This window comes from Arachis stenosperma, chromosome 9, assembly GCF_014773155.1.
Source record: "Arachis stenosperma cultivar V10309 chromosome 9, arast.V10309.gnm1.PFL2, whole genome shotgun sequence".
Taxonomy (NCBI): Eukaryota; Viridiplantae; Streptophyta; class Magnoliopsida; order Fabales; family Fabaceae; genus Arachis; species Arachis stenosperma.
In genome coordinates, this window is record NC_080385.1 from 3,132,900 (window position 1) to 3,203,725 (window position 70,826).

Genomic DNA, 70,826 nt, shown 5'->3' on the forward strand with positions numbered 1-70,826 from the left:
AAAATTTCTTGGACCCAAAAAAGGTGTGTACTTCGCAATGGTTTATATTATTTGTATGTTTTGGAATGCATTATTTGATTACTTATGATTGTAATGGGAAAACATGTTTGCTAATTCATCAAGCTTGTATACTATTTGTGTGTTTAGTGTTAACTCGTTGACTCCAAACATCAAAATTCAAATAATAACAGAACCGACTACATATCTATCTCCAGTTAACTTTTCTAAACACCCTGTTAGGATTCTGATTTCTGAACCCATCATCCAAAATATAAAAAAATAGAGGAAAGCTTAGGGTTTATAACGCTAGCCTAACTATCCAATCAGCATCAAAGCTGCAACTCATACTTGAAATCAAGAACTATCCATTTTCAAAATGAAAGAATATAATGCAATCAAGTTGAAACAAAAACCATTACACTACCCCATCCATATGTAATATTACTTTATAGTAGGCAGACAAAATTGTTGTATGTGGAGAGAATATGATGTGAGAACAAGCACTTGCATAAACTACAACTAATATCAGGGTATAAAACAGAATTGGCAGCTAGCAAAACTTGAAGAAAAGCTCTCACATCCCTGATACAATGAAATAACCATCATCTATCTATGCTAAGTGTAGCAAGCAGCAAGTTGGCATTGAGATATCAAAACAATTCGATCTTCTCGCTCCATTATTGCTGTTTTGGCTCATCTGTCTCCTCCTTATCAGGATCTTCCTCTGGTTCCTCTTTCTTTTCTTCCTCCTCTTCCTCGTCCTCTTCGGGTGGGTCCGCAGGCAATGGAGGTGGCAATGGTGTCTTCATCGGACTAAATTGAGGGAATATATCCGGTCTACGTCCTGGCTTAGGCCTTTCCCATTCCTATAAATATGATATGCATTCAACATTCAATTAGTGTATTTCTCGAATGGCCACCAATTGAGAACAGCGTAAGATTCACCACAAACCGATATCTGAACAATACTAATAGACAACGCCAATAAATTGTGTGTGTAGAGAAATGTAAGGAAATGTGAGTGAAAGCATTACGCGGTAAAGGAAGGAGAAGGGGAGGAGGGGAAAAAGAAATTGAGAGCCTGTGATGTATTCAACAATTTCAAGCTACATTAACCACTATGTAAAAAATGTCCATTTTTTCAATATTTTAGTAAGCATAATTCCATGTTTCAAAACCCCCCCCCCCCCTTTTTTTTTTTCCTTCCCCCAACAACCACAAAATCTAGGGTTTTGAAGGGTTTATGAAAAAAGTGAGAATATATATACTAGCCTTTCCTCTTCTCTCCCCTACTCCCCCAAATCAATCTCACAAACCCCTCAAGTTTCATAAGAAGTAATCTAGATAGATAACTCATAACTGTTCTACCGAAGTTTTTGTCCCCCTTCATTTACTACACAACTAGACAAGAAATAATCATCTATGGAAGAAAGGGTAAGTTGTGGTTTCCATGAGATAGGATCCATTACTTGCTAAAATTATGTACAAGAAAATAGTGGCACAACCAAAGCATCCATAATTCAACCACACCCCAGCACATATCTCCAAACAAACAATATAAGATCAATTTATCCAAGAGTTAACCCTATCTTTGTTCAATTAGACAGTTTAAATAATATGAATGCAATTTTAGGATGATGTCATCAATCATAACCAGCCAAGTGGCAATTCAGCTAGAAGCTAGACACTAATTAATTGATTAAAATCCTAATTTTCCCTATTAACCAAACGAATTTCAACAATTTCAAGTATTAAGCGTAAGAACCAGTTCCCCTAAATTTTAAACACCAATTGTGCCCTAATTCTAAGTCAAAACACACGCAAGGTAAAAGTAACAACTTTCAAGAACCTCTTGCAGCACGAAACATGCGTCAACAGCAGCACAAGAATTCAAACAAGAAAGAGAGAGAGAAATGAAGGAACATACAATAGGGAAATCGAGAGGGGAACGGCGAGTCATCTTCTCCTCTTCGGGGGCCATACGAACACGGAGGGAGTGGAAGCGATGGGAAAGTGGAATTGGAGAGAGAGAGCAGCAATGGACGGTAAAGGGTACTCGAAAGTTGTGGAAAGATGAAGACTTGTTGACGGAAGAGGAAGAAGAAGGAGGTGGAAGGAGTAAGGGGGTGGTGGCGGTGGTTGTAAACAGCGCCATGGGCATTGGTGGGTGTGTGTGGTTGGTGAGGCGTGAAAGTGTGTTTGCGGCTGCGAAACACCTAATCCTTCCCTTTACTCTGCTATTTCTTCTTCATTGGTTCTTCTTATTTACACCCTTCCTTGGTCGGTCTATTTTTTAGGCCAGTTTAAAAAGTTTTAAAAGTAATATTTTTGAATTTTTTATTTATGAAAAATAATAATATTAATATTTAGTGTAATTTTTAAAATTAAATTATAATTTTTAAAAAAATTATTTTAAAAGTTTATAAAAAAGATTTTAAAAAATAAAATTTTTTATAATACTATTATTTTTTATTATATTTATATAAAATAATCACTTTTAAAATTAAAAACTTAAATACAAAATAATTTATTTATAAATTATTTTTAATATAATTATTTATTATTTAAATTATCTTTTAAACAAAATTTAATTAAACTATTTATTCAAACTAAACCTTAGTTCTCTGTCAAATCTAAATATATACTATCACCAACACAAAATAAATAAATAAATAAATAATAAAAAGTATAACAATTTTTATGTGTGAACACATTACTAAAGCTAATTATTTATATTTTTAACTATTTAAAATTTCATATATAGATTCTTTTATTGAGAAAGGCTTATTTGTTATATTATTTTAATGGTTAGAAAGTCATAAATATCAAATTTTGATTAAAGGCTCATGTGTTTCTAAAGAAAAATTCTAGAGAATAAAAGTATTTGATAAAAGACACATAATCCTGAAAATCAATTCAATATTCATGACCCTGAATGCCGACCAATTTTAGCACTGCAAAATGGCAAAAACATTAATCTCCACAATGAATGCATTATCTTTATTTTTCTCTATGCAAAACTTCCCTAGACACAAAATTCCATGATTTTCATTATGCATAATTTCAAAATCAGCCTTTTCTATCATCTTTTCATTTGACTTCTATTTAATTTCCTATGCTCTTAAGCCATGATGCACGAACACTAATATAAATACAAGACTAGATACAATACGATACACATTAATATATACACAATAATATGTAAATTTTAAAATCTTATAAAACATGAATTATAAATTAATAAATACAAATTAATTTTTTTATATTTTTTTAAATAAATTGTAATAATATTTTAATATTTTTTAATATTAAAATACATAAGCCTTTTTTCTTTAATTTTTGGTATTGCCCATTTTCAGTGTCCAAAACACGTTTTGGGCCCAAAGTGGCCAAGTAAACTACCTTGGGTCTATTTTTCAATTCTTTTTTGGTTCTGGGCCAGTTTTGGCCTGGATACCTGACCCAAAAAAAATTCTTTTCTTCGAGGACCAAAAAAAGACGAAACATTTTCCTTAAAAATAAAAGACATACCGTATTTATCAGGGGGAGATCACGAGTTCACGACCCAAAAAAAGGGGGGTGGGGAAGAGAGTTAGAGGAAGTCTTTTAAATTATTTTGTATAATTTTAAATAAAATAGCAGTAATATATAACATTTTCTTTGAAATATACGTAATTATACTTACCTCGCTTATTTTTAGAATAAAATGACAAATAAATTCTTAAAAATTTACACTTTGCATAAATTAGTTTAAAAAAAACGAATATAATCTTTTAAAATAGCAGATGTGGACATATTATTTTAAATTAGTTCGTATGATTAGGGTAAAAGATCTTAATTTGAATTACCCTATCCATGTTTACTATTATTGATATTTTTTTTTAAGAATTAATCTGTTCGAAGTATAAATTTTTAAAGGGTTTATTTATCACTTTATTCTTTATTTTTATAATAATAATAATAATAATAATAATAATAATAATAATAATGTTTGTAAAAACAAAAAATAAAAAGGAAAAGGAGGGTTTTGATGAGAAAATTAGTGACTTATATGAGATGTGAGTAGATAAGTAAATAGCATAACAAAACCAGATAGGCATATCAAATAAATCCAAGTTGATTTCACTTTCCAAGAGATACTCTTATTTTTCCCATTCTAATAAGATGACATAATGGACCCCACACATTATATTGATTGAGTAATCACTAATCAAGTCTCCCATCTCTTTCCCTAAAAAACATGATTGAAATAAAGTTTGGAACAATAGCATTATGTCACCATGAAATAAAGAATATTCTAATACTCTATGGTGTTGGTAATACAATTCAATTTGAACACTACAAACTATCATAATGCCTCTAACTTCCAATCTAGGAAATTTCAATGTCTGGAAATCAAAATCACATGCACCCAACACTTCAAGGAGCCACAAGTATATATGTTATTATAAATAAAAAAAAAAAACAGAGAAATTGATTTTAACCACACCAATTTTTTAGTTGTTTAAGGTTTGGAAATGTTGTTTCCTATAATATATAGTCTTTGTGCTTATCACTTTCCCATCCAATTTTCTACATCTCTTATCAACTTTTAGTTGTATACTTGTTTTCTTCTCTTTTGATAGTGAATTCAATTCAATAATGTCAGCCTAGTGTATTAACTTTTGTTTATAATATCATTTGGAGATAACATTAATCGATATAATTAAAGCATTACGGATTTCATAATAAAAAAAAATTATTCTCATTTTTATGTGAAAGTATCAATTCAAACCATGTATTATAGTTCAAACACTCTACTCACAATTAAAACAAAATAGTTAGATAGAATATATATTTTGAGGCCAAACGTTAGCAAATAATTAAATAAGAACCACAAAAAAGAATCAAATATTATCTCTAAAAGTGATATATTTGTATATATTCATGCATGTTATTTATATATTTCTAATAAAATAATTAACTACCTAAATATCAACGTTGTCATAACATATAATCAAATTTATCATAACTTTTTCATAACAATATGTTTTTTAAATATATATAATTAAAAAATATTGATGATGATCATCTTCAATAATATGTAACACTAACATGCACAACAGTGTAATTTCAGCCCCAACACAAAGAACATTGCTATATGAACATTTTAATTTGATCATACTTGATATCAAACAAGGTTTTTAATTTTTAATTTGTTTTTCAAACTTGTTAAGTTTAAGCTTTCAACAAAAAATTAGAAGGAAAAAGAAAAAGAAAAATACAAAGTGAATATCCAAAGCTAGTGTGCAAAATGCTTTTTCCCTGACACAAAATGACAACAAATTTCTGCAAACAACTTGTGCAACTCAGGGACCAAGAACTCTCACCAGCTCAGAAGTTGTCTAGAAATTTGTTAATAAAATTATCCAAAAGAAGAGTAGTAAAAAACTAATAAGTTTTGTGATTTGTAGTTATTAATTAATTATTATTAATATTTTAATAATATAAAAAATTACTTTTTTTAATAATTAAGTAGTGATCAAATTTTAATAAAAATATTTATTTTTAAATTTTTTTATATAAAATATATTATCACCCAATTAAGAGAGACGGAAGAAAAGAAAAGGAAAATGGATCTTCTTCAATTTTTTTAATATTTAAGAAAATGCAATGTAATCTCTCACTATTAATTTTATAAGTGGGGTCAAAATTAAATATGAGAAAGAAAATATTAAAGAGTAAGAGATTATAATTAATACCATCTAATTTTTTTTCATTAGAGAAGATCACTCCCAAAGAAGAGAGATTAGAGAATATGAAAAAAAAATTATCTAGTTTTCATAAAATTAACGTGCAATAATCTCTTACTACCTTGTATGGACCGAACACTAATGCAAAATTCAATTGGGTGCCTCATAAAGTTATCAAAAAGTTGGTGAACATTAGAATGCAATAAAAGCAAAATTAACCGTGATCCATAACAACAACACGCCACGTGTAGTTCATGTATTGGTACACATGGGAGGCACGTGTTGGTTCTCCTCATGAAACATAAAGCATTGGCCTTTTCTTTGCACTTCAAATATAGCAAACAAAATACTAACCGGTGGCTTTTGTCCTTTTCTTTTCTGGCCCATAATTTACAACAGCGGCATCAAAGTGAGGTTGTGAATTGTCCCAGACTCCCTGCTCTCTTTTCTACCCTACCTTCTTTCAACCAAAGGAAAAGGAAGTAATAAAAACAAGAAGAAAAGGAAGGAAAACATACAAAGGTCTGAGAAAAATCAGGAGTTGTTTTCAGCTTTGGATATTTTTTTGCTTCCTGGGTTTGTCGCAAACAAGAAAAAGATTCAAGCTTTGAACAAAAGAGAGCATTTTAGCAAGCTGAATAGCCGGTTCAGTTTTCCCACATTTTTGTAAAGCATAGACACAACCAAGAGAAAAGAAAGCTCAATAAGCAAAAATCCTTGGAAAGTGATAGCTTTTAGTGCAATTTGATCCGTGAAGGAAACATCAACAACCTGATAGATACAAATATATAGTTTTTCCTTTGTGGGGTGTGTTTGTTTCTTCTGAACTCTGATACATTAGTGTCTGATCTTATTCTCATTCTCATGTTTTGGGGAATGAGAGAAGAAGGAAGAGAAGAAAGAAGATAATGGATTTCTGGCCAGAGTTTCTTGCATCAAGTTGGGGAAAAGAGTTTGTAGCTGGAGGGTTTGGAGGGATTGCTGGAATTGTATCTGGTTATCCATTAGATACAATAAGGATAAGGCAACAAAGCTCAAACATTTTTGGTGGTTCATCATCATCAGCATTCAGTGTTCTTAGAAATGCTATTGCTAAGGAAGGACCAGCTTCTCTCTACCGTGGCATGGGTGCACCTTTGGCCTCTGTTACATTTCAGGTACCATTCACCTTCTTTTAAATAATGAGAAAGGAATTCTCTATTTTTACATATTAAGATATGATTGGGAGTTGAGATTTTTATACTATCTGCTTTAAATTCATAGGTTTATAATATGCAGATTCTCAAGTTCATCATATCAATACATGAGTTGCATGTATATATGAAAAATTATGTCACACAAAATCTCCATTGCATAATTCTGAATCTTCTCTTGTTCTTGGTCTGATAGATACAACATGGAAGAAGCAGATAACTAATAGGTCTAGGTCACATGGGATATAATATTCTTTTGTTCAATAGTCTTTTTTATTATTTCCATTTGGAAAATAGTCATTGATGTGAGTGCCCAATTCCCTTTGGAAAGTCACTTTTCTCACGCCTTTATTTTTTATAATCTTTGTGTATAATGATAGCAATAGAATATAGAATCATATGAATCCTCTTTTCTTTTGAATTGATCAAGAGCCATTAGGATAAGGACTCAGTGACTCACAAACACCTTTTTCTCCAATTCAAGCAATATTCAATGAACATGGTTAGGCTTAGATCACTACTTCACGGCATTAGGTTGGAAAATGAACACGGGTTACAACTTACACACACCACCACATGCCACCTCAATAGTAACGTTAGCAGTACGATGAAGTCACATTAAAATTTATATTTGCTTACTCTTATGTATCATTTAACTATGAGACAATTTAGTCATTTATAGATTGAACTGTGGTTTTGAATCGTTCGGACCCCATAATTGAGACATTAGCATGAACCTAGAATGTGACTACCATTAAAGGTTCATTTGTCATGTTGTCAAATTAATGAGATGCTTCAAGAAAGTTCTTGTTCATCCACCCACCGTTTTCCACGAGGGCCAGTTTTGCTTTGTTTAGTGTCATTTTTGGCTATGGTGGGGAACAAGCACAGAGGCATAGAGCCAACATCTGAAGTTGGTAGGTGTCATGGGGCCATAGTCATGTGTCATGCAAGGTTTATTGGTATTTGATTCTAGATGGGGTTTTGGCTGTTACAAAATTATCTTTTACAATCTAGACATTGAAATCATTATTTGAACTGTATAAAAATAACTTCGACGTTAGGCTTTTTCTTTTCTTTTTTTTTTTATTGTGACTTTAACTTTATTACAATGATGCACATGTCAAATAGTAGGAGTTTGCAATGTGTTACAAACACAAGTTTATCACAATTTTTAAGCACACACACATCAGAAATGGATCTACTCACTTGCTGCATTTGAATTCACAGTAATACAGACAAGAAGAGATATAGATAGATATTTTCTGTCTTCATTTTTAATGAAGTATAGAGAATAAATTTTCTCTCTCTAAAATAGAGAATTTTGTTTATATCCTTGTCATCACAACCACATAAATTTTTTCTGTTGTCTTTGTATTTCTGTCTCAAAGATAATATATGCAAATGCAGTACGTAGAAATTTTTTCGATGTAAATACCCCTACCTAACAATTACTTTGATGTCAATGACCCAGATCCACCCCATTTATATGTTAGACATAAGTATGTCATGTCATTGTTTATTTTGTTATCTCTTTACAAGATTTCCAAATCACAACATCTAATGCAACTTCAACTACAATTGTCATATGCTCAAAATTCTTGTGTTTTTTGGTGACAGAATGCTGCAGTTTTCCAAACTTATGCAGTTCTCTCAAGAGTTTTTGACAAATCTGTTTCTCCCAAAGACCCTCCTTCCTATAAGGGTGTAGCATTAGGAGGAGTTGGCACTGGTGCTCTCCAGAGCATAATTCTTTCCCCAGTAGAGCTGATTAAGATTCGTCTTCAACTGCGCCGCGGTGCAAACCACTTGACAGAACCCCAAAAGGGTCCTGTTATGGTTGCCAAGAACATATGGAGAAAGGAAGGACTCACAGGAATCTACAGAGGACTAGGCATCACTGTGATAAGAGATGCACCTGCCCATGGTATCTATTTCTGGACATATGAGTACGTAAGAGAACAGCTTCACCCGGGATGTAGAAAAAGTGGCCAAGAAAGCTTGACAACTATGTTAACAGCAGGTGGGTTAGCTGGGGTAACAAGCTGGATTTCTTGCTACCCTTTTGATGTTGTGAAAACAAGGTTACAGGCACAAACACCAGATTCTTTAAAATACAATGGCATTGTTGATTGCCTTAGAAAGAGTATTAAGGAAGAAGGGCATGCTGTTCTATGGCGTGGACTAGGAACTGCAGTTGCTAGAGCTTTTGTGGTGAATGGTGCTGTGTTTGCAGCATATGAGATAACACTAAGGTTATTGTTTAGTAATGGAAATATTCAAATGCAGGAAACTATATAAGACAATGAATTGAATTCACTCCCTCCCCTTGTTTTCGTGGGAGACATTAGAATGATATAATCATTAGAATAACAGATGTATTATAAAACAATTGAAATGCAGGTTTGATATTGAAAAGCATTACCACATTTAGTTTCCACAGTAAGTGATATTTGATCATCATTGCTTGAGGATATGTGCCAAATATCTTCTCTTGTTCTTCATCTAAAAGTCTAAACACACATACGAAGTAATAATAGTGCATTCAGAAGAACAATACATGAGCAAAGATCGTATCGTGTTGAGAACTTGAGATAATGAAACAAAATGGACGAATTAACTTGGGATAATGAAATAAAATGGACGAATTCCACACAGAGAGGATCAAAATACTGAAATAGTTCTAATTTATTTCAGCAACTCAAATTCAAGGCAACTAGACGAATAAGATCAAATGATTAAGATCAAGAAGAACAAAGGCACCAAAACAAAAAGCAGCACATTTCATGTACGATGACAAAATAGACCTAAATGATTATATATGATATACGCTTAACTGCTGTTACATAGTTCTCATCATTGATACAAATTTATATCTATAGTTCTATACCAGACAAAAGTGAACGATACATTTCAATACACGGATTCAATCATTAGGCACCATCAATCAAATGGCTCAATCCTCAATCCTGTCTCCATTAAGATTAAGATCAGCCATAGCCCGAGTCAAGCCACAGCTAGTCTCAACCAACACATGAAGATCATTGTAGTGCCTAACAGCCTGAACTATCCCCCTAACTCTCTTGTAAGGATCCTCAAATTGGAAAATCTCAGACCCTACAAACACCCCATCACAACCCAGCTGCATCATCAATGCTGCATCTGCAGGGGTCACAATCCCTCCAGCTGCGAAATGCACCACTGGAAGCCTACCCATCTGCTTTGTCTGCGCCACAAGGTCGTAAGGTGCCTCAATCTTCTTCGAGAATGCAAAAACCTCGTCGTCATCCATGTTAGTAAGAATCCTTATGTCCCCCATCACAGACCTCACGTTCTTCACAACCTCTGCAACATTCCCAGAACCTGTCAAATCACCTTGAGTCCTCACCATTGCTGCGCCCTCCCTCACCCTCCTCAATGCTTCTCCCAGGTTCCGTGCACCGCAAATAAAAGGGCACCTAACATTACATTTGGATAAAACTTCCAGTTAGTTATGCCAGTTACATCATAAGTATATAGAATGGTTTTTATTTCTATTAAGGAAGCAAACTTAATTATGCGCAAAACTCATTAAGCTTAATAATGATACGTTGATCCCAACTTCAATGCAAACTCAGTAACCTAAATGTCTTTCTTAGTAACAAATAAATGAGATCAAAAGAGTGCATAACATACTCAGCACAACATCTGCTTAAAAATTGAACTAAAAACTACTTTTCATGCTCTAGAATAATTCAAGATTTCAGAAGCTCAATTAGTTAGCTGATTAGCTACAGTTAAAACAACTTGAGTTTTCTCAGACATAACTCAGCAGAGCAACCTATTCAATCAACAATTTCAAATTCTTTAATTCCGCTAAGAACACCTAACAATTAACAACTATAATAAGTTATAACTGCTAGTTAGTTATGCCACCTGCCACAACTAGATAAAATATATTAGTTAGTTCATCTTTTCGGTTAGCTGAGGGTGGAACTGAGCTAAATAGAATCAAACTTGAATTCAGTGAGAAATGAGACTAATTCTCAAACTCTCGAGTATAATTAAGGTTTTCTAGATCTAAATAAATCATGCATAATGTAATAACCTAGCTCAAATCTGTTATGAACAAACTTAGTTATAATTTGGTAACTGAATTCAGTTAATTTGTCTCACCTGAAATTGTGCTTGTTGATGTGGTTTTGCTCATCGGCGACGGCGAGAGCTTCGCTCTCGTCAACGTAATCAACGCCAAGGGCTTCAAGGATCTGAGCCTCGACGAAATGGCCGACGCGAGCACGAGCGAGGACAGGGATCGAGACGGCGCGCTTGATGTCCTTGACGAGCGAAGGATCCGTCATGCGGAGAATGCCACCGGCACCTCGCGACGGCGACTCGGACACTACGACGGCGCATGCGCCAGCTCGTTCGGCGATCTTGGCTTGTTCGACGGTGGAGACATGGAGAATGGCTCCGCCGCGAAGAGTCTGGGCGACTCCAACCTTGAAGGAGTACGGGTTGTGCTTCGGATCAGTGATGACGGTGGTGTTGTAGAGAGTTACGGTGCCGTCTTCGGCCATTGCAGGGAACGTGTTTGTGAAAATGCGGAAATGAAGAATTGAATTGTGTTAAGGAGTTGTTTGGTCCCGTTGGGAAGCGAGAAGGAATGTTGTCGGTTGATTTATTGGGCGTTGAGAGAGAGTTTTGTGGTAGGTTCGAGAAAATTCGAAGGAGGGAGGGAATGAGTGAGTGAGTCGGTGGTGAGTCAGAAGCGAGTCACGAGGTGTATAGAAGGTTCGATTTTGGGTCCAGAAAAGAATATTTACTTTGCACACACTATACAACTGAGTCTAAAATGGCTGGTTTACTAGCTACGTGGGAAAGAAGACTTTGGAGTTAGTTGGGTTAGGAGGAAACACGGCATTAATGACCTTCTTAATTTTTGTTTAGATGTTGAGAGATTGAGATAATCTTTTAGGTAATCATGATTAATTATTAATGAAGGTGTGATGACTGATGAGCCTATCACTTTGCTCCTTCTTCCTTGTCTTTTAAAGGATAAAAAAACATTACTTATATAAAAATATTTAGTTAAAACAATAAGTTGTGAGATAATTTAATATATTTGAATAAATTATTTAATATAATATATATAAATATCTTAACTATCATCATTCATAGTAAACAGTAATTTTTTTAATAAAAAAGTGTTTTTTTAAATAATTTAATAAATTGATCTCTAATCTTATTTAACATTATATATATTATTATTTAATAAAATAAAAAGACAACATGATTCCTAATATTTATAAAAATCATAAATTGGTTGTAAATTTTGCAAAAAAATATGTAATTGAGATATTGAATTAACATAAAATATTATTTTCTATTTATTTATTAGAAATTAATTACCTAATATTTTAAAATTTCAGAAATTAACCTATTAATTTTTATAAAAAAATTAATTTAATTAGTACAAAAATGATTAAAAAATCAATTTACAACATCACTCTTTCTAATTTTACTTTACCTGCCAAATTTACAAAGAATAGAAACATCTAAGTAAAACAAGGCTTAAAATTGTAAATATATAAAAATATGGTAAACTCAAAAGATTATATATTTGGTATTAAAACGGAATTAAAATCCAAATTAAATAAAATTACATAAAATAAAAATTAAATTTAAAATTTTAAATATTAAATTTAAAATTTAAAATTTAAAATTTTGAATAATAAAAATACAAATTGCCTTAGCCCAAAACATTATAAATATATAAAGGAGTTCAATAAGTACAGCCCATTCTTTTCATGTTTTTTTTTTCCAACAAACTTTTAAATTTCTAGTACACACATCTGTCCCAAAAAAAAAAAAAAAAAAAAAAAACCGTACTAGTGTACACACACGCATTCAATGGGGTTTAAATGTTTTAATCTTCGATGGGTATAACTGTAGAAGTACAAATGTCGAGTAAATGAGCCTATAATTGAATAGCCGTTTCTTTGGTTGATGTTGGATCCTTCGATCATATTATACTTTCGCTACATATTTAAGTTTTATTATTATTTAAATTCAATCAAATAGGTCTAATACTAATAAAAATTACTTTTATTAAAAAAATATATGACACATATTTAAAATTCTAAACAGAATTTAACTCTCACTTTGTACTCTAATATAAAAAGCCGTTCACATTTTTTACTTGAAATTGCAATAAAGAAATTTAAAATTTCTCAAAAATTTTCAAATTCATTATTCTTCTTCGTTCTTCTTTTTCTTCAACTTTTCTGCATGTGCGAGCTTGTTTTTATTGTGTGTGCACGCACTTAATTCTTGTGTGTATGCGTATTATGTTGATAATGGTGTTAGTAATAGTAGTGTAGTGGTAGTGTGGTAGTAGTGGTGCGATTGTGCGTTTTTTTTCTCTGTTTTTTTTTCTTTTTGTCTGCTTCTTATGCATAAGTGTTGTGTTTATAATAGTATTGACAATGGTGGTAGTGGTGGTGGTCTAATAATGGGTGAAGGACGCAATGAGGTGTGGTGGAGAAGAGAAAGATTCAGAGTATATGAGAGAGATAAGAGAAATTAGTATAATTAAAAGTCAATTATAATTAGAGTTCCATATTTTAGTATTGATTCTAGTTGTGATTTTTGAAGAATTTTCATAGCTTAATTTTAGTTTTGGTTAGGTTTGGATTCTAATTTTGGAAAGAGGTTGAAGGTAGTAGAATAGGAGTAATTCAGGAATTTTAAAACAATTTTAACGGAGTTAATTCTAATTTTAACGATTGATTTTTTTTTATAAACGATACTCATTTTTCATTGGTATAATATTAGTATCGTTAAAATTAGAGTTAACTCAGCTATTATACCCATGAAAGATAAAAGATGAATATCGTTTGACAAAAATAACCAATCGCTAAAATTGGAGTTAACTCTGTTAAAATTATTTTAAAATTTCTAAAATACTCCAGCTCTACTATCTTCAACTTCTTTCTAAAATCGAAACCAAACCTAATCCAAAACTAAAATCAAACTATGAGAATTCTTTCAAAATTACAACTAGAATCGATCCTAAAATATAGAACCCTAATTATAATTGGCCTTTAATTATATCGAGTTCTCTTATCTTTTTCACATTCTCTGAATCTCTCTCTTTTCTACCACACTCATTGTGTCCTTCACTCCATTGTTAGACCATCACCATCATCATCGGTAATACTACCATAAATATAACACTCAGACACAAAAAATAGAGAGATAAAAAAAGAAGTAAAGCCACACCACCACTACTAACACTACCACTAACACAATATACACACACAAGAATCAAGCACGCACACACACAAAAGAAAAACAAGCACACACACAGGCAAAAGAGTCAAAGAAAAAGAAAAACAAAAAAGATAAAAAATGGAGTGTGTGACAACAAAAAAGACCTCGCCCACCATGCATTCACCTTTGGTCTTCTTCCCCGCAACCTATGCTCTCTGTTTTTGCTACTGGAGCAATCGACGATGAGAAAGAGCAAATGACGACGAGATGAAATGGAGGCAAAAAATAGTAGATCTGATTTGTATGTGTTGTCATGAAGGAGGAGGACTCAATGATTATTCGTTTGCCGGAACCAGAAGTAAAGATTTTGGTAGATAGAGATCCCATAAAAACTTCTTTCGAGGAATGGGCAAAATCCGATCATTTCTCAAGAACAATAGCTAAGGACCCGATACTACTACTTGGATTTGAAACCTACATGCTGATGCTCATGATTTCGATAGCCATACTAGTGATTTAGAAGAGATTTTTCGAAAAATATTTAGTGTCCATTTCGGCCAACTCTCCATCATCTTTCTTTGGCTTAGTAGCATGAATTTTCATGGTGCTCATTTTTTCAATTATGAAGCATGGCTAAGTGATCCAACTCACATTGGACCTAGTGCCCAAGTGGTTTGGCCAATAGTAGGCCAAGAAATATTAAATGGTGATGTTGGCGGGGTTTCTGAGAAATACAAATAATCTCCGATTTTTTCTAGATTTGGCGAGCATCTGGAAAAACTAGTGAATTACAACTTTATTTCACCGCAATTGGTGCATTAGTATTTGCAGCCTTAATACTTTTTGCTAATTGGTTTTATTATCACAAAGCTGCTCCAAAATTGGCTTGGTTCCAAGATGTAGAATCTATGTTGAATCACCATTTGGTAGGATTAGTATGACTTGGATCTCTTTCTTGGACCGGGCATTAAGTACATGTATCTTTACCAATTAATCAATTTTAAAATGCTGAAGTAGATCTAAAGGAGATTCCACTTCCTCATAAATTTATTTTGAATCGAAATTTTTTTGCTCAACTTTATCTCAGTTTTGCTAAACGAGCAACTCCATTTTTCACCTTGAATTGGTCAAAATACGCAGATTTTATTACTTTTCGTAGAGGATTAGAGTCAGTACTTGGTGGTTGACAACAAGACTTACGACAAAAAAGAGTGAGAAAATTGTAGATCTAAGTGGATTTAAAGTGGTAAAAGTAGTAGAAAAAATATGAGGAATAAGTTTTGAAAATTTAAAAAAAATTATAGAACCAGTTCTAATTTTAAAAATTAGTTACCTTTGTCAGACGATATTTATTTTTTATGGATACAAAATAAATTTAATTTTTCTAAATAATTTTGTTAATATCTAAAATTTTCGTAATTAAAAATAGTTGTTTACTCCTTTTCTTTATTATTTTTATTTCAAAATACATTGATTGTTCTTAAAAAATGTTTGAACGTCTCTTCTAATATGAAATTACTGAAAAAGGAAACAAATTTATTACCATTTGACCAATATGAAAGTAGTAGCACTACCAACTAGCAAGCATATATTTTATTCGTTTTTCCTTTAAATATATATAAATTCAGTTTTTGTTAGGTAGACAATAATTTTTTTAAACAAAGTGAATTATAAATTCTAAAATTAACTCAATAAAATGAAAAACACTCCATCCTAAATTATTTTTTAAATCTTAATATTATGATAATTTTACATATCTAGTGAATTGAACATTCAGCTATTGTTAACTGTGTATGAGTAAATCAAATAAAAAAATTATTCAATTAAAAATAATTAATATAATCATCTGTATACCTATTGAATTGAATATTCAATATATTCATTATTCACCTTATTTATTATTTTCATTGTCTTCCAATACTTTTTCATATAAATTTGATGTTGCAAATATAAAAATAATCATATAGAAATAAGTTCTTTGTTTGGTAGTGAAATATAAATAAGTTTGTACAGAAAAGAAAAATATATAAATAAGTTGGTTGTATACTTGTATTATATTTATACACGGTAACATAAAAAGTTGATCAACTCTATAAATTACATGCATGTACTTTTTTGGTTTTGTATGCGTAAGAATTTTTTTATCATGAGAATGTCTAAAAAGTGAAAATAAAAATTTCAACTTTTTTCAAATTGATCTTGTAAAATGTAATTTCACGTTTTCTTTATTATTTTACTTAAGTCTTATAATGCATAAAAAATATTATTTCCATAATAATTGTTAAAGATGTGCTCATGTAAAATCTATTTGGGAAAAAACCACAAAAATTTGATAAAAGCAATTTAAAAAAAAAGGGACACACACGATGAGGACACGTGGCATGATCCAAAAACCTGGGGAAAAGGCATCAGAATTTTTGAAAACTCGGGGAGCCAAGCGAAGCGCGCAATAGTGGTGTTTGGTCCCCACCCACATGAGCGACGGCGTTCGATGATAGGCTAACTTCAAATAACCATGAAAAATGAACCAAACAAGGACCCACATAATACGTCGTCGTTTCATAAAACACGTGCCCATTCTCCTTCCCGTTAACACTTTTTCATTTCAAAAGCCTCCTTCATTCTTTTCGTTTCGTGAGTTTCACTCCATAACAGTGACAGTGTCCACTCCAAGTTTCTCCACCTTCTCCTTCTTCTTGTTATTCTTATTGTTGTTGTTGTTGTTGTTGTTGTTGTTGTTGTTGTTGTTGTTATTATTGTTATTCTGTTACGATCGGTTAAGATGAACAGACAAGGGCAGCGATCCGGTGCTTCGGCGGTGCACCAACACCGTCACTACTCCGAAAACCTTCTCGAACCTTCCTCCAATGCCAGCTGGCTTCACTCTCACTCTAACATTCACTCCTCTTCCAGTTTCATTCCTCCTCTTCAGGTTCCCCTCTCTTTTGTTTAATGATTTTTTCAATTTTTTAAACCATTACTTCAGAAATGATATTTATTTATTTATTATTGGGTAATTACATAATGCTTTTGTTGTGGTGATGATCTGATTCTCCGAATCTTGTGGTGATAATGTTGTGATGGAACTTGGAATTTTTGGCTATTGAGATTTCACTGATTTGTGATGTGATGAGTTATTTGTTTATTTGATTTTGGAGTGGGATTATGTATTGGCAGGATTATAATTTGTATGGTGGAGGAGGAAGCAGAATGTATAGGAACAGCGTTCAAAGGAGCTTCAGCGGAGGAAGTGATTATTACTATGACGCGGAGGCCTCCGCCCTGCCCAAGAAGAAGTATGGCGAGGAAGTTTCGCCGGCCGATTTCAGCCCAGGCCTCTTGGATATCCATTCATTTGATACTGAGCTTCTTCCTGAGGTTACTTAGCTTTTCATTTATGTGATTGAAATTTTGGTAGCTAATCATTTTTCTTTTCTTGAGGAATGTAGTTAATCATTTTTTATCATGGTAGATACTAAAATTTATCCTCCAAAGATATGCAGGAAATCAAATCAGTCCTCTAAGTTATTATAAACTAAAATAATTGTCAATTTGGGATTAAGTTAATGTCTAAATATATTTATGACGACTAAATTGATATGCTTTTTGAAGATTGATGAACCATATTGGTGACTAAATTCTTTAGACGATTAATTTGATACTATGTATATCTTTAGAGTGCTATTTTGACGGTTTCTCTACTTTGGTGTTGGTTATAAACTTATGATTGTGAGTAATGCATGTGTTGTGTCTTCGAACTAGCATGGTGGATCTATCATTTTCTATCTGTTAGTTGAGAACGGAAAATTGTAGCTCAGATGTTATGATTGTGATTTGTCTCTCTGTTTGATGATAGATGCCAGCTTCTGATGTATCCGATGCCACCCTGTATCAGCCTACTCTTGGTAGAGGGTTTGATGATGCTGAGCCTTACATGTTTAGTAAGCAGAGTGGCAGAGGTCGTGCACCTGACAACAACTTAGTGAGTAATGTTTCTTCTACTGATAAGGAGAAATCCAGCTCTGTCGCAAAGATTAAAGTTGTGGTATGCACATCTTTCTTATGCCTCAATGTATTATGCTCTTTGATGTTCCAGTTTGAACTGAAGCTTGTGTAGATTTTTTTTATTTTTTATTTTTTCTAACTTGGACATATTGATACTTTAATGCAGGTTCGCAAAAGACCACTTAACAAGAAGGAAATAGCAAAGAATGAGGAAGACATTATAGAGACAATATCGAATTCTTTAACAGTGCATGAGACTAAACTTAAGGTGATTGTAATAGGCAATAGAATCCATGGTTCTTAGTAGGTGTATTTGTGAATCTATAATATTTGGATTTGAAAACACTGCAGAGAATCTACAATATCTGTTTTATCTTGATGTTTTATTTCAACTCTTCAAAGCCTTCTACTAGGTAGTATGCCACAAAGTCTAGTTTTAGCAATGGCAAACAATCAACATATCTAAAAGCCTTATTTATTAAAATCACCTTCCTAGTTTTTTGATAAGGCAGTGCATATGTCAAATTTATGGGATGATATTTTAATAATGTTTTTAAAATCTAAATGCTTTGTAGGTCGACCTAACTCAGTATGTAGAGAAGCATGAATTTGTTTTCGATGCTGTCTTGAACGAGGAGGTTACAAATGATGAGGTAACTATAATACAATCAAATGTTGAGTTGAAAAGCATGAATTCACAATATATAACCCAGTTCGTGTAATTTTTGCTTTTAATCCTTTGATTGGCTTAGGTATATCGTGAGACAGTGGAGCCCATAGTGCCAATAATTTTTCAACGAACTAAGGCGACTTGTTTTGCATATGGGCAAACAGGTGATAGCAGCTTCTTACGTCTGTTCTTGTTGCAATTAGCATGACAGCCTGCATTAGGACAAGTCAGATTATGCCTATTTGAGAATGAACTTCATACCATGCATCCATCTGAAATAATTTACAATTGTTCTTTTTCATTTTTGTAAGTATATCATTTTGATCGTGATAATATATGGTTCTGAAACTCTATTATTCACATCTTTAATCACAAGTATAGTTGGTCATCTTCTTTACGAAACAATTGTTTGTAGTTTGAAGTTCCTGAAATTGTTCCTGTACTTGTTCTGTATTAAGGCAAAATGCTTGAATTCTGTAAAGGAAACCAGTGATTCTTTCATCATTGTTATTTGTGCCAAATTGACTTTGTTGGCTTGCACTATTGCTGGGTGCGAGCATGTTTCTGCTAGCTATGTACTTTGTAAACTGATAAAAACCACTTTCTGCTAATCCAGGAAGTGGGAAAACTTACACAATGAAGCCACTGCCTCTAAAAGCATCAAGGGACATCTTGAGATTGATGCATCATACGTACAAGAATCAGGGATTTCAGTTGTTTGTTAGTTTCTTTGAAATATATGGTGGAAAGCTTTTTGATCTCCTTAATGATCGGAAGTGAGTCATTTGATCCTTCTTGTTTTCATCTATACTGTAGTATCTATATTCTTGAAGTTTAATGGTATGTTTCTGCAGAAAACTGTGCATGAGAGAGGATGGTAAGCAACAAGTTTGCATTGTTGGCTTGCAAGAGTACCAGGTATCCGATGTAGAGATGATCAAGGAACTGATAGACCAAGGAAATGCCACACGAAGTACTGGCACCACTGGTGCAAACGAGGAATCTTCAAGGTCACATGCAATACTTCAGCTTGCTATCAAGAGGTCAACTGATGGCAATGGGTCGAAGCCTCCTCGTGTTGCTGTTATTGGCAAGCTCTCCTTCATTGATCTTGCTGGAAGTGAACGTGGAGCAGATACCACAGATAATGACAAACAAACAAGGTATGTACAAAGCAACCTGAAGTGGAATATTTTGAAAGAGAACTCTTATTTGTATAGATATATCATGAAAACACTTGTGGTAATTGTGAGAGTTGAGAAGAGGGGAAAAAAATGAAAAACAAACTATTGTGTCTATCTCTAACTAGGATGTATATGAGATGTCTAGCTTTTTGTGCATAAATAACATTTCAAATATTGAAATACATCGTATTAGTAATTGCATCTCAATTTTGACCCTCTTGAGTCTTGACCTTAATGGCTTTATTTTGGCTGTTCCAAATTATATGTTACAGAATAGAAGGTGCTGAGATCAATAAAAGCTTACTTGCCCTGAAGGAGTGCATAAGAGCTCTCGATAACGATCAGGGACACATCCCATTCAGAGGCAGTAAATTGACTGAAGTTTTAAGGGATTCATTTGTTGGTAATTCCCGCACTGTTATGATATCATGCATATCACCAAGCTCTGGTTCATGTGAACATACTCTCAATACATTAAGATATGCTGACAGGTAACAAAAGAATAAATTCTGTTCTTGGTTATTCCCATCCTTCAAACCACCAAATTGAAACTTGTTCTTTGCTGTTAAAACTTTCAGAGTAAAAAGCCTATCAAAGGGTCACAATTCTAAGAAGGATATTATATCTTCAATCAACCTCAAGGAATCTACTACAATTCCTGTATCTTCTTTTCCTGCATCTGCCTATGAGGATCATGTGGCTGATGCATCGCTGGAAGATAATGATGTGGATGAATTCAGCCCTCCCGAAGAGTACTATGAGGAGGTGAAACCATCATTGAAGAAATATGGAAAGATAGAGCCGATGTATGGTGTGACAGAAGACAAATTGAAGAAGCAGAATAATCAGATCAAATGGAAGGACCTCCCAAATGTTGAACCTAAAACTGTACATTCAGATGATGATTTGAATGCCCTCTTAAAGGTAAAACTACTGACTACTTGCAGAGTATATTCTTGTACACAGAAAACTAGATAAAAGCATTTTATCATAACTTCAGGAGGAGGAAGATCTTGTAAACGCCCACCGGAAACAAGTAGAGGAGACCATGAATATTGTTAGAGAGGTATTGAATTTAACCCTATTGGTATTCAGCATAATAGTAGAACTTCAGCACACCCACATGCAACAAATTTTCTGTTTGTTGAACATCTTGCATATCCTGCCCCCGGCTGGTTTCAGTATTGTTCATCCTAGAATAAACCTAAAGAGTTCATACAACAAAGAATAAGCATTTTTTAACACTGCCCTTGCCATTGCTTCCCTGAAAGGCATGTTGGAAATTGCAAGTTTTGTTTTCTTTTCTTGATTAAGATTTTCATTCATCATCCATGTATGCAGGAAATGAACCTCTTGGTTGAAGCAGATCAACCAGGGAATCAGCTGGATGATTATGTTACAAAGCTAAATGCCATTCTAACACAGAAAGCTGCTGGTATCTTGCAGTTGCAAACCCGTTTAGCACATTTTCAAAAACGTTTGAAGGAGCATAATGTTTTGGTTTCATCTAATGGTTACTAAATCATATTTGAGACTCCTTGTGGCGATTGTTGCTATGGCTGGAATGATGAATTGTGGGAGATTTATGCGGCATTCGTGCTAGATTATTCATTATTTTTACCTTAGCTCTTATCGTGGGGAGTATAAGCTGGGGTCTCTTTTTTTACTTTTCTTTTCCTTGGCTTCTGAGCATATAGAATTGTATTGGTTTTAGTGCTGCTATTCAAGGCACAATATCAATGTATAAGTCTTTGATTTGATGTTTTATCAATCAATGGAGTTTCTTTTATGGAGTGGTCCTCTTATTCTGTTCAATTGACACCTCCCAAATGGACTATTTTTTTTTTTAATGTAGATGAAATATTATTAAAATGATTTACACACGTTTTCTTACTTATAACCAATTTATCTTTTTATTTTTACTATAGCAACGATGAAAAATTGAAAATACATGAATTTATCAGCTAGTTGTTTTTTCTTCTTGTTTTTCTACAACAAAATTTCCCAATGTTTGTACTTTGCTAAACTAAAAATCAAAAAAGCCATGGACGAAAATTTGAATGTGATGTATAATCTTTCAAAATTCCTATAAAATTGAGTTAACTTAGTATGAGTTTTATTTTGATCTATTGATAGTATAACACGATCATCAAATTAAATTCATATATTTAAAAAAAAATTTAGATAGTAAATTTGAAGATTAAATATAATGAGTGTCATAATGGATTAATGGTATGGGGCGTTGGTGTGGCAACATCCAAAGTCCTTGGTAGTCGGTAGATTGCATTTTACTTTCAATATAAAAAATTTTAGAGTTATGTTACGTGTACTCCAAAATCAATCACCAAAAAGTCAGTTACTAGTATAAAATACATGTTGAAATATAAATACATATTAAAAATAAATTAAATCACACATATATCTATGTATAAATATACTAGTAGCTAATTTTAGTGACTGACTTTAGTATACAAATAGTATTTTTTAAAATTTTAAGATGCTAGTAATCTCATATTTATAGATTATACAAATTTCTTGTATCATTACTAAATAATAAATTGACACTGTAGGACTTAAAATAAAAAATAAATAAATAAAAAGAAAGAGGTAAAATTTGTAAACCGCGACAGTTAGTGATACTTGGATACCCCAACAGAACCAACCAACTTTTCTTCCCGCCATTTTCTTCTTCTTCTTCCAGTGAATGAACTCTGCAACTCTGATGTGAATGAATGAACGAATGCAACTTCACTTCATTTTCTTTCCCTAATTCACTGACAAGAACAAGTTTTGCGAGCACCGATTGAGCAAAAGATGGCAACTTTGATGTCAAAGATGCTCAAGAAGATGAGCTTCTTCATTCTCCTCTTCTGCATCTTCCTCTCTTTCAACACCAACAACAACAGCAACAACAGCAGAATAAGCATCACCACCACAACCACCTCCTCTTTCTGTAACCCCTCTTCTTCTTCTTCTGCTTCTTCTTGTTCTTCTTCGCACTCTCGTTCTGTTCCTCTGGACTCGTTTTCCAATTACCCTGTCTCGTTATCTGTCAAGATCAATGGTGGTGTTGGTGAAGATGATGACGACGATGATGATGAATTTGGTGTTCTTGACGCTGGTGATAATGACGATGATGACAAAAATGATTCTTCTGACGATGATGAAGATGGTGGTGAGTCACTTCAGTATGATTACTACCGAAATTCGTGCCCCAAAGCAGAACGAATTGTTCGCTCCACCATGCAACATATTCACCGCACCAAACCCTATTTGATTCCAGCTATCATTCGCCTTGTTTTCCATGATTGTTTCATTCAGGTCCGTCTTTATTGGAAAATTTCAAAATAAAGAAAAAGAAAGCATATACACATTGGGGTTCTTTTATAGGGTTTTGAGTTTCTGTGATTTTGATCACTCTTTGTTTTTCTTGAGTTGGCCCTGGAGTTCATATGTTAGATGTTTTCTCGAAAGTGAAGATTATTGAATTTCATTGATTGTAATTTGGGGTTTTGTTTATCTAGATGCTCTAGTTATGAGGTGTGTTTGGACTAAACTATAGCTAGATAATCAATAGTTTCTTGGAGAGTTACATAAAAATTGAGATTCTGCTTTAATTTTATTGCTTATTATTGAGTACTTATGATGTTGTTATATATCTATGATGAGTTTGTTGGCTGCTTTCTAACTCAACTGTGTTTCAGGGATGTGATGCTTCGGTTTTGTTAGATGATGATGATTACATTGATTCAGAGAAAGAAGCACCTCCCAATGGAAGCCTCAAAGGTTTTGATGTAATTGAAACCATCAAATCCAAGCTTGAAGAAGCTTGCCCTAGAATTGTTTCTTGTGCCGATATTCTTGTACTAGCTGCTAGAGACTCTGTGGCTCTGGTAATGTGTTTTTCTCTTCTCTTCCTTTCATCATTGTATTTTCATGATACACTTTGAATCTGTGATAATCTAATGTTGTAGATCTAATAGAAATCATAGAGCATTGTCCATTCATTTCTATGTTCATACACACTGGAACTTGATTTAGATCCGTGTTTACTTCAGGCTGGTGGCCCCTTCTATCCATTATATACCGGCCGGAGAGATGGTTCGAACTCTTATGCTGACATTGCAACGTATGAGCTTCCTTCGCCCTATTCTGATTTATCACACACCCTTAATTCCTTCAAAGCAAAGGGATTTGATGAGAGGGAGATGGTCACTCTCCTAGGTTAGTTTCTAGACATTCTTTTCACTTCTCTTTGTATTAATGGGTAACAAGACCCTTTGGCCTTATCTTCAGGTTTGATTATATTGAAGCAGCTGATATATATGACCCTTCTTCCCTAAAGTTTTAGGGCAATGATTGTATATTTCAGAACCTAACTGTTTAGGACATACATCAATGCATCATTTGCTAACAAAATCACATTAATGCATGAATATAAGCTTGCCATTAATTAACAGAACCTAGTACTTTCTGGTTTAAGTGTGCTTACTATTTTCTTTTTTTTTTAAATTCCATTGTTTTGGATGTGTCTTTGGCTTCTGCTTTTGATGCTATTTGGTGGTTTTGTGCAACTTACCATTGTCAATGAGTGACTAAACTAGTCTGTCCACTCTTTCCTTTTTAGGTGCCCACAGCATTGGCGAAATCCACTGCGAATTCTTCAAAAACCGCCTCTATAACTTCAGCGGAACCAATGAACCTGATCCTTCTATAGAAGTTGAATTTCTGAACCTATTGAAATCAAAATGCAGTGCATCATCTCCCTCATCTACATCAGGATATACTTCCCACCGCACCCTTTCATCGACAGCTTTTGACTCAACTTTTTCCAATGGCTCCCCTTCTTCCTCAGTAGAAGAGCCAGGAATTACTATGGACTTGGAACAACCTCAATCAGATTTTGGAATTACCTACTACCGCAACCTATTGCAAGGTAGAGGAATCTTGTATGCTGATCAGCAACTACTGGAAGGTGAAGTAACTCGTTATTGGATCAAGGAATATGCTCTAGATTCTACTTTGTTCCATAAACATTTCGCCCTCGCAATGATGAAACTCTCAGATCTCCATATATTGACACCGCCTATGGGTAACATTCGGCTCAATTGTTCAAAGGTTGCATGAAATGTTGCTAAGAATGAGATGTTCATGAAGTGCTTGTATGCATATTACATTTTGTTGCCAACTGTAACAGAAGAGTAGCTAGAACTTTTAAAAATTAGTTTCTGTTTCTTATCATTCCTATCAAACTAGTACACAGCATTCAAGAATCTATTATGATCCAAGTATCTTTGAGAAAGAAACTGAAGATATAAAATTTTGCACAATAAGAAAATTGGCAAACAAGAAGGTAAGAGGTTCTCTTATCCAAATGATTCAATTCTACTCATGATGTGCTATCATAAATCATGTGTCAATGTGTCATACAAGAGCAATAACACAGGGAAAAGGAAGAAATTTCTAAAAAGTGGGAACTGAACCACATAAACTCATTTTCAGTTTTATCATATATGATACAACATGTGGAAAAAGGACACAACACAAGAGACACAAAATAGTGAAATAAAAACATTTTGCTATACACTGAAACCTGCTATGCCTTGGGAATTATGATTATCTTATCTACAACCTGATTGAACCAAGTCTCTGCTTTGAGGTTCTGATGCTAACAGAGGGCTGTGGAAACGATAACTCTGAGTGCATATCCATGAAAAACTGGTCCACGATATCTAAATAGACAGGGCTTTTAAGGCGAGAATAGTAATGTAGTGCCTCTTCTATGTCTAGTACATCCTCAAGATCACCCTCATCAACCATATCTAATTCTCTCATCTTCTGTGCTAAAAGTAAAACATTAGCTCCCTTTGTTGAATCCTCCTTATTTCTTACTTGTGATGAGTTCCCTTTGTTTTTCTTCTTCTTCTTCTTCTCCTCCTTTGGCATGTCTTCATGAAAGCTCTTTTGTGGACTTTGCTTTGCAAAACTCACAATATCTTCAATTTCTGGCTCTTTTGACTTGGAATTTGTTATGTTGTTGCTGTTGCTGCAAAACCTCTTCATTCTGCTGAGATCATACTGCAAGTGATCATAGAACTCATTGTAGAATTGGTCACTTGTTGTGTGAGTTCTTGCATTGCCACTTCCACAAAGTAAAGTGTTGAAGGAGAGTGATCTTGGTAGTTTTTGGTACCCTCCACGGAATAAAGACCTGAATTTTCTAAGGCTTTTGTGGAATAAAACCTTGCTTTTGTGAATGGTGTCTCTTAGCAGCATTTGTGATTTTATTGAGAGAAGGAGGAGAGGATTTCTCCAAGTGGTTCTTCTGTCTTATCTTCAAGAGCAAGCATGGTTTTAAATATGCTCTAGTTCTTGTACAGTCTCCAATTTTGTCCTGATTCTTATTCACATATAAAGATAAATGCAGATTGGAATTAGTTTCTTATGGTTACCATAAGACAAAGAAATGTACTCTAAAAGGGTTTTATTTCCATCTATGTTTCAAGCTTACCTTTTTGTCTACGGCATTCCATGTACCCTTTAAACCCCCCCCCCCCCTTTTTTTTTTCTCTCTTATTGAAGTCAAAGCTAGTAACCAAGGTTTTAAATTGCAGTTGATTTAACCATATGATAAGGTGAAAATATTAATATCAAAGGTTAAGGTTATCAAATTTGATAGTTCACCTAACCTCGTCGAGCTAAGATAAACTCAAATAATAAAATTCAACTGGTAAACTTGATTTGGCATTCTAAACTTGTAAAGTTTATAGTTAACCAGAGAGTTTGATAACCATGTCAAAGGGGCAAAGTAATTTGGGTTCATGATACTTGTGTAGATATTTTCCTTGAATGTGGTGGTTGTTCCTATTTGGCTTACAGATAGTTTACAAAAGAAAGCATAAAAAAAGGACTTTCAGTATTCATATTATCAGAGATGTTAGTACATTGTTTTGGCTAAGGTACAAAGTTGCCAGCAGTGTTGCCTAAAAACATTAAATCAAGAATTTGCAAAACTTGGCCAGATTTGAAACATCATGAATTATGACCCCCCTAAATCAAATTATTCTTAGTTTGAGATTTGCAGGGGTTCTATTATTTTTTGTCATGAGTCATGACATGCAACTAATTTTAACTTTAGTGACTTGTGTTCATTTAATTAATGCACCTCCAAAGTAGATTCAGTCAGTGCTTTTAGCAGAAAAATCAGTAGGGTCACTGAGAATAATTAATGACACACATGCTCACATTCCAAACCAATGCTAATTAAGTATAAAGCCTTATTAATACTCATTCTATACTAAAAAGTTGTTTTAACTTTTTTGGTACATTAACAAATCATAATCAATGCAACAATATATAATTTATATCTAAATAATCCCATTTTTCATTGGCAAACAAGTCTTAATCCACAATTAATTAGCGTCATGGTTCTTAAGTAGGAAAGTTGTCGAAGACGTTGGTCCCACGGTTAATTAACCAATAGAACCTCGACGCTAATTAATTTCGGATAGAGACTTGTTTGGAGCTTACTCCATTAATTTAAGAAGTGGAGAGAGTATACTATTTTGTAAGAAAGGGGTTAATTGGTAGTCATGTCACTATCAGATTTTGACATAGCTTATTAATTCCTCTACCCACCTCTATCCAAAACTATGATAGTTAAAGTGTCTGCACTGTGTTTGGCAGATATCTCTTTTTATCCTGAATAACTGTTTACCCTGCAAGGGAGAGCAACTTAACTCTGGCAGCAAAAACTGACAAAACTTTGGATGCCCAAACATGTACTACAACTGCCAAATTTTGCATCTATCATTCATGAAGATAACATGATATTTGGCAGACTATATTAAAGATAGGCTTTGGTGCTTGGAACCATGCACTGTCTTATTTTGGAGCTTATTGTTTATTTTGGTGTTCAATCATTCATTGTTGTTTGATACTTCAGCAGTTGTATTCAAAATATAGTTATATATAGTAGATAACAATAATGATCCACAAAGTCAACTGTTTTTTGCCCTGAAAACACTTAATTCTACCAGGAATAGTTGAGATCATATATAAGTTATTAACAATTTATTAGAAGAAAAATGTTATTTAAAATTCACTTTTCTTTTCTTTCTTTTTTTTCTTTTTTTTTTAAAAAAAAAGAAAGAGCTCAATGCAGCAAAGTCAAACACATCACAATCTAATCTAACCGACAATAAGTTAGGTGAATTGTTTCCCTTCTAATTGATGGTAAAACATTCATATCATAGATGTAGTTATTTCCCACATAAACTTAGCATATTGTCATTTTCTCCAAGATAGATTGGTTCTGTTGTCCATGTTGAATATCTGACACCATTGTTGCCCGTGACCAGCATTAAGTATACAAAACAAAGTTGCAGAGTGGCAGCTAGAACAATTAATCTGCATCTTAAATAGCATTCATTGATTCAATTCTCTCAGCATTGAATAGAGTTGCCAACATAATACCTGCTTATGAACCGTTATTTATATGATGTAATTATCAAAGTCAATTTAAAACAGTTTGAACATTCTTATTGCTGACAAAGACAGTCTAAGTTTTTATTTGGAATAAGATCGGATAACATATACAAGCCCCTATGAATCCATTTTCCTTTTTTACAAAAAAAAAATTTACAAATAGGAATTCTCCCCCGTAAAAGAATAAAAAATAAAATAGTGTATAAAATCATCAGAAAAGAAACAAGGGTATGAAAAATGAATAACTGTCAAGTGCACAATACAGATTTTTTATTTGCTGCTCTGCCCTATTTCAAGTTTTTTCTTTCTTCTTCTATATATAAAGATTAAAGAATCTAAGTGAACTGAATAACTATCAAACTGAGGGTATAAATGGGACAATGCTATGATGCATCAGATTGTACTTGGTGCATCATGTACTAAGGCAATCAAAAGGAATAAATTTGAATCATGACGGATGCCACATTGCCACACTTCTCATTGTTCAAATCTCTACCATTGTATTGCCTTAATGCACGGTGCACCAAATTCAACCCGGTACATCTAAGACATCTCCCTATAAATGATTATAATGGAAATCATAGCCTTTGTAAGACCTTTTCTTCTGCAGTGAGTATTCTCAGCTTCTCTTTTTAAATTTGAAAAACTGATGGAGCAACCTGTGCACTTCACCATAGTTATTAGTGGAAGAAACAAGACGATCTTTTATCCACTGTGGTAGCTTGTTGACTGGGTGGGATAAGCTCCTTTTGGAGGAATCAGATGCATATCTAGTATCAACAAGCAAAATTGCTGCATAGTCATTAATATGACGAATTGCTCTACCTGAAACAATATACATACATATAACAGTGTAATGTAAGTCCTATAGAAGAAAACCCCTTCAAGATGTTTGCAAGTGCTATATATGCTTAATGTACAATAAGTAATGTTACTTTGAACATCCAATAGTGTGTATCAATTGGACACATAGCATAATCTGATGGTGAAAAATAAGTGTTGAAGTAGGGAGTCAAAAGTAGTGTCGGCATGGAGTTTGAAGGTTTCGATGTTCAAAAACTATTTTCCATGCACCATAGAGGAAATCCAGTAAGATATTGTGCAATCATGAGCTTGACCTTTGGTTTGCTACATGAACTTAATGCATCAAAGAATTAATTAGTAACAAAGCATTGAATTTCGGTGAAGATTAATTCCTTATAAATTGCTTAACCACATGTTTGGTTTGGTATGAGAAAGACCAAAACCATGGCTTCAAGGGTATAAATTGAGTTTCAACTTATTTGGCAAAAATTGGTTGAGTTACATTTCAACAAAATTACCCTTTATGGGATTAGTGCATATATACTCACCTATTGATTGATTTACAGCTTTCATGCAGAGATTCTCATAGTACTCTTTCCCTCTCTGGCTGCAACTTCTTAAGATGTCAAAACCACCTTGTGCATCTCCACTATATACATCACAACTTGCACCAAATGGGATATTTTCAATGGACTTCAAATTTCGAAAACCTTCTATGTGCTTTATCCTTTCCAATAACTCGATATCAGATGGACTAGCATATGGCAGTCCAACCATGATGACACACCGACCCATTCCATCACTTAAGTTGATCCCTTCAGATATCTTCCCACCAACAACAGCAAGGAGCACTGCACCACTTTGAGATGCTTGGTTTGCTTCTGTACTCACACTTGATAATGCACAAATGGTATCTTTATATTCCTTTAGAACAGATTCAACTTCCATATTATTCCTAGGCTCTCTAAAGATACGCTTCCTCCTAGTAATCCTCTCAATGATGCCAGAAGATCCCCAGAGTTCATACACTTTACCTTCATAATCGAAAGAAGGGAAGAAGACTACGATTCCTTCAGGAACCACAGTCACCAAGTTACATAGCAAAAGGCCTAGTTCTCGCATCTATAAAACACAAAATGGAACATAGTCAATCATTGTCCGCAGTTGAATACTTCAGGTGTCATTTGGTTATTGTCTACACAAAGAGGACAGAGATGTTGGAGACAAAAATATCCCTTTAGCAAGACAAATTTTAAGATAATTTTTGTACTTCTTGAATAAAGAGACACAAGAGATGTCTCCGAGACAATTTTTAAGTAAATTTCTATACCTCCAAAGAGATGGGACACTGGAGAGTGGAGACCCATGTCTGCCATCTCACTGTCTCCATCCTTTCTATCTCAAGACAGAAGCCAAATGCTACATTTACAAAAGAAACCATGCTAAACAATGATAGACAAGAATAAGGATATGCTCACCATGTCTAGTGAGCTTCTAGAGCTGTAGCTAAAATCAAAGGAGCGGCCAGAAGGACCACGAGAAACCGCAATTGGCATAATGCTATCTGGAGGGACAATGTGGCCGCATGAAAAGAAATGCAACTGATTCGGTGGTAACCACGGAAATAATCGCTCCCTTGTCTCTTCTATAGGTTGAAGAGTTCCCCCTACTAATAGAACAGCATGTGCTTGATCTACAATCTAAAGAAAGCTTCAGAGTTATTTTCTTGTTCATTATATGTCACGAAAAGTAATTTAAGCTACAAAGTACTTATTAACTTAAGACATCAGTGTCAAGCAAACCTCAGAGAAAATCTTCTCGCCACTGAGCATAACAAACTTGATATATCCCCCTTGTTTCCTAAAGCTTGATGATGAACTAAACCTCGAAACTATTATCCTTCCATCGCTATCATTGTTTGTCAGTGACAGTAATATATCCGCTAATGCCTGGAAAGCAGACAGACATCCCCCCTCCTCCCCATGTTCCCGAATTTCATTGCGTGCTGATGTATTCTCCAAATTAGCCACCTTTTCTCCATAACTATTAACCTGGAAAATCAAGTAAATTTTGACATCAAATTGAAGACAAAAAAGTTTCATTAAAAAATGTAAGTATTTAGTAGCAGATTCACCTTGTGCATGATATTACTTTCCTTTATATACTTTAACAATTTGATCAAGTTGATATTGTCTATATTTAGTTCAAAGATAAAATCATTGATGGCCATAGTAAAATCAGATGTTCTACTTTCTTCAGAAGCATGTTCTATGTCATGGTAAGAATCCATCGGATTTCCATTCTTCTCATTGAGTAGTACTCGAAGGAAAGCTTGTGTCAGAACCATCAGAGTTTGAATATATCTCCGGTTGGCTGGTCCCAAAAGACTCCGGAATCTCACAAAGTACCGTTCTACATGGCAATGCACATTCTCCAGCTGTACAAATAGGGAACAGAACAATTAAATTCAAAAGTAAATATAACTTGTTCAATGTCTATGCTAGATAAAATTGACGAGCATACCTGTGATAAAGTAATTTTTGAGTCATACATGCTGATGAGTGAATCAGCTAAATTATGTGCCTCATCTATTATAACAATATTGGATTTCAAATTCAGACCAAGAGCTTCACGAGATGATTTCGACAAAAGAGATTGATATGGAAGAACAACAAGATCAGCTCTCACAACCATGCTTCTAGAGCCATAGTACGGACAGGTTTCCAATGTTTTTCCAAGGTTTGCAAGATCTTCAATATCCAAGGGTCCTCGTTCAGATACCTCATTCCTGAATTCATGTTGTAGTTTATGTTTTCTAAGCATTGGGCAACCAGAAGAGGCCTTTGTTCTGCGTGTGTGTGCACCTACTCTTATGTTCTGCAAGTTCAAGAGACATTAGTGCCTAGACAATTCTATCTTATTTATTCTTGACAAGAAAGAAAAGGTACCAACACCAAGCAGTGACTAATAGATAGGAAACTTAGTTCCACAATTAGACATTAAGCATAGAAGTTAGTATTGCTTATGTTTTCATCTCAATTTTGTACTTCTAAATAGAACTATTTTTCTTGAATCCTTAGCCAAGCATGCCTCCTTGAATGAAAACATTCTCAACATTAAGTTTTCATGTGCCATTTTTCAAAAGAACAGTGATATACCTTCACTCTAGTAGCTTCATTTTTCTTTTTCTTCTGGAGTTCCAAGCATCGCTCATTTATGCGTGTGGAGTTTCCAAGTGAAAGCACATCTATGGTAAAATACAGACATTTGTTGTTAGCCATTTCAGCTTAATCAAATGGAAAATGATAAAAACTTCTTCAAAAACTCAGTTCCAAACCTTTGTTAATGCAAAGATTTTTCCTTGACCCTAAACTCACAACAGTCATCTCATTAGCAAAGATTGTCTTCTGTAACTCCTTTATGAACTGCGAAAGCTGTGAATGTGTTCGGCTACAGAAATAAACCTTGAACTTCTTCTCATCCTCCTCCCCCTCAGCATCATCAGACTCATCTTCACTCGAAGAATTAAGCATGCTTTTAGTAGCCTTCCTCTTCAACATCACACTCCCTAAATCCCCTTCTTCTTCACTCTCATACTCTTCAAGTAGAAACTCCTTGTCATCAACATCTGTTGTATCAATTTTCTTTTGTGAACTTTGACATATCTTTTCAGCAGGAGAATGTTCACAATGCACATCCCCAAAATCTTTACTAATTACCTTATTCTCCTTCTCCTTCTTATCAGCTTTTCGTGACAGATACCGAAACTTGTCCTTCTTGTTTTTCACTTTATCCTCTTTAACTTGGGGGTCTTTGTTAACAACAAAGTTCCTCAACCAATCAGGTTCATCATCCGAACCAACACCGCCATCACCATTACCACACGCTTCCTGTGATTCCTGCTGTCTCCTCTGATCAAGCACCCATTGCAAAGCACTACAAATAACACTCATAGTCTTCCCAGTACCTTTTATAACACACAAATCTCAACAAAATTAACCTAATTCTTTTTTTTTTCCCTAATAAACAAACAAAGCAAAACAACAACATGGAATTGCTTCCAATAATGTAAGACAGACTAAAAACAGTAAATTCATTGTCTCCCTCTCCTCCTAACTAAAACATAATAACATCACCAAAATTAAACTCATTTTGCAAACAATTAATAATACAAGTGTGATACAGCCAAAAACTCCCAAATAAAATGACGTTAAATTTAAGATTAAAAAAAATCAGAAATGAATGTTGAATTACCAGTAGGGCTTTCTAACATGGAGACGCCACCTTGGTTGAGAGAGTGATAAAGAGCCTTCATGAATTCCATCTGAATCGAATATGGCTTGAAAGGGAACGCTGAGAACTTCACTTCTTCTTCTTTAACTTCCATATTCCTAATTCCTTCACTCCTTTCTTCGTTCCTTCAGTGTCGCAGCGTTGATTCAACGAATTTTCTTTTTCTTTTCCTTTTTTGGGTAATAATCATCAAAGAGAGAAATGAAGACTTGGCGCCATTACCATATGGCGGGAACAAAAAAAAAAGTTGAAATTTTATTTTAAAGTATTAATTAGAAGTTTTTTTTAAGCCTATTTTGTAAAAGGTATGGAAAATATTGAATTTTTTTTATAAATGATATTTATTATTGAGATATTTTATTCTCTTATTCATACGAGAGAAATTGTCCTTTTATTATTCAATAAAAATATTTATTGTTCATTATCTATTGTACGGAAGATGTAATCATTTTTATCAAATATACTGTAATATTTTTTGTTGGTTTTATTCTTAAATTTTATTTCATTTTACTCATACAACAAAGTTTTAAAATATTTTGATTTTACCTTAAGATTTGATTAGTTAATCATTTTGAAAAATTAGGAATAATAATTGTATTTGTTATTACGATACCTGTTCGAGGTATAGTTTATTGTAAAAAAAAGAGATATCTCATGTTTTATCCACGAATGAGTTATATGTCGGACTTCAAAGAATACTGGATAGGATAGGTATCTACAAAAGGTACATCAGTATCCAAGTCAAAAATAATTCAAAAAAGAGAATGAAAGTGACTTATGTAAATATTAGATTTTTAGATATCCTATACCTTAATCTAATGTTACCTTGTATAGACAGAATAGAAACTAAGACTTTTGAATATACTCGATTAGTGAATCATAAGTTACGGTTGTGGTGAAAACTACATTGTGGTTACCGTAATATTTTCAGCATTTGTTTTGACTATTTCATTGAGTTGTTGGTAATAACGTGTGATGAAGTCATCGTGTCGTTCTGCTTAATGTTATCATGTTTTTGAGTTTTGGGCCGAGTTATAACTTTTTTGGGCTAATGTATAGGCTTTATTAACCGAGTTATAGGTAATGGATCAAGGCTTGTTCTCGGAGTAATAGGTGGCAATTACCTAATAATACAAAATGGATCAGATTATAACGGTAGAGTTATACATATAATGACTGAGTTATGTGTTGGTAATTTATGAGTCATAGAAACCGTAACATTCTTTTGACCTAATCTCCAAATTATAGCTTGTAGCCGTCGAGTTATAGTGACCAGATCACAACCCTCAAACTTAACCTGTTTGTTTTTAAGAAAAGCAGGTTGAGTTGTTATGAATATCGACTTATAACACGGCAGGATATAAAAGAAATGTGTTTGTGTTATAATTCAGAGATATAAGAATTAGCTTCCAAGCTCAACTTGATAATCTTAAAAATAAAATTGGACAAACTTGTTATTGAGAAAGGTGTTGCTTATATAAGTATATTTTTAAACGAACTTATAAGTGATTGTTTGTTGGACTAACGTTAACTTGTAGGTGTCGGTTTGCTTTGACTAATTATGACTTCTATGTGGACAAGGGGTTTTGCCAATGTATAGCTCGGGCTCCTTAGGCACTAGATTTCTTGGCGTCAACGATCCGTTATTACTTCTTTTATAGCTCCGAACGCTCGGGTTTCTGCAAAAAATATTCCGACACTCAAGTCAGTGAAGGACTAAAAGACATGCTCTTAATTTGCTTGTTCTTGTTGTCTTTTTTCTCTTTTTTTTTTTCATTGTTAGATGGGAAGTGTAGAAAAAAATAGTAGTCAAACTAAAAGCATGAATAAAAATAAAGAATAACGAAATTAAAAATAATGTACTGTTTATTGAGGATTACCCTCTTAATATAGAAGGTATAGGATAAACTGCCTCGTTAAAACTCTCCAAACAAAACCCAATGTACAAATAATTCTTGTGAGTAGAAAAAAGAGCACATATTCGATTCCTGAATTATAACTTAGTTGTAGTAGAGTTTTAGAGAAGTTGCGTTCCAAGTACTAGATAGTTCTTTACCTAGTAATGTTTAAAATGTATAAGTCCCTTGCCAATCACTTTGCTGATTCGAAAAGGTCCTTCTGGTCATCCTCTTTTAATTGAGTTGGTTTATTGACTCGTCAAGTTTATCTAAATTCTTCTATTTTCATTTGTCCAACTATTTTTTTTTCAGAATTCTACTAAAGTCTTCAGCTTAGAGACAACAATAGTCTTGTAAAACTTGTTAGGGCAAAGACCACTCTTAAAGGCATAGAGGTGGACATGAGGGCTAAGGTGGGGAATTTCCATTGCTATTTTATTGAACCTCGTCATGTAGTCACAGAAACTTTCGTATTGACCTTGTTTGATTGTGCTAAGGTAGTCAGAATCATGGACATAGATCTTGGATACTGCAAAATTGTTGGTGAAGAGGTCGGTTAGTTCCTTAAAAGTAGAGATAGAATCTGTAGGTAAAGATGAAAAATAGAGTAAAGCAACATCATTTAAAAATGTGGGAAAAGAATGACATAATATTGGATCGGAATCACCATTAAAAAATATCATTGAGTGGAACTTAGTGATATATATGTTCATGTCCCAAATCCCTTCATATGGCTTTAAAGTGATTGGAAGAGTGAAGTTCTCCGCATATGAAACTTCATGATTTCCTCAGAAAAAGGGTTTTATGTCTTTTTAGCATCTTTGAAGTTGTAACATCTACCAGAGCACAAGTTCCTGACACATGTTCATCATCATTATGAGCATCCTTATGATATTTCTTGTTATTTTGATTCTTTTGCTGTTGTATTAACAACTCGGTTATCCTCTGGACCTCAGCCTCAAGCGCACCGTTCTTAGCTATTAACTCGGCTTGAGTTGGTGGAGGAGGAGGTGGATTTTTTTCATCAACCATGATCGAGATCCTACAAAAAAGAAGAATAATAAGTGGGAAAAAATGTGGGGTAACATTAAGATCGGTCGCATGATGGGCGCTAAATGTTTTTATTGTTATGAAATCTGTTCGAGGTATAGTTCGTCGCAGAAGGGGAGACGTCGTCCTGTCTTCTCCACGTATGAGTTATACGCCGGACTCCAAAAAACACAAGACAGGATTGGTACCTGCAAAGGGTACTCCGACGCTCAAGTCAGAAATAATTCAAAGAAGAGAGTGAGAGTGACTTGTGTAAGTATTAGGTTTTTAGATGTCCTTTACCTTGATCTAATGTTATCTTATATAGACTGAATAGAGACTAAGCCTTTTGAATATACTCGGTTAGCGAATCATAAACTACGGTTATGGTGAGAACCACAATGTGGTTACCGTGATATTCTCGTCATCTGTTTTGACTATTTCACTTCATTGAGTTGTTGGTGGTGATGACGTGTGATGAAGTAATCATGTCGTTCTGCTGATAGTTATCATGTTTTTGAGTTATAGGCAGAGTTATAACTTTTTTGGGTCAAGATATAGATTTCATTGGCCGAGTTATAGGTAATGGATTAAGACTTATTTTCTGAGTAATAGATAGCAATTACCGAATAATATAGAATGGACCAGATTGTATCGGTCGAGTTATAGATATAACGACTAAATTATGTGTTGGTAATTTATGAGTCATGAAAACTCTAACGTTCTTTTTACCTAATCTTCAAAGTTCAAATTATAACTTATAGCCGATGAGTTATAGTGACTAAATCAATAACAATAATGATAATAATAAAATCATCATCACCTCTAATTTGAAGGGAATATTATTTTGTTATAAATTTAGAGAACATCATTGGTTTGTTAATAATATGAAACGGGGAACTAATTCGGCTTCAAGTTCTTCCTAACCAATATAATTTGCACCATGTCAATCCAAATCGCATAATATGATACATGATATAATTGCTTTTATGTTATTGTCAAGTCTAAGATTTCTCTAAGATTTCTCTTGAACAGGAATAAAGAAATCAATGTTATTTGAATTCAACAGGAATAAAGAAATCAATGTGATTTGAATTGAAACTATCCCTAAAGGTAACAACTAATACACTGAGCATATCGTATAATTAGGCAATCTATAAAGTGAGAGAGTAAACTAAAAAGTATATATGCAATAATGCAACCTAGTAAAACTTAAATTTTAATTGTTTTCCTGTTATTAGCATCCATTCCTGCTTTAGTTTGCTAACTCTTTGAAAAACTTAAACTATATGCTGCCTCATGGAACAACTATTAGGTTGAAAAATTCCTTAGAAACGGTCACAATCTCTTCTAGGATTTAAACCTATTTTCATTCTAAATATCTCTTAAACACTACAGAGCACAGCATATATAGACAAACTAAAACTCTTGATCAAATTGTTATATGAACAGGTTTTTGTTTTGTTTTCACCATCTTAAGAAGGCCACATAAGATTACTATTGTTGGTATCGTTCTTATATTTGAATTAATTATAACGAAAAGGTTTATTTGATAAATAATATCAATATAGTTGACAAATTCCCACCTTAAATATGGTGTTACATAACACTTGTACCTGAACCTTTTCAGATATTACACTGGCAGTTTTGTAAAATCGAATTGATACAAAACATAAATTATATAGCATATCATGATAAATGCATCATAATCTAACAAAGTAAAGGACGATTGATATTCATATTTATATCGTTTAGTTAGGTTAAAAAAAATCTAATTAAAAAATATTAAATCGAAGATACAGTCTATAAATAAAAGAATAATGTTACATATCAAAATTTTTTTCTGAATCATGTCCAATCAAATTAAATAACAAGACTTGAAATAATGTTAGATATAACTAAATTTTATTATCTTAGACCAACTTAGTTAAACTTGATAAATGAAACATTATTCCAAAAAAAAAAAAATGCACCACATTATGATAATGAAGTTATGGATTCAAGAGACTGTGTAGGATACTCTTCCCCAAAAGATACCAAAATGCAAACTATCCTCAAGAGATTATAGGCTTGGCTTAAATAACCGCATTTCAGATGAGCAACTTGGAAGACCAAAGTGCGAGGGTGAAACTAAACTTTCATGATAGATGTGAAAGATCCTTGAGCCTACACCCCGAGATAAAGGACGGTGTTTGGTCATGCCATCACTGGAGGTGTCAATATTAGGAAAATATATGCTGCCATCATTTATGTTGCATAAAACTAACTTGCCACTAGGAGATTTCGCCAGTAGAACATCATTTTTCAACATGTACATAGGCCGTAGTACATAATTTAAACGAGAATTAATGAGTAGCGGGTGGTGGCCGATTATTGCCAACTTAGTCCAAGATTGAGGAACTCCATAGTCCTTCATCAACCAGAGAGTCCAATGAGTTTTCTTAGTCTCACAACAAACAGCAAGACAACCCCCCAAGATATCCAATCGGGGAAACACACTGTGATTATCATCTGAATCCCTACTGGGAGCGGAAAACTGACTATAAGTCTCTTTCACCAAGTCAACGGAAAGAACTGCCACAAAACTACTACGACGGCCGCGAAGAAGCCAATTAAGAGTGCCAGTGCCACTTACAAAACGCCCTGTCCGACCCACCACAGAAGCCTTGTTATCGCGGTCATGTAGTCTATATGGGAAATCCTGAATTGTTCTCCATTTAGATTTTGGGCCGAATGTGAAAATTCTGGTGACAGATTCACCTGATTTCTTAATCACAATCCCGAGAAGCTTATACTTGTCGTTCACATGATCATAACCGAATCCACAATAGTGGAAGATACTACCAATTTTAAGCGGCTGAGATGTGAGTCCAGTGCAGGGGTTCCACAGGATGGCACGATCTTCAAGCTCATCGTCGAGCAAGCACAGCAATCCATTACAAGAGCCAATGATGCTACGGCAGCGTCGTCCCTCGTAGGGGACTACTTTAGTCGGTTCACGGGGAGGGTTCTCGAACACAGATCGGGCGGAGAAAATTCCGATGATGGGGTTTGAGTAGCTATAATAGGCAATACGCAGGTGGGTCAAGGCTAGATCCACCGCCATTGAACGTCGAAGGTGGTCCTGGGCAAATTGGGAACTGGAAATTAGGGTTCTCCATGAACCGCAGACGCTGTTCCTTAATCGCACAAGAGAACTCGCCGGAATCCTCAGCAGGATTTCCTCTATGAGCTCGTCCATGAGGGCAGGCATCCCGGTGGTTGTGACGACCTCCCCCTTCCTCTCATAATCATTATCATCGTCGTGAAGCGGACTATTCATGCGTTCCATGAGTTGGATTTTAGGATTACTAGCATCAACCAATTCGGAAAACAATTTGGAGGGATAATGTGGCCGCATGAAAAGTTCCCTTGTGTCTTTTATAGGTTGAAACTGTTGAAGAGTTCCCCTACTAGTAGAAAAGATTTTTTCTTTTTTAAATATTTTTTAATAAATTTAAAACAATTTAATATTTAAATATCATATAAAAATATTTTTAATGTATAATTATATTTAAATACAATAACATAAAATATCTTTTATTTATTACTTTAGGATTTTTTCAAAATAAAAATCTTCTTAAAAAATTATAATATTTTTAAATTATTTTGTTAATATTTTTATTGTTATCATTACAACTTATCAAATACACTAAATAATAAAAAACAAATCTTTCTTTATTGAAAAAATATATTTTATATACTTTCACAATTTGATCAAGTTGATATTGTCTATATTTAATTCAAAGATAAAATCTTTTGATGATCACTTGATTATAATAAAATTGATGGAATATAATTGTAATAAGATATTATGAAAATTAAATAATTAAGTAAATAACTAATTAAGAAATAAATTAACAATAAAATAAAAAATAAATTATTTAAAATTCTTTTTTGAAAAAAAAGAAGATAAATAGTTAAAATAATTTTTAAGTTAAATCCTTCTTAAAATTTGAATATATTAGAAGGAGAGAAGTAGATGAACAAGTGAGAGTTCAAAATTGACGAGCATACCTGTGATAAAGTAATTTTTTAGTCATACATGCTCATGAGTGAATCACCTAAATTATGTGCCTCATCAATTATAACAATATTAAATATTAAATTACTCTTTCATCTTAACTCATGACAACAATAAAGAAGTCTCATGGCCTATAAATTCAACTCAACAAAATACATAAATTCAATTACAATTTTAATCTTTATTATCTTATCTTATCTTTTCTTTTCTTTATCTTATCTTCTTATTTTATCTTTATTTGCTTTTATCTTTCATAGGACAATGCCCTATATATACTTAGTTTTACCTTCATAGTTTACAATACAATTCAATCAATCAATAATCAATAAAAGTTCTTTTCTTTATCTTTCCTATTCTTTCACAATTTTATCATGGTATCAGAGTCTTGGTATCCTCTTTGAAGAGGATCATAAGCTATCATCTTTTTGGTGAGAAATCACTCTACTTCTTTGTCAACCTCCTCCTCCCATGATGAATAATCAATCTTTCAATTTATCTCAGCAACTAATCTCTATTACATCCATCCAAGTAAAAATCCAACATCAGTCTTGGTTACATCGATTCTAACAGGAAACAACTATCATTCATGGAATAGTCACTATGGCCTGTCTGCGCTTTCTTCCGGCAGTTTCATCTGCACCTTCTTCCGAGCGTTTCGTCTGCATTCTGTTTCAGCAGTCATGTCTGCATTCTATTTCAGCAGTCATGTCTACATTTTATTTCAGCAAATTCAATCTACATCTGTTTTAGCAGTTCGGTGTTGGTAATTTATGAGTCATAAAAACCGTAACATTCTTTTGACCTAATCTACAAATTATAGCTTGTAGCCGTTGAGTTATAGTGACTAAATCACAACCCTCAAGCTTAACCTGTTTATTTTTAAGAGAAGCAAGTTGAGTTGTTATGAATATCGAGTTATAACTCGGCAGGATATAAAAGAAATGCGTTTGTGCTATAATTCAGAGATATAAGGATTAGTCCCCAAGCTTAACTTGATAATCTTAAAAATAAAATTGGACAAAGTTGTCATTGAGAAAGGTGTTGCTTATATAAGTATATTTTTGAACGAGCTTATAGGTGATTGTTTGTTGGACTAACGCTGACTTATAGGTGTCGGTTTGCTTTGACTGATTATGACTTCTATGTGGACAACGGGTTTTGCCAATGTATAGCTCGGGCTCTTTGGGCACTAGATTTCTTGACGTCACCAATCCGTCTTTACTTCTTTTATAGCTCCGAACGTCGGGATTTCTGCAGAAAATACTCCGACGCTCAAGTCAGTAAAGGACTAAAAGATATGCTCTTAATTTGCTTGTTCTTGTTCCCCTTTTTCTCCTTTTTTTTCATTGCTAGATGGGAAGTGTAGAAAAAAGCAGTAGTCGAACTAAAAGCATGAATAAAAATAAAGGATAATGAAGTTAAAAATAATGTATTGTTTATTGAGGATTACCCTTTTAATATAGAAGGTATAGGATAAACTTCCCCGTTAAAACCCTCCAAGTAAAACCTAATGTGAAAATAATTTTTATGATTGGAAAAAAGAGCACATATTCGTTTCCTGAATTATAACTTAGTTGTGGAATAGTTTTAGAGAAGTTGTGTTCCAAGTACTAGATAGTTCTTTGTCTAGTAATATTTGAAATGTATAAATCCCTTGCCAATCACTTTGCTGATTTGAAAAGGTCCTTCTGGTCATCCTCTTTTAATTGAGTTGGTTTATTTACTCGTCGAGTTTGTCTAAATTCTTCTATTTTCATCTGTCCAACTGCTTTTTTCTCAGAATTCTGCTAAAGTCTTTGGCTTGGAGACAACAATAGTCTTGTGAAACTTATCAGGGCAAAGACCACTCTTAAAGGCATAGAGGTGGACATGAGGGTTAAGGTTGGAAATTTCCATTGCTATTTTATTGAACCTCATCATGTAGTGACGGAGACTTTCGTATTGACCTTGTTTGATTGTGCTAAGGTAGTCGGAATCATGGACATATATCTTGAATACTGCAAAATTGTTGGTGAAGAGGTCGACTAGTTCCTTAAAAGTAGAGATAAAACCTGTAGGTAAAGATGAAAACTAGAGTAAAGCAACACCATTTAAAAATGTGGGAAATGAATGACATAATATTGGATCAGAATCACCATTAAAAATATCATTGAGGGGAACTTAGTGATATATATGTTCATGTCCCAAATCCCTTCATATGGCTTTAGAGTGGTTGGTAGGGTGAAGTTCTTCGCATATGAAACTTCATGATTTTTTCAGAAAAAGGGTTTGTACGTCTTTTCAGTGTCTTTGAAGTTGTAACATCTATCAGAATACGAGTTCCTGACACATGTTCCTCATCATTATGAGCATCCTTGCGATCTTTCTTGCTATTTTGATTCTTTTGCTGTTGTGTTAAAAACTCGGTTATCCTCTGGACCTCGGCCTTAAGCGCACCGTTCTTAGCTATTAACTCGGCTTGAGTTGGTGGAGGAGGAGGTGGATTTTTCTCATCAACCATGGTCGAGATCCTACAAAAAAGAAGAATAATCAGTGGGAAAAAATGTGGAGCAACATTAAGATCGGTCTCATGATGGGTGCCAAATATTTGTGTTGTTACAGGATCTGTTCGAGGTATAGCTCGTCGCAAAATGGGAGATGTCGTCCTGTCTTCTCCACGTATGAGTTATACGCCGGACTACAAAGAACACCAGACAGGATGGGTACCTGCAAAGGGTACTCCGACGCTCAAGTCAGAAATATTTCAAAAAAGAGAGTGAGTGTGACTTATATAAGTATTAGGTTTTCAGATGTCCTTTACATTGATCTAATGTTACCTTATATAGACTGAATAGAGACTAAGCCTTTTGAATATACTCAGTTAGCGAATCATAAACTACGGTTGTGGTGAGAACCACAATGTCGTTACCGTGATATTCTCGTCATCTGTTTTGACTTTTGACTATTTCATTGAGTTGTTGGTGATGACGTGTGATGAAGTCATCATGTCGTTCTGCTGAGAGTTATCATGTTTTTGAGTTATAGGCAGAGTTATAACTTCTTTGGGTCGAGGTATAAATTTCATTGGCTGAGTTATAGGTAATGGATTAAGACTTATTTTATGAGTAATAGGTAGCAATTACCGAGTAATATAGAATGGACCATATTGTAACGGCCGAGTTATAGATATAATGATGGAGTTATGTGTTGGTAATTTATAAGTCATGAAAACTCTAACGTTCTTTTTACCTAATCTTCAAATTATAACTTGTAGTCGCTGAGTTGTAGTGACTAAATCAATAATAATAATGATAATAATAAAATTGTCATCTCCTCTAATCTGAAGAGAATATTATTTTGTTCTAAATTTAGAAAACATCATTGGTTTGTTACACTACAAGAAACATCGTTAAAATCGATGGCCAAATCGACGGCTTAATATTAAAATTCGACGGCAAAATGAAAGGCGGAGATGGTCATTATTAAGCTTGTCGATTTTTCAAAATGCTAATAAAATCGACGGCTTGCCTAACCGTCGATAATAATTTAATAAAATCGACAACTCTTCTGTCTGTAATATGAGTTTGAGGATTTTACATTCTTACTAAAATCGACAACATCGACGTCGATATTATTATATAAAATCGACGCTATTTTCGTCGATATTTGATTCAATAAAATTGACAATATTTTCGTCGATAATATGCTTACTAAAATCGACAAAGCGGATGTCGATATTTGATCCAATAAAATCTAAAATCAACGGTCATGATGTCGATATTTGATCCAATAAAATCGACATAGTTGCCATCGATTTTATTATTTAAATATCGACAAATTCTTTGTCTATTTTTTTTCTATTCTAATTTAAAGTAGATAATAATAATAATAATAATAATAATAATAATAATAATAATAATAATAATAATAATAATAATAATAATAATAATAAATCCAAATAATATAATAGAAAAACACTATAATCACTAATTAGTAATAGAAATTATGCTTATATATAGCAAAATATGTTGGATTTCTTTCTGCCAAATGAAAAAAAAGCAAGATATTAAATATAAAATAATAATGGTTACATAATATGTACCAGTCTCACTAAAGATTACTTTCCAGTAACCATTGTTGCAATAGCAGCCGAAATTTGCCATTTAGAAACTGTTAATAAAAAATAAATAAATAAATAAATAAAAGAAGAAGAAGGAATTATTATATATAACAATTGGTATTGAATAAAATTGAGCTATATACAACAAGTTTCTTTTTTATTTTTTTTAAAGAAAATGATGTCACACATTATTATATTATATATTCTACAAGTATAGTCATAAAAAAAAATTCTACAAGTATAAATAATAACCTCGAAGATCAGTGGTTGAAACATTATTGGCAGGTGTAACATGGGTTATTACTGCTATCGTTATTGGTTTTTGTACAATAAAATTTGTGATGTTTTTGCTTGTTGAACCCTGCAGAATTGAGTGTGCCTCTACGAAGTTTCTGGACAACAAAACACTTATTTCACCACTTCTGCCTCCCAAGACATAAATCTCTGTCTCATCAATGCTGTTTGCCTACAATAACAACGACCAAAACATATTAAAATTATATATTTACAAAGATAAATTATACAATAATGATCATAGATAAATTATATATTAAATAAAATTGATGATGACTTAAAGCCATGTACTAAGCAATTTATTAGAACAGAGGCATAAGCTTTGAATTCAATATCTTCAAATAAAGAGATTAAACAAATACTTTAATTTATAGTTGCTTACCCTAGTATAAACAAAAACAAGATATACAACTCTTTTAAGGAAAAAAGTTCACTCAAAGCATGAAATTTTTAATGAAACTCAAGATATTTGACTAAACTCAGGAATAAGACTAACACACCATTCAGAATTAGCAAACTTAAAATTTTAGAATTAGTAAATAACTAATGTTTGCTCATGTCCTTTCTAGTAGTAGACCAGAGGGACCAGAACCTGCAGCTGCACCAACGAGGGCACAACCTGCCGTGGAAGCTTCGGCAAAGGGAGAAAGAGGAGGTGGTGCGGAAGAAGGTGGACGCAGAAGAAGGAGGTGGTGCAAAATATGTAACACCCTACCACACAGGGCCTTACGCTTAAGTCGTAAAGCAGAGGTGGCAAGGTATTACGACTTCTAAAAAAAAATGATATCTACATAGATATAGTTGGGTGAAATCATATCTAGGAGCCTTGAAGAACAAGCTAAACAAATTATTAATAAACAGAAAATCGTCACACACACACACACACACACACACACACACACACACACACACACACACACACACACACACACACACACACACACACACACACACACACACACACACACACACACACACACACACACACACACCAAAGTTCCAAAACTCACATAGCAAGCTCCAGACTCGACCTGCGAAGCTAAGGCCGACCAGAGTATATAATTATGTATATATACAACCCAAAATAAAACTCAAACCACAAAATAAACCCCTGTATCTCCAAGTCGACCTCTAGGAGGGACAAAACACAAAATATACATGCGGAGATTCTATAAACATATATACATAGCATATATACATAGCCTAAAACAAAATATGACAGTCCAAAAGACAGTTCTTCGCTCGTAAGGAGGATACCCAAACGCTCAACGAGGTGTCTATCGACCTGCATCTGAAAAATAGCAACATAGTATGGGATGAGAACCGGAGGTTCTCAGTATGGTAAAGGTACCCGGATAGTTAATATAAAAGGTCTCGGGAAAGCCAGAGGCATTCCTAGAACTTCGACACTCAGATTTCATCTTAAGAATTCAACTAAACCAGAAATTAGGTAAGTTGTCTAAGGTATTCTAATTCTGAATCTAACTTTAACCTAATAATTCACGTTCTGTCTCCTCTAATCCTCCGAATCATTGGTGGAACAATCCTCTCTCCTCACACCTTCGCCAAGAAGGATTTCTCAGAAAACATACACATATAGTTCAAGCAAGAAAAGCACAGGTAGAGAAGCATTTACAGCAAGTAGAACAAGTAGCGGATAAACAGAATTAAACAGTTAAACAAACCAAAACAATGCACACTCAAGCAAACAAACAAATGCATATGATGTATGCCTGTCCTATGGCTGATGAGTCTCATCTGTCGGTTATACAGCCAACCCGACAAGTCCTGGTAGTTAACCATTGGACAATCCCTCTGTGCGCACATCTCCAAACTCAATAATATTCCATGGAGTCAAACTCCAAGCTCAAATATAATATTCCATGGAGTCACACTCCAAGCTCAATAGTATAGTATTCCATGGAGTTAAACTCCAAGCTCAATAATATTCAATATTCATATTTATATGCATGACCATGGGGGAATCCGGGGAGTTAAAGTGCCCGGTCACATCTTGCGACATAGGGTCAACAAATAGTCTCAAATATACAAGCCACATAATAATCTCTTTCCCTTTTAAAATATTACCTCAAATCAAACTCCAATTCTTAAAGAAATTTTGGCAATATCTCCTCTAAGACTCAAATTTCTGCCACCCTTCAAGGGTCCCAACTATCAAACCAAACACCCCTCAGTCACTCAAATCATTTCCAGTAACAAATTATTTCATAATCAAACAAATACCAATATTAAATCTTTTTCCAAACCGACCAACTTCAACAGCAAATTATTGACAATAGCTAAACCTCACATTTTATACCATATACACAAATTCATCAATTATTTATTCATTTCATTCCTATCTTAAGGTCTTCTAGCCTGAGTTTTCACGTGACATTAAACATTATCTACGAGAAACCAAAACCATACCTTCGTACGGAATCAAAATATTCAAAGCTCTGGAGAAATTTTCTGACCGAGCTATCGAAGAAGAAAACGTCCAGAATCGTCTTTGCCTCCTAAAACTCTCGTTGGCCAAATCCAAAGAAAAGAGGAACTACGTCATTGTCAACTTCCACTAATCAAAAATAGTGTCAACGTGTAGAGGAGGAGGTTACGAATATTCTTACCGGATTAGATTTTTGATTGGAGTTACGGATTGTAAGAAATCGAAGCCGAAAGGTTAGAGGAGATTTACGTTCTTACACTTCTCTCTCTCGGTCACTCTTCTCTCTCGTCTCTCATTCTTTCGTTTTCTGTATGTATATATATATGTATGGCGGCGTAAATATAATAATGGTAATAAAGTAAATATTACTTATTCCTTCATATGATACTATTATATATAAAGCTAGCTAATGATATAATAAAGCTAACAATTCTCATAACTATTTATTACATATATGTATACGTATAGAAAGGCTTTTCATTAGCTAAAGGGCTGCCGCCTTGCGTACATACATAATAATAGTAATAATAATAATAATAATAATAATATAATTAATGTAATAATATATATATATATATATCCAACGTAATCCATAATTGAAGCCGCCTTTTACTTCCATGCTTTATGATTAATAATAATAATAATAATAATAATAATAATACAATTATAGCAATAATATTTATAAAGCTGAAAGTATATAAGTTATTAATATAAATGATATTAGTAATTTAAGGATAAAAGATATTTGGTGAAATATTAGTAAAGCTAAGCTCACCAAAGAGTACTGATATTTATTCATATAATTAAGTATCAAACTCGATAATAATATTATGATCTAAACTCTATTTTTAAATAATTAAAATATCAATTATTCAAATTAAAATATACATATAAGTTTCATTATTTATAAATTACTGAAATTATAGTTTTAATTATGTAAAATATTTCATCATAAAATATTTATATATATAAGAATATGAATTTGATTGAATTTAAATAGTTATAAAATTAGTTCAATTACTGATAATAAAATAATTTCTAATGGTAAAAAAACTCCAATTTATGAAATAAATTATAACTTATTTATATTTATATTTTTAAAACTGAAGGTCGCTACAAAATAAGGTTGAACGAGGGAATTTGGGGGAATTGCGTTTCTGAACTTTGGACGCAGGAGGTGGACGCGGGTAAATGTGTTTTTGGTGATTAAAATCGACGGCATATTTGTCGATTTTAATTTATAAAAAAAAACACCTATAGCGTCTATTTTATACATTAAATCTACACTGTTTATTTCATTTTAGAAAGCGATCTAGACCGTTAAAATTTATCGACGACAACATTGTCGATATTTTAAATAATAAAATAGACGTCATATTTGTCGATTTTAATTTATAAAAAAGCAACACCTATAGTGTCTATTTTATACATTAAATCTACACCGTTTATTCCATTTTAGAAAGCGATCTAGACCATTAAAATTTATCACGGCATCATTGTCGATATTTTAAATAATAAAATAGACGCCATATTCGTCGATTTTAAAATAAAAGTATTTTCGGCTTCTGGTGCGTCGATAATGTGACGATAATAAAAAAAATTAATGCATCATAAAAATATCAACGAATTGGCCGTCGATTTTAATATTTTATTTTTAATTATTTTTTTGACAATATCGACAACAGAAATGGTCATTGATTTTTGGCGTCGAAAAAAATGTTTTTTCTTGTAGTGTTAATAATATGAAACGGGAATTAATTCGGCTTCAAGTTCTTCCTAACCAATATAATTTGCCCCATGTCAATCTAAATTGCATAATATGATACATGATATAATTGCTTTTATCTTATTGTCAAGTCTAAGATTTCTCTTGAACATGAATAAAGAAATCAATGTTATTTGAATTCAACAGGAATAAAGAAATCAATGTGATTTGAATTGAACAGGATGAGACCAACTATGCCTAAAGGTAACAACTAATACACTGAGCATATCGTATAATTAGGCAATCTATAATATGAGAGAGTAAGGTCCGTTTGGCTAGTTTCATAAGTGATTTTTTTTAACTTTTAATTTATGAAAAAATATAGTATTAATGTCTGGTACAATTTTTAAAATAAAATTGTAACTTTTTAAAAAGTCATTTTAGTGTTTAAGGAGAAGTTAAAAAAAATAACTTCTCTCGTAATAAAAAGTTTTTTATCATTTTTTTTCTTAAAATAAATATTTTTAGAACTAAAAAATCAAACACAAAATAACTTATTTATAAGTTACTTTTAAGTATTTATTGTTTAAACTATTTTTTCAAAAAATAACTTAATTAAATTATTTATTCAAACTGGACCTTAAATGTAGTGATGATCTCAATTTCTATAACATCGTTTGGAACTTTTTGTTATATGTGCAAACTTTAGCGTACCTTGAGCTGCATCCTGATATCTAAGTCACCAGATTGATACCAATTATATCAACTAAAAAGTATATATGCAATAATGCAACCTAGTAAAACTTAAATTTTAATTGTTCTCCTGTTATTAGCATCCATTCCTGCTTTAGTTTGCTAACTCTTTGAAAAACTTAAACTATATGCTGCCTCATGGAACAACTATTAGGTTGAAAAATTCCTTAGAAACAGTCACAATCTCTTCTAGGATTTAATCCTATTTTCATTCTAAATATCTCTTAAACACTACAGAGCACAGCATATATAGACAAACTAAAACTCTTGATCAAATTGTTATATGAACAGGGTTTTGTTTTGTTTTCACCATCTTAAAAAGGCCACATAAGATTACTATTGATTGAATCGTTCTTATATTTCTATTAGTTATAACGAAAACGTTTATTTCATAAATAATATCAATATAGTTGACATATTCCCATGTTAAATATGGTATTACATAACACTTGCACCTGAACCTTTTCAGATATTTCAGATATTACACTGGCAGTTTTGTAAAATCGAATTGATACAAAACAGAAATTGTATAGCATATCATGATGATAAATATTAAATAGTTATTGTTTAGTTAGATTCAAAAGGAACCTAATTAAAAATGATTAAATCGAAGACAGAGTCTATAAATAAAAGAATGTTACACATCAAAGTCTTTTTATGAATTAAGTCCAATTATATTAAATAATAAGACTTGAAATAATGCTAGATATAACTAAATCTTATTATGATAGACCAACTTAGTTGAACTTGATTAATGAAACATTATTCAAAAAAAAAAAAAACAAAAAACAAGGCACCACATTAATGATAATGAAGTTATGGATTCAAGAGACGGTAGGATATTCTTAACCAAAAGTAGCCAAAATGCAAACTATCCTCAAGAGATTATAGGCTTGGCTTAAATAACCGCATTTCAGATGAGCAACTTGGAAGACCAAAGTGAGAGGGTGAAACTAAGCTTTCATGATAGACATGAAAGATCCTTGAGCCTGAGCCCCGATACAAAGGAGGATGTTTGGTCATGCCATCATTGGAGCTGTCAATATTAGGAACATATGTGGTGCCATCCTTTACGTTACATAAAATTAAAATGCCACTAGGAGATTTCGCTAGTAGAACATCACTTTTCAACATGTACATAGGCCGTACTACATCATTTAAACAATAATTAATGAGTGGCGGGTGCTTGCGGATTATTGCCAATTTAGTCCAAGATTGAGGAACTCCATAGTCCTTCAACAACCAGAGAGTCCAATGAGTTTTCTCAGTCTCATAACAAACAGCAAGACAACCCTCCAAGATACTCAAATGGGGAAACACACTGCGATCATCATCTGAATCCCTACTGGGAGCGGAAAACTGACTATAAGTCTCTTTCACCAAGTCAACGGAAAGAACTGCCACAAAACTATCAAGACCGCTGCAAAGAAGCCAATTAAGGGTGCCAGTGCCACTTACAAAACGCCCTGTCCAACCCACCACAAAAGCCTTGTTATCGGGGTGATGTAGTCTATTAGGGAAATCCTGAATTGTTCTCCATTTAGATTTTGGGCCGAATGTGAAAATTCTGGTGACAAATTCACCTGATTTCTTAATCACAGTCCCGAAAAGCTTATACTTGTCGTTCACATGATCATAACCGAATCCACAATAGTGGAAGTGACCACCAATTTTAAGCGGCTGAGATGTGAATCCAGTGCAGGGGTTCCACAACATGGCACGACCCTCAAGCACATCGTCGTGCAAGCACAGAAATCCATTACAAGAGCCAATGATGCTACGGCAGCGTCGTCCCTCGTAGGCAACTACTTTAGTCGGTTCACGGGGAGGGTTCTCGAACACAGATCGGGCGGAGAAAATTCCGATTGTGGGGTATGAGTCGCTTGAGCTATAATAGGCAATACGCGGGTGGGTCAAGGCTGAATCCACCGCCATTGAACGTCGAAGGTGGTCCTTGGCAAATTGGGAACTGGAAATTAGGGTTCTCCATGAACCGCAGACGCTGTTCCTTAATCGCACAAGAGAACTCGCCGGAATCCTCAGCAGGATTTCCTCTATGAGCTCGTCCATGAGGGCAGGCATCCCGGTGGTTGTGACGACCTCCCCCTTCCTCTCATAATCATTATCATCGTCGTGAAGCGGACTATTCATGCGTTCCATGAGTTGGATTTTAGGATTACTAGCATCAACCAATTCGGAAAACAATTTGGAGGGAGAATGTGGCCGCATGAAAAGTTCCCTTGTGTCTTTTATAGGTTGAAACTGTTGAAGAGTTCCCCCTCAAATCCACTAAATAAATAAAAAACAAATCCTTTTTTATTGAAAAAATATATTTTATCTACTTTAACAATTTGATCAAGTTGATATTGTCGATATTTAATTCAAAGATAAACACGGGAGTGGATCCTCTCCGGTGGAAAAAAAACTGGATGGTATCCAGTGGAAGATCTCACCATTCAATACATTCTCTCTCTCATTTATTGTTGGTCCCACTTGTAAAATTAAAGGTGGGAGATTACACTTTATTCTCTCCAGTGACAAAAAAAAATGGAGAGGATCTATTTCCGATAAACACTTGTTTGGTGAACTTTTAAAAACGAGATTTTTTTTAGTTATTTTTTTTAAAAGATTTTATGAAGAAGTAAACGTAATTTTTTGTTTTGATATTTCATATAAAAAGATTTTTTTATTTATTGGATATAATAATATAAAAGTATTTTTTTGTTTATTTATTATATGAAAAATATTTTTTTAAAGAAAAAAGATCTTTTAAAAAAAGATATAAATTACAATTTCTTAAAAAAGATATTTTTTATTTTTCTAATGTTTTTACTTTTACTACTAAAAATTTGCTAAACACACTAAAAAATAAAAAAAGTTATTTTTTTATTGAAAATTTTTTTAACAAGATAATGATGTCCAAGTACAAAATCTTTGATGATCACTTGACTATAGTAAAATGGATATAATATAATTATAATAAGATATTATAAAAATTAAATAATTAAGTAAATAATTAATTAACAAATAAATTAATAATAAAATAAAAAATAAATTATTTAAAATTTCTTTTTGAAATTTAAATATATTAGAAGGAGAGAAGTAGATGGACAAGTGAGAGATAAAAAGATAACTGGTTAAATAGTAATATGATTTGAATTGGGAAGCTTTTTTCGATAGGGAAAGTATTTTCTGGTCCTTTATGGACCAGATAATAAAATAAATTAATAAAAAATATTGGAGTGGGTTCACAAATAGATAATAACAGTGATTGGGGATGAATATTAATTGGAGATCTCCAATAATCAAACTCAGCCACCTGAACAGCTTTACAATCTCCAACATTCATCATTTTTACCACGCCTCTCTGTACTTGTTTTTAGAACTACTTCTGTTTCCACTTTCATTTCTACCACGCTTTTTTCTCTTCAAACCATGATCATCAAAATTAGAATCTCCACCACCACTTACAGCACAAGATGACCCATCTTCATCATTCATATTATTATTATTATTATGTTGATCAATTCAGCCAGCACAAATATCGCTATTATCATTCCCAGTTGTCAAGATCGAATTTTTAACTTCCAAATTAGAATTTCCATCAACCCATCATCCCAAAGCAAACCCTTGAGCTCCTTGTGCACTGCATTGTACATATTCGAAAGCAAGTAATCAGACACATCTGAGTTATTGAATCCATCATAGATCCCACGAACACCCAACCGTGTTCCTCCGACACCACCACGTGACGATCCTCCACTACACTACTTTTTCCTAACACCACTGAACATTCTGGTGACCTTCCATTGCCGCCGCCGTTGAATCATCGTCTTCAAAACCAAAGAATAGCACACCATGACCAACCTGATCTATCTTTCTGCAACTCAGCATCTGTTACCCTATGACACACCAAGCTTTGCACTTTTTATCCATGGCGGACCTTCAAAAAAAAGTAACAGGGTTAAATTGGAACAAAAAAATAACTCATTTAGTCCAAAAAACAGCACATCATGATCAACTCGATCCATCTTCCTGCAACTCAGCATCTACTACCTTGTGACATACTAAACTTACACTCATGATAGATCTTCAAAAAAAAAAAGGTACAGCATAGAACCAGAATAAAAAAAATAACTCATTTAATCCAAAAAATAAATAAATCAGATTTTATAACTCAACTCGAACCAAATTAGGTTGAATCGGTCTACAAATTTATTAAATTTTAGGTGAAATATAAAATTTTCAACTATTATTGTAAGAGAACCATCTTAGCCATTAAAATGATATCTTTTTATTTGGTCCATCAAAATCCAAAAAATACTTTTTCCACCAAAACATTCCCTTGAATTGGATATGGGGCCGATACGGACTAGATTTAAGTATCAAACTATCAATTTCTAGCCGAGGCCTTGGATCAGTGGCAGCATCATCTGCCTCGCTGGGAGCTGCACCCGGGTTCGAATCCTCAGTGAGGAATATAGAACCCATATTAGTAATACCCATGTAGTGTGTGTGAGTGTGTTGTGTGAATGTGTAATACATGGGTGTAATGCATAGGATTGGGGGTTGTCCAATCCACTTGACCAAAAAAAAAAAAAAAAAAAAAACTATCAATTTCTGATTCCGGGGAAACCCTTATAATAATCATGTATCTGAACCTACAAAATTTCATCAAAGAAGTTGCAGCAGCCCCGTGCGGCCGTGCCTCCTTCCCTCGTCATCTTCCTCGTTTGTCCTACGCCGACCACCGTTTTTCTCGTCTCCATCCGAAGCTCCCACGCCGATTATTCGTTTCCTCTGTCTCCGGGTCCTCCTGTCCGCCATCGTCTTCCTGTAGGTAAGCCTCTGTTTTACTTCTTCTTTTTTTTTTCAATTTTAACTGAAAACGTCGAGGCCTCTGTTTTTCTTCTCATAGAATTTCAATGTATGTTTTATCTTGTACATTCAATAGCGATGCCGCTGAGAGTAGAATTGTTAGAATTATATTGTTTATGATTTCTTATTCCTGCTGTATTGTGGAGTTTTGTTGTAGAGAAGGATTTTACTGTTTTCCTCGTATGTATGACGAGGGGTTCCATTCCTGATGATGATGATACTGTTGCGAGGAAGGGGAAGGTTGTCACAACCACCGAGGGGTGGCCTGAACTGCTCCGCTGTACCACCACAAAACCACCGCCTATCCTTCTGGACGAGCTCATAGAGGAAATCCTGCTGAGGATTCCGGCAAGTTCTCTTGTTCGATTAGGGAACAGCGTCTGCAGTTCATGGAGAACCCTAATTTCCAGTTCCCGATTTGCCAAGGACCACCTTCGACGTTCAATGGCGGTGGATCCAGCCTTGACCCACCCGCGTATTGCCTACTATAGCACAAACTACCCATACCCCACAATCGGAATTTTCTCCGTCCGATCTGTGCTCGAGAACCCTCTCCATGAACCGACTAAAGTAGTTGCCTATGAGGGACGACGCTGGCGTAGCATCATTGGCTCTTGTAATGGATTGCTGTGCTTGCACGATGGAGAGCTTGGGGATCGTGCCATCCTGTGGAACCCCTGCACTGGATTCACATCTCAGCCGCGTAAAATTGGTGGTCTCTTCAACTATTATGGATTCGGTTATGATCATGTGAACGACAAGTATAAGCTTTTCGGGTCTGCTATTAAGAGATCAGGTGAATCTGTCACCAGAATTTTCACATTCGGCCCAAAATCTAAACGGAGAACGATTCAGGATTTCCCATATAGACTACCCGATAAAAGGGCTTCTGTGGGGGGTTCGGTAGGGCTTTTTGTAAGTGGCACTGGCACTCTTAATTGGCTTCTTCTCGACTGTAGTGGTAGTTTTGTGGCAGTTCTTTCCCTTGACTTGGTGAAAGAGACTTATAGTCAGTTTTCCGCTCCCAAAAGGAAGTCAGGTGATGCGTTCCCTGTATTTCCCCATTTGAGTATCTTGAGGGGTTGTCTTGCTGTTTGTTATGAGACTAAGAAAACTCATTGGACTCTCTGGTTGATGAAGGACTATGGAGTTCCTCAATCTTGGACTAAATTGCCAATAATCCCCCACCACCCGCTACTCGTTAATCCTCGTACAAATCCTGAATTACAGCCTTTGTACATGTTGGAAAATAATGTTCTACTGGCGAAATCTCCTAGTTGCAAGTTAGTTTTATGTAACTTAAACGATGGCAGCATAAATTTTCCTATTATTGACAGCTCCAGTGATGGCATGACCAAACACCGTCCTTTGTCTTGGGGTTCATACTCAAGGATCTTTTACATCTATCATGAAAGCTTAGTTTCACCCTCGCACTTTGGTCTTCCAGGTTGCTCATCTGAAATGCGGTTGTTTAAGCCAGCCCTATAATCTCTTCAAGATAGTTTGCATTTTGGCTACCTTTTGGGGAAGAATATCCCACAGTCTCTTGAATCCATAACTTTATTATCATTAATGTGGTGCCTTGTTTTTGGTTTTTTTTTTAATAGACCGTGTCTTCGATTTAATGTTTTTTAATTAGGTTCCTTATGAATCTAACTGAACGATATAATGAATACCAATTGTCTTTTGCTTTAGTTAGAGTACTAGTGTTAAACCCGTGCGATGCACGGGCTTATATTTAAATTTGATAAGTTAAATTAAAAATAATATTTTCTAACCATATATTTTTTTAAATTTAGTATAACACTATCATCGTCGTTATATAATAAACGTGTTAAATATGTTATTTTATCTTTATTCAAAGTAAAATATAAATAGAAGAGTTTGAAGCTTATAATATTCTTAAACCATAAGGAGGGAGACATGAAAAAAATAAGAACATATATAACTGTAATAATAGCATGTTAATTTTATACTAAATTTTGTATAAAAAGCTAATAAAAATTTATCGATTGATAACCTAGTATCTTACTAACTTCATTAGAAAAGCAATTGGCATAGGATGTTGTGCTCCTTGTTACACATTTCATTTCAAATCTGAAACCAGAGTTATAGATAAATTAGTTATATCTATAGTAAATATTTGTACAAAAGTATAAATCATAACATGCTATTAAAATAAAAATAAAAATAATATTATTCTTACCTAAATATTATTAAAAACCTCTTTGAACACGACATTTGTTGTTGATGACTTTGGATTGCCGTCTTCGTCTAGAATTAAAACCCTGAGGCCACTGCGACTCTTAACTCTTGACAAAGCAACTTAAAGTTGTCCATGGGTGAACACTGATTTTGGCAAATAAAGCCCTACATTTGATAATGATTGACCCTGACTCTTGTTAATGGTCATTGCAAAGCATACTGTCAATGGAAATTGTCTCCGTTGGAACTTAAATGGCAATCCTGAATCTGAAGGGATCAAGTTCATTCTTGGAATGTACACTTTATCTCCAATATTTCTACCGGTCACTACCGTCGCTCCAATTACATTGCTGCCGAGTTCGTTAATTATTAATCTTGTCCCGTTGTATAAACATGAAGTCTGGTCTATGTTTCGCAGTAGCATTACAGCGATTCCTGGCTTCAAAGTCAACTTGTGATTGGGTAGTCCCGAACATTTGATGTCATTTAGGAACTCTGGTGTGAACCACTCTTGTTGTACATCTTCATTCTCATCAGCTTGACATGTTGTGTCAGAGCTCAAATACTCCTTTTCCATCCCTGGAAAGATTGTCAAGACAAAATCGTTTACCTTCTCGACACTCTCAAGCCTGGGTGCAAGAATTGCCCTACTCTGAAAATACCTGTAATCTGACATGTTTTGCAACAAATTTGGATATGCAAAGTCTACCAAATGAGAGAGAGGGTCATCAGTAGTTGTAATCAATAGATCATTTGGAATTTCAACTTCTGATTCATCACCAACAACAGAGCCAATATTTCCATTTCCAACATCAAGTATCCAATTAGCAAATCTCTTCATTTCACCTTCATCTTGATCCGAAGAAGACATTAGAAGCCTCATATTCGTATGCAGTTTCAGAACCTTACAAAATGACCACAGATGGGATGAGTTAATAGCGGATGCCAATATATTGTGTCTACTTTCTTTCGGAATCACCGGAAGTATCTGTCTGAAATCACCTCCTAGAATAACAACCTTACCACCAAATGGTTGATGTGTCTTATGTTGATCGGTAACTGACATAAGATCCCTGAGCGTCCGATCAAGTGCTTCAAAGCACATTTTATTGAGCATTGGAGTTTCATCCCAAATTATTAAGCTACTTTGGATGAGCAGCTCAGCCTTCAAACTGCCATGCTTGATGTTGCAAGTAGATTCATCAGTAATTGTAATGGGTATTGAAAATCTAGAATGAGCCGTTCTGCCACCAGGTAGGAGTAAAGAAGCAATTCCACTGGATGCGACATTTAAAACAATTTTTCCTCTAGACCGAATAGCAGAAGAAAGTCCATTCCAAATGAATGTCTTACCACACACACCATGCCCATAAACGAAGTAAAAACCACCAGAGTCTGTAACAACAGCATTGAGTATCTCATCAAATACTAACCTTTGCTCATGAGTCATCTTTTGTTATGTATATAAGTTTGTATGAGTCAACTCATTTGTATCATATGCTAACTCCTCCTCTATTAGCTTATTCTGAAAAAGGCGAACATGAGACATCTCAAGATATGGCATTGATTGATAGTCTCTTAAAGATCTCGCATTGCTGTTGAGTATCTTCTCAATCTCAATAAGGCAGAGATTTTTCAATTCGTCATCAGTCATGTTTAGTCCTAGAAAAAACACATAGTGGTTTTATGAAATATTTAATAAGTAATTCTAAAATAAAACTATTAATATTCTTAATAAAAATAAAGATAATAAGAGAATAAAATCTTGATATAAAAAAAGACATAGTAAAATACCTTGATTTTTCAAAGCTTTTCTCCTCTCATATAGTATTTCATCAGCTAATAATGTCCAAGTTGCATTCCAAACACGCTCTGGGTTGCTAATGCTATTAGATATCAGTAGCATCGCAAATAGTTTTCTCAATTGACCACCAGATGCAAGTTCAGCTATCTCATTAATAGCTGCAATGAATTCCCTATCATCGCACAGTAGTCCCATGGAATAGCAAGTATCTTGGAAGCTAGAATATGTAATTCCATTAACTGTCCTAATAGACTCATATGTTGTGCAACCTCTCTGAACAGCTAACAAAATTCTCATATAATAAATATCACCTGTACCCGGTGGAACGTAATTTAACCTCCCGATAGAATACCCTCTTTTGCGTGGATGCCATTCCCTTGATTCTCTATCATAAACAAATTGATTTGGAAACTCAGCATACGTCAAAGTTTGACCTGCTTCAAAATTTTTATTGGCCTCCATCCATGCTAAGAACATCGTACATTTTTCTTCCTCTTCTTCCACGATTTCTTCAAGATCGTCATCATCTTTAAAGATGATATTTTGCTCTCCAGGCAAATGAAAGGTTAATCTCATCACTGAAGGCCACCTTTGATGAATATCATACGCTAAAGTTCTCTACACAGCCTCACATGCAGACAAATATCTGCAATCATAAAATTGTTTGATCTCATCAATAACCTGAGCATCTTCTCCACTGGAAGCTTCCTTTGTAACTCCAACTGCTACCCTGTCTAGACCTTTATTCACGTACTTAAACAAATATTTGATAGCATTTGACTTGTTGCAGTACTCTACATTAACATGCGCTTGATAAGACATCAGCAGATATGCATTGTATGGAACCACATTCCTATTATCCATATGGACTCCCTTCTTCTCAATAACCGCCCCTGTGTCTCGTCTTCTATATGATGGGTATCCACTATCATCGATAACCGTGGTTCTACTGAATGTCTTGGGATAATATTTGGTGCAGTACCCATCTTTCATGCAGGGAAATTTTGAGAATGCTCTACCACATGGTCCATGAATCATATATGTAGATACAGCTCTAAACAATTTTGGATGCCGAACATGATCTGGCAACTCTGAAGATATTAACTGATCAATTTGAGTTGTCGTTGTTATCTTATGGTCTCCACTTAACCATAAAAGAATGTGAGCATGTGGTAGACCTCTTTTTTGGAATTCCACCGTATACATTCCTTATACCAAAAAGACAAAAAAAATATATGTTATATTTAAACTATCTATTTTATGTATGTGCTTTGATAAATTAAGGATGATAATAAAAAATCAACAATATATGCTAAGTAAGAAAATATTTTGCCATTTATTTTATAACAATCTAAAGGAATATTTATCTAAAAATAAGGTTGGATGATGAGCAATACCTGCATCTAGCACTCCAAATGGAATTCCTTGCTTAAGATCCGAGATTATCATGTCAAGCTTAATTTTGAACACTCTACACGATATATCCGGCCGGTCTTCAACCTTTAAATTCCTTGGATTGTTAACCCTGCCAATCTCTTGCCAACTCGAGTTACATGTCATTGTGATGAAGAGGTCTGGATATCCATATTTCTTACAAATTGCCATAGCATCTTGACAATTATTAAACATGTATCTCATGCCACCAGTCTTTGTATATATCACTCCTCACCTTGGTTTGGTTGTTTCGATAGTAGGTCAACCTTTGTGCTTCAATCATAGAAAAGCAATCAACCAAGAACTGCTGAAATAATCTTCCACCATTGACAATGGTTGCATACTCGACCTTTCTCTCTTGTATTCTAAATGCTATGAACTCCCTTAAACTCACACGCTGTCTCTTTCTATTTTCATCAGCCCTATGAGATTCTCGCAAAGGAATGTCTTCTTGGTAGCCATCTTCACCGTAAGGAAACATCATAGGGTACTGAAGAGGAATAAATGCGGTGTGTGTCTCATGAATTCTTTGCAGATGTCCGGACTTTAATTGAACTATGATATCACGCCCTGCATCTCCAGAATCAAAATCTCCTACTATTAGAGCTGCGACCTCGTTAGAAGATGGTAAATTGTAGACTCTCGCGTCCTTTGATCTTTTCCGGTACAACCGTAGCCTTATATTTGCGATATCTCCTTGATTAAGGTAGTTTCTCACTATCCTAAATGTGTGAGCAAGAACATTATGTTGATCGATCATGTCCTTGAGGTCTAGAACTAAGGACTGGTCAATGTTGTTGTTGGTTGTTCTTGAACTGTATAAAATATCATTTGAAAAATATTAGTATTCATAATTAACCAAAATCAAAGTACGAACTACCTGAATATATTTTTAATCAATTTGAAATGCATGATACAAACCTGAAAATCTCTATCCTGTTTGAGACCTCATTTTCTGTATCATAAATATATAATTACGCAAATTTTGGTCTTTGTCCCTCAATTGGCACCAAGCTTCCAATTTTGTGGTAGTTTTGTCCACTCACAATGAACTGGGAAGGACCTGTCCCATCATTGATGGAGGTCTCTATTTTACCTCCGAGGGACGTGAAGCAAAACATGCTATTATAAGTTCTTATATTATCCTTAAAGTGTTTGCTTCTCTGGTCTACTCCAGATATTAAACCTTGCAAGAGCTGAGGTGGACGTTGCAAAAACGGCAGTTGTACCTTCCCTCGCATACAACATATTGAGAACTCAATATTGGATCATGTTTTGGACTTCTCTGATCTCTCCTCATACCACATCATGGCGTCGCAATGCCGACAAAAAAATTCTGGGTCACCAATATCTATCACATCTAATAATCACCAAAATAATAAATTATGTTTCAGTTATATTTGCAACAAATACTTTATATAAAAATATACCTTTCTTTCACCATGTTAAGTATAAAAATAATATTTATAAAAGATTACCAAAGACTGTAATTTAAACGATATTTTTTTGTTTATAAAAAGCATAACAATAGTAAATAATAGAGTGCTGATATTGCTACTTCTTAGATTACCTGTATTATCAGCAACATCGAATATGTCTGGGTATTCAATTTGCACAGAATCATCTAATATAGTTGTGTTTTCATTAATATCCTCAACTTCTTCAAAAATTTTTGAAAGATTTATAGCCAATTCCTTCAAGAATATTTTTCTTTGTCTCAGGTGTCTTCCTTTTTCAGCTATGCACACTTCTAAATCTTTAGTATCTAAATTTGAATTAGATGTACTTGCTCCTGTAATCATTAGAAATAATACATAAGGTACTTTATATTATAAAAAAAGAAAAATGAATATATGTTAAATGTTTGAATTTATATTAAAGATAAAAGAAGTAAAATTTTAGCTTTGTGATAATTATAATCTATCATGCTTATCTTACCATGTCTCTTTTGAAATAGCATAGTCTTCCTATTCAGTCTTGCATCCCTTTGCAATCTAATTCGATTTGTGTACTCCAATGAATCTATAATAATTATTTAGCAGATACCAAAGATTATTTTCAATAGACCAATTGAAAAGTTAAATGTTTAATTTTTAAGTAATAAAAACATATTAACATACGCTGGCTTTGCAACTGGTCAATATTGTTTGATGTTTGTTGAAGCTGTTGTTGACTTATCTGATGACATGGGCTATCATATGCTTCACGTGTGATACCCGAATTACTAATATCACTAATATTGGAACATCGTTCTTTTTGGTGTAGATTAGTAGTTGGAGACCTTGATCGATATGGTGTTAGGTTATTATCTAATAAAATAACTCGAGATATTAGTTTTGAACATATTTCCTATTAAAGATTATAATTGAATAAATAGTAGGAAAATCAAAATACATGTAGATTCACATAAGTAAGTTAAAAAAAATAATCCAAAAATTAACCTGTATTAATGCTATTTGTAATGTTTGACGACACCAATTGAAAATGCACACCATTGGAACCACCACTGGAATTTCCTGTAATTTTTTCATAAACAAATTTAGTAACATATTACGAAAACAATGTAAATTAATAATTTATTACTTGTCAATAGCTAAATAATATATAGAAAATATTGTATTTTATGGGCTTTTATTCGACCAAAATACTCATGACCTGTTAGTTTTTTTTATGAAATCTACCTTCAATTGTGCTCCGCTTTGTATTTTCTTTGTCTTTTAATATCAATTTTCTCTTCAATCTTTGCTTCTCTTTGAACTTCTTGCATCTTTTAATATATACCTGAAAATATCAAATAAATAAATTTTTTAACCAATTAAAAATATATATCTTTATTATCAAATTTTTTATATTATTAAAAAAAATACACAGGTACACATATGGCAGCATTTATTTTTGGTATACATGTCCATCAAAACATAGACACGGGAGTACACATGAGTACATGTATAGTGTTTGTTTACTAAGACAACAATGATAAAAGACATCTCTCATAACTTATACTTTTATAGTTGCATCATAACTAAATTTTCTTAAATTTGGTTGACTTTAATTTAAAATTTAAAAAATAACAAACTAAGGAAAACAACCCAAACTTAAAATTTGAAAATAACAACCTAAACAAATAATAATTTTAAAACTCTACCCGAAGTATAATTAACACGTAAATTTTTTTTTAAACTCTAAATTTCTTTAAAAGAATTTATGTAGCTACAATTTAAAAAAAATCAGCAAAAGTTTTTTTTTAAAAATAGTGTTAAAATATAAAAAAGAACAATCTAAGTAAAATAATTTAAAATGTAAAAAATAACAACCTAAGTACAACAATCTAAAATTTAAAAAATAACAACTTAAATAAAATAATTTAAAATTTAAAAAATAACAACTTAAGTAAAATAATCCAGACAAATAAAACAATTTAAAATTAAAAAAATAATAACTTAAGTAAAACAACCCAAACTTAAAATTTGAAAATAACAACATATGAAAATAATAATTTATAATTTATAAAAGTATAATTAACACGTAAATTTTTTTTTTAAAACTCTAAATTTGTTTAAAAGAATTTATGAATAATTTATAATTTATAAAAGTATAATTAACACGTAATTTTTTTTTTAAATTCTAAATTTCTTTAAAAGAATTTATGTAGCTGCAATTTAAAAAAAATCAATAAAAGATTTTTTTAAAAATAGTGTTAAAATATAAAAAAGAACAATCTAAGTAAAATAATTTAAAATGTAAAAAATAACAACCTAAATACAACAATCTAAAATTTAAAAAATAACAACTTAAATAAAATAATTTGAAATTTAAAAAATAACAACCCAAGTAATTTGAAAATAACAATTTAGGCAAAAAATAATTTATAATTTATAATTTATAAATACAATTTTAAAAATTTTTAGTGACGACACGTAAGCAAATAAGCTCTCAAACTTAATGTATGAGCGCCACATCAGCATATAGACTTCCCATTTGTATACTATAAAAATAAAGATAAAGATAAAGATAAATAGATTTGATGTACATATTGGATATTAGACAGGAATTTGAATTTTAAATTCAAAATCATTCATTCTCTCTTATCCTTATATATATATATATATATATGGTCTGTCTATGTCTATATCTATATCTATATCTATATCTGTATCTATATCTATAGGATCTTAAAACCCAGCATTTGAATGCTGATGTGGCGTTCTATCCTTTATTTCTGTATTTTTTATTCATTGCTTCTCAACACTTTTCTTCTGATATTTTCAATTTCTTCATATGCGTTCTGCCCCTCTTTTCAAATCAGTTGTTGTTGAAAAAAGGTATTTTGACTTAAATTCTGTTCTGATCTTATTGTTGCAAGGGGATTTGTTTTGCTACCTTGCTTTCATATGCTTTGGGTTGTTTTCATTAGGTGTTTTTACCTTTTGAAGGCTCTACTACTTTAATGTTATATGCTGTTATCACAGTATTATGTTGTTGTTATTGGTGATTACATGTGATGTCGAATGCTTTCTTTGTATCGTGCAGGAAGGTTGGGGTGTTGTCCCAAAGGTTGCACCATAAGGTTGCTGTTTGAAATTGAAAAAAAGGGGTATTAACTGGCTTAGTTAAATTGTAATCTGTGTTGCTGTTGGGTTTGGTGATTGATGGAGCTTGGTATGAAGAAGTTTCTTCATTCTCTCTCTCTCTCTCTCTCTCTGGGTTAATTGTTTATTATTCACAATTGTTTATTGTTCTGAGTTTCATGGTTGCAATTGCAAGAAATAGCCATTTTATTGAGATCTTACAAGGCACTAGATTTATCTTAATTGTGTCATGCATTATATTCAATAATTGTTTGCTTGCAATATATTTCCTAAGTCGACTCACGAAATATTTGCATAAAAGCTTTATCAGGAAAAGGGTAGTCTTCAACTATCTTTTTAACAAATAATTATAACTTCTTGATTTACTTTGTAGTATTCTTCAATTTCGTCTCAAAATTTAATTCACCAACCAGTTTTGCTTCTCTATTGGATAAGTATTGTTAAGTAGCAAGTCTGAGGGATACTTAGTCTTACATCGGATGAAATAAGGTATAAGAGTTTATGGGATGAGATATTCATGTATTTAGTGCCTTAAGATTTTTAAGTTGGTGTGGTACATTATCTCACTTGGTTCCTATACAACTATACAAGTGACTAACTATTTCTTTTTATTGTAATATGAGTGCTAAAATATCACTCTTTTATGTATTTTTATTTTTTTATACAAATAATAAATGTACTGTTTTGTTTCTCTCATATAATCTCTGTCATGAGATGGATATATTTTTTTAATTTGCTTTAATTTAAACCTTTCCCTGTGGACATAGGAAAACAACTTGGGGACATTGATTATTGGAGTAAACTCTGTTCTTCTTGCTTTTGATCTATACTTATTTAGATACGGAACAAGTATCATTGCACCAAAACAAGTTTCAATACTTTTAAATTAAACTCCAAGAAGATTGTGCAATTTAATGATTTGAGAATGAACTGAAAAATGAAGTTGCAAGTTTGATCAGCAAAGGGCATTGGAAGAGGCTCATGGCCAATTACTTGAAGTTGCTCACAGATTCAATTACTAGGTCCAGAACTCCAACGTTTCAAATTACTGGTGAAGGTTCATTTTGAGCTGTGGAATTTAAGGTATGCCCATTCATGCTCTTATTGATTGACTTGATTCTTTTTCTCTTTTTATTTATTTATTTGTTTTATTCAGCAGTGTCATGGTTTTATTGTTTTTTCTCTTTAACATGATATGCAAGTTCGTTATTGTTTTTTCTTTGTTTATCTTTTTTTGCTTTTTTCTTTTTAGTGTTTTACACTTAATAATTAGTATAAATCCTTTGAATTTGAGGCTGTATTATCCAAAAGTGCAACTGTGTTCTCCTAATTTTGTTGGGTCTTATTATTCTGGTTTGATTACTTAGTTTTCGTTAATTTTTTTTTTATTTCTCTTTCTGTTGTTCATTATGGTTTACTGTTAAGCTTTGTTTTTCTTGGTGTTGTTGGGTTCTATTTGTATCTGATTATTTAGTTTTCTTTATATTTGTTTGGGGTTCTTTGTCAATTTAGGTCTCTATATTTGCATCATCATCTTCTTATTCTCTTTCATCGTTTTACCAATCAGCGAAATCCTTGCTGGCTGTCTCAATCGCGTTCCTTATCGCCTTCGGAGCTCACAGGAAGAAATCCCTCAGCACTTCTGGAGCCTTCGTTGGCTTCTTCGTTATGGCGCTTCACATTTTTGTAGGAAGCAGGTTCGTTGTTATTACTACTATTATGATGATTTTGATTTCTTCAAATTGTGCATGGTAGTTAAAAGTGTAAACGAGCCAAAAGAAAACTTTTGTATAAGTTGCTGTTTTGACTAATAAGCCTTGGAATGACTCCTTGATTGGGATATTAATAATATAATGGCCAATTGGGTTGAGACTATCCCTGAATTGAGGGATCAAATTTTTCATATAAAGCATATCCTTGAACTTATCACCCCAGTTTTATGTGGATATCATATTGGTTTTCTCTTATCCGCTTTTTTCTTCCTTTTGACCAAATTTTCCTATACTTTTTTTTCCTTAGGTTACAAGTTCTAGCCAATAGTGCCATTGCCTCAGTTTTGATTGTAGCTATACGGGCATTAGCAGAAGGGCAGGATAAGTGTTTGGACTCGAAAGACTCAACTCTGATTACTTCTCTCATTGGTGGTGTTATTGGCCACTACTTTTGCTGTAACGGAGATATTTGGTCCTTAGAGCTTGGAATTCTTAGTGATGGGCAATCTCTCCTTTATACCTTGAATTTTTTATTCAACCCTTTATTTCAATGTTCAATTTTCCTTCGTAAGCATTTTGTCTTTATTTTCAAATTTTCAAATCATGGGTTATTGAAAAATTATACATTGACATCAATTTTTTTTTGGTGACTATACATTGACTTCAATTACTAATAATTGTTAAATTTTATTTTATTATTATATCAGTGCAAATGTTGTTGCTAACAAAATGGCAAATGTAAATTATATTCGGTGTTTGTAATATTAATTTTTTTAATTTGTTATTTTATTTATTGGTGTATTCATTGTTGGCATTTCTTATTTTATGATTCAACAAGTGCTAATATTATTGGCAGATAACGGGTTATCTTTTTTTTTTTTTTGGTATCCCGATTGGCACTTTGGAATTTACTACTCTATATATTCTTGATTGTTTTATTTAATACTGGTAATATTTTATTATTGTGTTTTTGTATAACAACTATTATGAATTTCAGTTAATTTTTGCTAATTTCATTTTACGTTGTCTTACTTAAATTTCTCCAGTCTTTTGGTTTTGTATTTTGCTCGTTATTTTGCATTTTTTTTTTATCGATAATCATCTCTTTTTCATATATTGTTTCTTGTAGTTTTGTATTATTTTATAGTTGATAATTTAAATTATTTTTTTCCTTTTTGTTTCTTGGTATTTGCAAGTTATTTCGGCATTATATGTTTTTTTCCCTAAAATCACGTTATTTTTTCTGTCATAATTTTTCCCCTATTTTTTAGCTTGTGATATTGTTCGATGTTCTTTTGTGTATTACTTTTTATAACATGACTTCATATGTTTTGATTCATATTTAAATTTTGTCAATACTTTTGACCATTTTTTTCTTTATCTAAAATTCTAAATACTTATTTTTTTGTTGTTCTATTTTTTTCTATTTGTCCTGTTATTTTGTTCTTACTGGGTTTTCTTCTTTTACGAATTTTTCTTATAAGTTAATTTGATGAAGCTCTATTTATTTGCTGAGAATTTAAAGAGTTGCATGCTATCATTCCTACTGTCGGTAATTCGTTGTACGTTATAGGGCATGGGACATGGTTTAGACTTTGAAAATTCCAGTGCATTAAATTTTAGCAGTTGTTAACCCTTCTTTGTATTCCTTTGAGTTTTGATACAATTTTAATAAATTTGTGTATTTGTGCAGAATTTATTTATCGTTTACGTCTTTATATTGGTTTTTTTATTTTTTTAACCTTTTTAAAATTCTTGGCCGTAGTTAATTTTTAGGTAATTTTTATTTTGGTTTTATTTGTTAATTCTTAATTTTTTTCTTTTTTTGCTATATTCGTTTTCTGTAACATTTTCAGTTGAGAACTTTTGGAATATAATTTGTATAAAAGTTAAAATATAACTAAGATTATTTGTATAAAGATATAAAATATAAAATATAACTATTATTTATAAGATATTTGAATAAAAGATATTAAAATATAACTAATATAGCTTAGAAATAAAAATTCAAGGGTTATTAAACTATATAATTTAATATATTAAGAAGCACTCATAAAAAATATTTATTATTACATAATTGTAAAATTTCAATGTTAATGCTTTTGTTAAAAAGTTATTGATAATTTTTATTAATTTATAATATTTTATATTCTGATTTCATAAATTTTTTAAGTTATATAATGTTTAAAAAGCAATCAATATATTTTAGATAAATCATTTGCTTCATCGATATTATTTAACTAATTTTTTTTATTAAGTCATCAAATCCAGTTTTCATGGTGCATCTAATATTTATATTTTTCTTTTACAAACGATTAGTATTTGTGGTATCTTAACTTAATATATAAGTATCTAATATTAATTTTTTTTACTATACGAGTATATAATTAATAATTAAAAATACTAAGAATAATTATTATATTTATTTAATTTAAATAAAAATCCAAAAATAAAGTTTTTAATATTTTTATTTTTATTATTAAAATAACAAATACACTAAATAAATAAAACACAAATCTTTTTTTATTAAAAAAATATTTTTTTATATTTTCATAACAATTTGATCAAGTTAATATAGTCTATATTTAGTTCAAAGATAAAATTTTTGATGAACACTTTACTATATTAAAGTCAGAATATAATTGTAATAAGATATCAGGAGAGAAGTAGATGGACAAGCGAGAGATAAGATAATTGGTTAACATCGGATAGATTCATAGATGTGAACCTCCAAATTATTATTGAAATTTTTTTACCATTTTCTACTTTTCAAGGCCCTCTAAACCATAGTTGTCAGAACCGAATCGGTGATCGAACCGGTCAGGTTACTGGATCACTGGGTTACTGATTCAACCGGTGGGTCACTGGTTGAACCGATTGACCCGGTCCTATGTAAATAAAAAATAAAGTATAGTCAAAAATTTAAAATTAAAATTTAAAATACATATTTTTACTAACATTTTAAAAATATCTAGCTATTCTAAAACAATATGAAACAGGAACAATAAGTATTTTGTTAATTTTATTCTATCATAAATATTTTTATTTTTTATATTAAAATAACTATTATTTTTGAATTTTAATAATTTATTAATTAGTTTATATCTATTATACTATTGTATACTACAAGAATTTATTGAAAAATAATATTAATAGATATTATATAATTATAAAAAAATAAATGAGTTTATAATTATTATTAAATAAAAATATAATTAATTTAAGAATGAATGAGTTTATAACTAAAATTAAAATAAATTAAATAAAAGTAAATTATTTGCTGAAAGATATTTATATATATATTAATTTGCAAACATATTTATAACAAGCTCAATAGCCTGGTGGTTGTGAGTATCATGTTTTTCCTTGAGGAGGGGGGTTCGAACCCCAGCTTTAACATTTTGGAATTTGGAAAAATATTGAAACTGAAGCGGTTCGGTCGAACCGGTTCACTCCGGGTTTGACCGGTTCGGTCGAACCGGTTCACTCCGGGTTTGACCGGTTCGCACCGGTTCACTACCTTATCCGGTCAGATCATTGGACCGGACCGGCTTAGGATCTGGTTTACCGGTTTTTCGGTTGAATCGGCCAGTCCGGTCCGGTTTTGCTAACAGTGCTCTAAACATCTCATATTTCACGAATTAAAATCATTTAAAAATTTTATTATACTTCTTATTCCAATTTTTAGGGCAGCTCCTTTTTACTTTTTCTTTTTGTTTTGCTTGTTTTTTTTTTTTTGTGCCAATACTTCATTATGAGCTTGAAGAATAGCCATAATGTCCTCATTTTCGTCATATAAAATAGCTCCTGATTCGATCGTCAGATCCCAAACAATCATATTTTCAGTCATATCTTTATCCAAACTTCCTCTGTGCTCATCTTGATTAGTTTCACCGTCTACATCCTGCTCTGACACCCCGAATCTTCCAAGTTTCTTACAACTCTTTCCTCCTCTAATCCAATTTTTTTCACCACTATATTCTCATCTTCTAAATCTGAATCTTGCACTACATCACCCATCATCAGACATATGCCAACATGCTACTTACCACTCTCGTCCAAACTAGCGTGGATCTCATTAACTATACCTGGTGGAATGTTTTACTCAGATATGCTGTTCGAATAATTTTTAGCACCTTCATTGATCTCCTTTCCGGCTTGATTCTGCCCGTTGGGTGCATCAGGGACTTCATGCTCCTTCCTACATTCCACGCCATTAAACTCAGTGCGGACATTATCACCTCCGCCACCAACAGCGGACTTCCACGCTGCTCCCAGATCCGCCTCGTTAG

The 70,826-nt window shown here is 33.0% G+C and overlaps 10 protein-coding genes, 1 long non-coding RNA gene and 2 pseudogenes across 13 annotated transcripts in view; 6 read left to right on the top strand and 7 right to left on the bottom strand.

Moving 5' to 3' along the window:
• Nucleotides 1–30, top strand: part of LOC130947918 (putative UPF0481 protein At3g02645) — a 1,314-nt gene extending 1,284 nt beyond the window's left edge. Inside the window, exon 1 of the mRNA XM_057876631.1 lies at nt 1–30. This exon is cut by the window's left edge and continues 1,284 nt beyond it. The gene's annotated coding sequence lies outside the window, so the exon portion shown is untranslated.
• Nucleotides 31–400: 370 nt separating this feature from the next.
• LOC130947920 (uncharacterized) lies at nt 401–2,265 on the bottom strand. The gene is made up of 2 exons (XM_057876632.1): nt 1,928–2,265; nt 401–866 (listed from the first exon to the last, which is right to left on the bottom strand). The coding sequence occupies exons 1-2, from the start codon at nt 2,159–2,161 to the stop codon at nt 678–680; spliced, it is 423 nt and encodes a 140-aa protein (XP_057732615.1). The 5' UTR covers nt 2,162–2,265; the 3' UTR covers nt 401–677.
• Nucleotides 2,266–6,093: 3,828 nt separating this feature from the next.
• On the top strand, nt 6,094–9,584 carry LOC130948846 (mitochondrial arginine transporter BAC2-like). The gene is made up of 2 exons (XM_057877721.1): nt 6,094–6,889; nt 8,546–9,584. Exons 1-2 carry the CDS (start codon nt 6,641–6,643, stop codon nt 9,224–9,226), a joined length of 930 nt encoding a protein of 309 aa, XP_057733704.1. The 5' UTR covers nt 6,094–6,640; the 3' UTR covers nt 9,227–9,584.
• A 49-nt stretch (nt 9,585–9,633) lies between these two features.
• LOC130948847 (pyridoxal 5'-phosphate synthase-like subunit PDX1.2) lies at nt 9,634–11,799 on the bottom strand. The gene is made up of 2 exons (XM_057877722.1): nt 11,081–11,799; nt 9,634–10,383 (listed from the first exon to the last, which is right to left on the bottom strand). Exons 1-2 carry the CDS (start codon nt 11,482–11,484, stop codon nt 9,882–9,884), a joined length of 906 nt encoding a protein of 301 aa, XP_057733705.1. The 5' UTR covers nt 11,485–11,799; the 3' UTR covers nt 9,634–9,881.
• A 5,038-nt stretch (nt 11,800–16,837) lies between these two features.
• Nucleotides 16,838–21,840, top strand: LOC130950952 (kinesin-like protein KIN-13B). Its single transcript, XM_057879559.1, has 12 exons — nt 16,838–17,111; nt 17,357–17,557; nt 18,036–18,224; nt 18,351–18,452; nt 18,760–18,837; nt 18,937–19,018; nt 19,471–19,630; nt 19,709–20,017; nt 20,311–20,529; nt 20,617–20,962; nt 21,039–21,104; nt 21,380–21,840. Exons 1-12 carry the CDS (start codon nt 16,962–16,964, stop codon nt 21,557–21,559), a joined length of 2,082 nt encoding a protein of 693 aa, XP_057735542.1. The 5' UTR covers nt 16,838–16,961; the 3' UTR covers nt 21,560–21,840.
• LOC130948410 (putative Peroxidase 48) lies at nt 21,594–25,165 on the top strand. The gene is made up of 7 exons (XM_057877129.1): nt 21,594–21,634; nt 21,736–21,777; nt 22,993–23,146; nt 23,219–23,359; nt 23,743–23,931; nt 24,097–24,262; nt 24,666–25,165. The coding sequence occupies exons 1-7, from the start codon at nt 21,594–21,596 to the stop codon at nt 25,163–25,165; spliced, it is 1,233 nt and encodes a 410-aa protein (XP_057733112.1).
• A 489-nt stretch (nt 25,166–25,654) lies between these two features.
• Nucleotides 25,655–26,314, bottom strand: LOC130948412 (transcription repressor OFP17-like; annotated as a pseudogene).
• A 2,558-nt stretch (nt 26,315–28,872) lies between these two features.
• Nucleotides 28,873–33,617, bottom strand: LOC130951952 (uncharacterized). Of its 2 annotated transcripts, XM_057880709.1 has the most exons (11): nt 33,584–33,617; nt 33,049–33,296; nt 32,667–32,973; nt 32,488–32,576; nt 31,853–32,206; nt 31,464–31,766; nt 31,132–31,380; nt 30,808–31,029; nt 30,235–30,451; nt 29,878–30,198; nt 28,873–29,350 (listed from the first exon to the last, which is right to left on the bottom strand). In XM_057880709.1, exons 1-11 carry the CDS (start codon nt 33,600–33,602, stop codon nt 29,145–29,147), a joined length of 2,535 nt encoding a protein of 844 aa, XP_057736692.1. In that variant the 5' UTR covers nt 33,603–33,617; the 3' UTR covers nt 28,873–29,144. The 2 variants fall into 2 exon arrangements, with proteins under 2 accessions (XP_057736692.1, XP_057736691.1); XM_057880708.1 differs by lacking the exon at nt 31,853–32,206 and having other exon boundaries at nt 33,584–33,602.
• Nucleotides 33,618–38,526: 4,909 nt separating this feature from the next.
• Nucleotides 38,527–39,917, bottom strand: LOC130951880 (F-box/kelch-repeat protein At3g23880-like). Its single transcript, XM_057880628.1, has one exon. The coding sequence runs from the start codon at nt 39,878–39,880 to the stop codon at nt 38,612–38,614; it is 1,269 nt and encodes a 422-aa protein (XP_057736611.1). The 5' UTR covers nt 39,881–39,917; the 3' UTR covers nt 38,527–38,611.
• A 10,880-nt stretch (nt 39,918–50,797) lies between these two features.
• On the bottom strand, nt 50,798–52,109 carry LOC130948413 (F-box/kelch-repeat protein At3g23880-like). Its single transcript, XM_057877131.1, has one exon. The coding sequence runs from the start codon at nt 52,070–52,072 to the stop codon at nt 50,798–50,800; it is 1,275 nt and encodes a 424-aa protein (XP_057733114.1). The 5' UTR covers nt 52,073–52,109.
• Nucleotides 52,110–54,600: 2,491 nt separating this feature from the next.
• LOC130948001 (F-box/kelch-repeat protein At3g23880-like) lies at nt 54,601–56,524 on the top strand. The gene is made up of 2 exons (XM_057876715.1): nt 54,601–54,752; nt 54,948–56,524. The coding sequence occupies exon 2, from the start codon at nt 54,977–54,979 to the stop codon at nt 56,276–56,278; it is 1,302 nt and encodes a 433-aa protein (XP_057732698.1). The 5' UTR covers nt 54,601–54,752; nt 54,948–54,976; the 3' UTR covers nt 56,279–56,524.
• A 472-nt stretch (nt 56,525–56,996) lies between these two features.
• On the bottom strand, nt 56,997–63,179 carry LOC130948414 (uncharacterized; annotated as a pseudogene).
• Nucleotides 63,180–64,375: 1,196 nt separating this feature from the next.
• On the top strand, nt 64,376–67,275 carry LOC130948058 (uncharacterized). 2 transcript variants are annotated; one of them, XR_009072915.1, is made up of 5 exons: nt 64,376–64,555; nt 64,764–64,892; nt 65,590–65,905; nt 66,390–66,519; nt 66,842–67,270. It is a non-coding gene; the product is annotated as an uncharacterized LOC130948058 (long non-coding RNA). The 2 variants fall into 2 exon arrangements; XR_009072913.1 differs by having other exon boundaries at nt 64,764–65,905; nt 66,842–67,275.
• Nucleotides 67,276–70,826: the final 3,551 nt, after the last annotated feature.

Excerpts from the sequence above, each read along its gene's own strand:
- LOC130947920 (XM_057876632.1), bottom strand. The coding sequence starts at position 2,161 with ATGCCCATGGCGCTGTTTACAACCACCGCCACCACCCCCTTACTCCTT. Across the intron at positions 867-1,927 it reads CCCCTCTCGATTTCCCTATT|GAATGGGAAAGGCCTAAGCC; the intron begins GTATGTTCCTTC and ends TCATATTTATAG.
- LOC130948846 (XM_057877721.1), top strand. The coding sequence starts at position 6,641 with ATGGATTTCTGGCCAGAGTTTCTTGCATCAAGTTGGGGAAAAGAGTTT. Across the intron at positions 6,890-8,545 it reads TGGCCTCTGTTACATTTCAG|AATGCTGCAGTTTTCCAAAC; the intron begins GTACCATTCACC and ends TTTTGGTGACAG.
- LOC130948847 (XM_057877722.1), bottom strand. The coding sequence starts at position 11,484 with ATGGCCGAAGACGGCACCGTAACTCTCTACAACACCACCGTCATCACT. Across the intron at positions 10,384-11,080 it reads ATCAACAAGCACAATTTCAG|GTGCCCTTTTATTTGCGGTG; the intron begins GTGAGACAAATT and ends ATGTAATGTTAG.
- LOC130950952 (XM_057879559.1), top strand. The coding sequence starts at position 16,962 with ATGAACAGACAAGGGCAGCGATCCGGTGCTTCGGCGGTGCACCAACAC. Across the intron at positions 18,838-18,936 it reads AGGAGGTTACAAATGATGAG|GTATATCGTGAGACAGTGGA; the intron begins GTAACTATAATA and ends TGATTGGCTTAG. Across the intron at positions 21,105-21,379 it reads CCATGAATATTGTTAGAGAG|GAAATGAACCTCTTGGTTGA; the intron begins GTATTGAATTTA and ends CCATGTATGCAG.
- LOC130948410 (XM_057877129.1), top strand. The coding sequence starts at position 21,594 with ATGGCTGGAATGATGAATTGTGGGAGATTTATGCGGCATTC. Across the intron at positions 21,778-22,992 it reads CTATTCAAGGCACAATATCA|TAACCCCTCTTCTTCTTCTT; the intron begins ATGTATAAGTCT and ends CTCCTCTTTCTG. Across the intron at positions 23,360-23,742 it reads TCCATGATTGTTTCATTCAG|GGATGTGATGCTTCGGTTTT; the intron begins GTCCGTCTTTAT and ends ACTGTGTTTCAG.
- LOC130951952 (XM_057880709.1), bottom strand. Across the intron at positions 32,207-32,487 it reads ATGAAGCTACTAGAGTGAAG|AACATAAGAGTAGGTGCACA; the intron begins GTATATCACTGT and ends TTGAACTTGCAG. Across the intron at positions 29,351-29,877 it reads AGCTGTAAATCAATCAATAG|GTAGAGCAATTCGTCATATT; the intron begins GTGAGTATATAT and ends ATATTGTTTCAG.
- LOC130951880 (XM_057880628.1), bottom strand. The coding sequence starts at position 39,880 with ATGGAACGCATGAATAGTCCGCTTCACGACGATGATAATGATTATGAG.
- LOC130948413 (XM_057877131.1), bottom strand. The coding sequence starts at position 52,072 with ATGGAACGCATGAATAGTCCGCTTCACGACGATGATAATGATTATGAG.
- LOC130948001 (XM_057876715.1), top strand. The coding sequence starts at position 54,977 with ATGACGAGGGGTTCCATTCCTGATGATGATGATACTGTTGCGAGGAAG.